Source organism: Talpa europaea, assembly GCF_964194135.1.
Source record: "Talpa europaea genome assembly, chromosome: 13".
Lineage (NCBI taxonomy): Eukaryota > Metazoa > Chordata > Mammalia > Eulipotyphla > Talpidae > Talpa > Talpa europaea.
Window position 1 is genome coordinate 32,839,472 of NC_140080.1, and position 62,831 is coordinate 32,902,302.

The following is a 62,831-nucleotide window of genomic DNA, read 5'->3' on the forward strand; positions in this document are numbered from 1 at the left end:
ACTTCTAATTTCTTTTACATTGTAGTGCCTATTCTGTATTTACCTATATCTTTTACTCTAATTCTATAGTCTGTTGACACTGAGTTGATCTAGAATTTTTATACTTTTGAGAACATTTATTTGGAAGGTAATTGTTTTTGGGCATTTTAAACCAGGGCTTTACATTAATACAATCTGCCTAGATTACTTCTGGCCACAAAGTTGTCATCCACTGGGATTATCTTGTTGGTTTTTGGCATCAATATGTTCTTCTTAATTACATATTTAAGCAGGTTTTTTGTCTGCTTTGTTGAATTGTTTTAAGTATTTTTTTTTTTTGCAATGTGCTCTGCCATTCAGGATGCTAGATTTCAGCTTTCCATCTGTCTTGATTGCTGATTTGTATGTAGTAAAGTATTCTTGAATAATTCTCTTTTTTTTCCTTATCTGTGGCTACAGGGAAAGAGTTAATGTAGAGCCCTGGTGTTTGTTTCAGTGTGTTTCATATTTTAGATTAGTTCATTCTTCCTTTTTTAATTTCCCTCTAACAAACTCTCATACTATGACTGAAATTTTTCATCATTTTTTTTCTCCTTTTCCACAACTTTCTTAAACATACTTCAAAACTCACTTTTTATTATCCCATATTGCATCTATCCCTTTAAAGACTTGGAAAAATCAACTGCAGTATCCTGCTCTGTGTTCCTCATAAGCATATTCTTTTTCTGGTTTAGGCTTAGACTTCTGGTACAGTCATTTGAGAGGGGAAAAAAATCGAATTCTTTGCTTTAATTTATCACATCTGGCAAAATGGGAACTTTTTCAAAATGCCCTTTTAAATATGATGTGCTTTCTCTTTCAGTGTTTTCAATATAACTCATTCTCACAGGTTTTTTTTTTTTCCCCCCCAATACATAGTGCTGTTGACTTAAGGTCAACATTATAGCACTCCACTAGCTTGATTTATGTAATCTCATAGTCCATTTTTCCTGATGTGTTGTATAGTATTCTCCTTAACTGAAATATGTTGCTACCATGAATTGACTTGGTGGTTACTATTACTGGGCTTTTTCTTTACAGTACCATCTGGAAGGGTCATTTTCTTTTCATACCTATTCCTTTTAAATACAATTTTCAGTGAGTATTGATTGTTTTTTTTTTTAGTAAATCAGATTTTTTAATATGTCCTATTTAAAAGTATTACCAGTCATTCCCTCTTCTGTGTTGTCTCAGATAATTAAAGAGGCTGTATTGTTTGACTTTACAGAGTACTTTGAAAAATCTTTTGATAGTGTTTCTTCGCTAAATACATATTTATAAAATATATAAATTAATAAATAGCCTAAGTACACAATAATTAATTCATATCCAAAATAATTAGTCATCAAATGCTAAGTTTAAGTCCATAAATTAATCTTTATTTATGAAATAGAAACCCAAACTTCAAGGTTTAGGTCCATTGCGAGTTGATTTTACTTAAACATTTCATTAAATTTGCGTGACTCGCAGTTTTTCCTGTTACTTGTATGTTTGCATAAATGACAGGGTGACCAATGTTTTCATATACGATCTCCAAATTCCAAGAAAATACTTGACTCAAATAAAAGTCTAAGGGACTTAAAATCTCTGTTACTGAAGTCATCATAAATGAAAAAGTGTTGTTAGCAATTTGCTTGTCCTGACTTTGAGCAGTAATTTAACCTTTGCTGCATACATATTTCAGAAAACTAGTTAAGAAATAAAAAAGGAAAACCACGAGAGGACTTCAGTCAGAAAAGTTTGATTTTATATGTGACTCTAAATCATATTTTGCCACATTCTAGTTTCTGAACAACCATACTAATAAAAAATAACATAATGTGATCTAGATTAACAAAGGAACAATTTAATGATACTTGCTGAAACTTTGAATTCAAAAGTAAGATTGCTTACCCCGTTGCAAGAGGTACTTTTAACCTGTAAAAATGGTTACACTAACTAATTTTGGTATCCTGTTACAGAATTGGAAACATATAAAAATTATTTTAGAGCCCCTTTGACTTAAAAATTATGGTGTTTGTAGAATGGACCAATTTTAAGAAGTTGAAGTACCTAGGTTCTCAATGTATTCAAGCTTCCTTAACATAACTGATATTCCTGGTTATCTGCATTTTTCGGGGGGGGGTGGAAATAGTCACTTAGAAGTGGTCCTTTCTCATTTTATAACTGATGAACAATGGCTTGAGAAATTTCCTTTTGTGAAAGTAGACAATGAAAAAATTTTAAACATTTCATCCTGCTCTCTGGTATTGCTGCATAACTTGGAAAATCTGTTCATTTCACTTAATGGTAACAGTTAGCCTTACATGATCAGGACTTCTTCTTACTATAGACTTGCAGGTGAAAAAACCATCTAATTTGTCATCATTATTTTTTATATTTTAAGTGACTTTCAGTGATACTGTTGCTTTTATTTCTTTCTAGGTCATTTTAGACTATCAAGTTGCTTTTCTACACAACCTCAGACTTCCCTCAAATTCCTTCACTTAAAGAAAACTGCCCACTACAGCCCTTTCACTGTCTTGTCACTTGAGTTCATGTTTTTCTTTTTAGTATTTTTCTAGAAGCCATTAAGTTATTCTTTATTCTGCCATCCCAGAAAGTCTCTCCAAATAATCCTTTCTTTATAACTTAGTTATCTCAAAGACATCAAGGTGAATGTATTTTTCCTATAGAACTTCTGAATTCAAAAAGCGAATCCTTATTCTTTATTAATCTGATGTGAGAGTTATCTTAGTGTATAGAATTCAAGGACATAGGTTTTTAAAAAATCCTTACACCAAATATAAAAAAAATAAGATGTGGTAGTGCAGATTAGTAATGGGTGTGTTTTGGGAGGTACTTAACTGATTCTTTTATCTTGGTCTGCCTTGTACTTTGAAAGACCATACTTTTACCATAAATTACAACCTTTAAAAAAGCATGGGGTGGTGGATATAAATAATTTTGCTTCGCCTAAATAACCCTTTTCCATCTACTACAAATTAGAAGTATGCCTAATAGGGTGGCTTATATTCCTCTCCCAAAAGATTACTTCTCAAGTTTGTTTTAAATAGAATCTGAATACTTTTAGTTCAGAAAATTCGAAGTTAAAGTATGTTTACTCCCTCTTTGTGAACTTGAGCTATGGCGCCTTTTGCTTGCAGCCATTTAAAAAGTGGCCTCCAACAAGTCAGTGGTCTATTGCTTTAGCAAGTACAAGTTTTCTGTATCCTAAATAGCTGAATGTAGGGCCAGCTGAAGAGATTGCTTCGTGTTCCTTATCCATTAGCCATTACCTTAAAAAAGACAATCTAATTTTGAGAGAGAATGCCCCCAGGTTATGAGGGTTGCGGTTCTGTTTGGATGTGTTCCATCTTAGTTCTTTCGTGGGATTTTAGTTAATTCTGTTAGGGCATAGGACTATATGTAAATTATTTAAATATAATCAATTAAAAAATAACCCCATTTATAAAATGCCATTCTGAAGTTTTTTGTTTTTTGTTTTCAAGTATTGCTTGGTAATTTGATTATTTAGTTCAGCTGAGAATTTCCCCCTTAAAAAAATTAGGTCTTGCCATGTTTTACATTCCAAATTGTATTAGATAGTGTGGATCTTAAAAAGGTGTGTCTCATTTTTGTGGGAATTTGTGAAACAGTATAGTAAAGCAGGAGTTGTGAAACAAGATCACTGTAATAATAGTTTACTTTTGAGCACTTTGTGTGCCTGGGAATGTTTTGATAACAGTTTTACCTTCATTAATTTACATTTCAGAAAACCTAGGAGAATATTGAATCACAGTGAATTTTAAATAACTTTGGGAATAGAATTTAGGCAGTCTGGCAGCAGAACCTATTTTCTTACATTGCCTAAAATGTTAATTATTTATATGTGGATTTTTTTTCCTAAAAGAAGTTTTATTTGCATAATGGGGGAAATTAATCCCCTCAAATTTAAAAGAACCACAGAGGAACCAAATATTGATGGAATCTAATGCTTTTCTCCCTAAAATTTGGAAACAGGCATTTCTGAAATTTTCTTCTTTACTTTTGGGAAATATAATGGGAATTAAGTTTTATAATAAGTGGGGAACATTTTCTAGAAAGATCATTCCTATTGAATCATTTTTGCTTTTTTATGCTGTAGTACACTTGTAAAACACCTCATGCTGGATGAATATCAAAAATTATATTTTTATCAAATTCACAATTACAGCATATATTTTTCTAAAAATGTAGCTGTAAGTATTGATGTTTTCATATATTTAGAGTGCTGTAAATTAAGAGCAATTCTGATTATATATGACACGAATGATTCAATTTGGTCCACAGCAGAAATTAATGTCTAGCTGATTTCAAGGTCAGTTAAGATTTTTTGATCTTTATTAACTTTGTCTTTCCCTGTCAGATCTGTTAGTATGTTAACCGAGTTAGCCAGTTTTTCCAAGAATGTGCATGGCGTATTTGAGGGCAGGATCAAGCTATAAGGATTCAGAGACTTGCTTAAAATAATTCCTGAATGGGCACTTGTGTCTGCAGCCTATGATGTTGCATATAGATTGGCATCCTAGAGTCTAAATCGTTCAAATGAAAATATTTTAACTATTTATTTTTGTTAATTCTACTAATTTACTTTGCTGCAGGAGTGGAGTCAACATATCAATGGAGCAAGTCACAGTCGTCGATGCCAGCTTCTTCTTGAAATGTAGGAGTTTGAAATACCTTTAAAGCATCCTTATCGTGAATCAGAAGCAGCCACTGATTGGTTTGGGGGAGTTCATCATTTATTTGTAATACCCACAATTATTACTACATAGCTGATACTGTCTAGGAGTACTAAGTATAAAGCACATGTTCAGATCTGGCATCTTACATGGAACATTACATGCAGTGATAGTGGTACTTTATTACCTAACAATTACAAATCAAAATAATTTTTAATAGACTTAAGGATAGCCTTTGATACATAGAACAGATTCATAATAATATTTTCAGTAATAATAATAGATGCCCTAAAAATACCATAAGAAGGAGTGGGAAAAGAGAGTTGTTAGAAGTCACAAGTTGTTAAGCAACTTGTAAGCAATCCTTCTGGATGTATTTTTTGTTTTTGAAATACCTTTGCTTCTGAGTTTAAGCTATTTGAGTGAAATAGAATTCCTAAAAAATCTCCCTACTTAAGTAGTCGTAATCCCCATTGTTCACTGAAGTGGCAGTTTTCACGTATGCCTAGCTCAGATGGAGCTGTCCTGTCTTTCTAGTACCACAACGTGTTCTATACTTGGTATGTAATACTGGAGGAGGGAAATTGGTCAGTAAACAAATAGAAATAATTTCAGCATACATTACTTACATTTCAAGCAATACAGAACAAGTTTATTTTCATTAATTTAGATAATTGAGCTTCTGAAGTTTTTCTTTGGAAATATGACGTTTGAAAATATTTCTAACATTTAGACTCATAGCTTTACTAATAAGTCTCTTATTTTAAAGGCCAATCAAGGCTACTTTCTGAAAAGGACAGTTTTATTTTAAAGTTTATTTTCTGGTCTTTTTAAAGCTACCCAGAGTGGAATCCTGACAATGATACAGGACACACAATGTAAGTTAAAATTTTTAAGCTATTATTTGTATTGGAGATCAATGTAAGGAACTCAGGTTAAACTTTCAACATTTCATAAACAAAATTATTTTCTGATTTTCTTAATTGAAAATGTAAAATGAGTGTAAGTCACTGGGTAAAAGAATTTTTTACAAACCATATTATGTAGTCATTTTTATCTTGCAGCTATTATTTTAGATTTTCCCCTATAGTTACTTCACACATAAATGCCTTTAAAGAGTAAATTATCATGGTCATTCAAGGGCATGTTAACAGTGACTTAATTGTTTCTGATGAGCTTCTTTATCATGATTTATGGTTTATGTCTTCACATTACTAGGGGCGATCCATTCATGTTGCAGCAATCCACAAATCCAGCACCAGGAATTTTGGGACCTCCACCTCCCTCATTTCATCTTGGGGGACCAGCAGTTGGACCAAGAGGAAATCTGGGTGATTATAAAATTCATGTTATTATAAAATTCATGTTACCTTTCTCTCAGAACTTTTTTTTTTTTTTTTTTTTATAGAGGCATGCTTTTATTTATTTGTTTGCTGGTTTGTTTGTTTGTTTTTGTTTATACATGCACTGGGTACAGTCAGAAGCGCGGGAGGGTGAGAGAATTCACCAGAGCCAGAGCGGGGAGCAGAGCAGGCAGAAGGACCGAAGTACACTGCTGAGGGGAGCAGCGGGCGGCAGGAGAGGTCTGCACGCCATGTGGGACCCTCCTCTGGTGGCCGGGGAGCAGCCGGGGATCGAACCGGCGCCGCAGAGGCCGCGCGCAGTTTCGCAACCCAGCGCTCAACCGCTGCGCCACCGGGGAGGCCCTCTCTCAGAACTTTTACCATAAAAATTAATCTAGTATACATAGACAAAAGAAAGTTAATTGAAAATGTTATTCAGAAGTAACATCGCATGAAAAGACATGGTTACTTATATATTTGTAATTTTCTTGATTTGTTAAAAGAGGTCATGTTTTCAGTTAAAATAACCTGTTAAAGCAAGTGTATAAATTTCAAGACTAAAAAACATGCTTTTCCCTATAAAGGTGCTGGAAATGGAAACCTGCAAGGACCAAGACACATGCAGAAAGGCAGAGTGGTCAGTACTACAGCTCTTAAATTTACAGTATTTGCTCTTTGGGGGGAATGTTAAATGGTTTTCTTAAATCCCTGCTAATTGGATCTTAGCCCCTTTGGTCAGAGTTAAAATTTTAATCTTCTGTGTCCATAGATATCCTCGCCTTCATTCAGTCTTAAGAACTTTGTTATTCAGTTACATATGTAATATTCAATTTAAAAATCAATGTTCAGTCTGTTTCCTAAAACCGTGAGATCTACCCCTGTGACATTTAATTTCCTGTGTAGATTTTAAATTTTGTAGAATGTTATGAGTTGTTCTTTCAAAAACTTAATCTGTTCTGATTAACTATAAACAGTAGAATTTCTAATGCATAACCTGTTACATAACTACTTTTAAAGAGACATATTGATTTAATTTTTTCCCCCCTTAATGGATAGGAAACTAGCCGAGTTGTCCACATTATGGATTTTCAACGAGGGAAAAACTTGAGATACCAGTTATTACAGCTGGTGGAACCATTTGGAGTCATTTCAAATCATCTGATTCTAAATAAAATTAATGAGGTATGAGTTGAAATAATAATTTATTTCCTAAAGGGATCACATGATTTTGTGTTAGAAAAAGAATTCACTGTAATCGTAAATGAATATGGAATGTGATAGGGGAAAAGCCAGTAATAGTTGAAGCATGTCAGTAATAGTAAATTTTAACTGATGGATTATTAATAGCTTTATAAGTTATGATCCCTAAGTAGTAAAATTCTTACTGTTATACTCCTGTAAGAACTATAAAAGATAAGTCTGTGAAGAGCTATTCCAGATTTTTACCGAAAGAATGCCAATTTTTTTTTTAAAGATTTGTTTGTTTGTTGTTTGTTTATACAAGAACCGGGGTACAGGCCAGATGTGCGGGAGGGTGAGAGGTTTCACCAGAGACAGAGCTAGTAACAGAACAGGCAGACTGACAAAATACACTGCTGAGGGGAACAGCGGGCGATACAGGAGAGGTCTGTCCCACCATGGGGGACCCTCACCGGCCAGCTGGGATCAAACCAGCACTGCAGAGGTTTTGGACAGTTTCACAGCGCTGCACTCATCTGCCTGCGCCACCAGGGGAGGCCCAAGAATGCCAAATTTTTTAAATCCACTAGGCATAATCAGTGATAAACTAGTTTACTAGCACGAAGATTATAAAATCTGAGGTGGCCTTTAATAGTGAGTTAGCAGTGTTGGTCTTCTGCTTTTAGGTTCTTGAAAATGGTTTCTATTTAATGATTAAAATATATCTGGAAAGTCATTGAGCAGTGTTTTTGAAATTTTTTGTGCAATTTCAGGCATTTATTGAAATGGCAACCACAGAAGATGCTCAGGCTGCAGTGGATTATTATACAACCACACCAGCATTAGTATTTGGCAAGCCAGTGAGGGTGCATTTATCACAGAAGTATAAAAGAATAAAGGTAATTTCATTTTTTCCATATTATGAGCCATTTAATGCATCATTTTAATATTTAAAATTATTGTGTGATAACATGGTTAATAATCTTAACTACTAAGTAATAATTAGAGCATACCACGAACGTTTGACTTACCTTTTTCCTACCCATATTTTATTAAAGAAACCTGAAGGGAAGCCAGACCAAAAGTTTGATCAGAAGCAGGAGCTTGGACGAGTGATACATCTCAGCAATTTACCTCATTCTGGCTATTCTGACAGTGCTGTCCTCAAACTTGCTGAGCCTTATGGGAAAATAAAGAATTACATACTGATGAGGATGAAAAGTCAGGTAATACACATGTGGAGGTTTTGTGAAAGATTATTTCTCATTTTTTTTTTTAAATATCATTTATGATAGTGATGGGGGAGTAATTTTCTTACAAGTTTTCTTAGCTCAGCAGTGGTAAGTGGTGATTTTAAGTGATGGGAGAAGCATAAGGAAAGCATTGAATAGGTAATTGAAAAAATAGAAAGTGGGAAGTAAAGATCTCTTTGCTGTAGTAATACTATTTGTTTCTATGAATTACTTCCAAAAATTTTTTATGTATGTATGGTATGCTTTTTTTTTTTCTTCCAGTTGTAATGTGTCATTACTGCTTTCTACTTTATACATGATTCTCTTAAATGAACTTTAATGTATTTAACTAGTTTTTAACTACAATGTTGCTGCTATGGACTTTGCAGCATGTGAATTTTTGCATATTTCTATGCATAAAATTTCAGAATTGGGATTCTGAATCCTAATACTAGCTTAATTTTGATACAAAATGTTCTTTCAAAGAGAGTGCCATTTTGTAGTCAAACTAGCATTGTCTGAGAATGCTTTGCACTGGATATTACAGACCTTTCAAATTACATGATTTTAATTTAATGGATAGATTGTTAAATGTACAGTTTTCATTTAAAAATTTCAGAATAAGGAAAGCATTTTTTTTTTCTTTTAGCCTCTTTATTGAGGTCATTTTAAGTTTAATCTTTCAGGCATTTTAAATTTTTGTTTTTTCATTATTTTGAGTAACCTTATATGCCATTCCTTTGTAAATCTGACAAATTGTACTTATGTATTGGATCATTTAACTTTTACCACTGTCTCTCTGTTAAAGATTAAATTTTCCTCGCACAGGTGGATAGAAAAAAATAGTACTGCTCTATATTGTTCTCTGAAAAATAATGTCTTATGTTTTCTTTCTTTCTTTCTTTCTTTCTTTTTTTAAGGCCTTTATTGAGATGGAAACCAGAGAAGATGCAATGGCAATGGTTGACCACTGTTTGAAAAAGGCCCTTTGGTTTCAGGGAAGATGTGTAAAAGTTGACTTGTCTGAGAAATATAAAAAATTGGTACTAAGGGTATGTAGTATTTGATTTGTCATAATTAAATAGCTAATTTTTGTGTATGTTAAGCCACAACATTTTTTTTTAAGATTTATTTATTTATGCATACAGAGCTGGGGTATAGACCAGAGATGGGGGGGGGGGTAAGAGGATTCACCAGAGACAGTGGGGAACAGAACAGGCAGCTTGACTGAAATACACTGCTGAGGGGAGCAGCGGGGCGAGTCAGGAGAGGTTTGCTGTGCCATGTGGGTTTCTCCCTGGCTGGCTGGGGATTGAGCACGTGCTGCAGAGGCTACAGACAGCTTCATGGGTTGCATTTTAACCCCTTGCGCCACCAGGGAGGCCCATGCCACAACATTCTTATCTAGACAGTAGCACTTTTTTTTTTTACCTGATATTCTGTGAAAAATACCTTTATTGCTTTTATATAAAATTTTGTTTAAAACAAAGTTCTGGCAGAATGTTTGAAAGAATGCCCTACTCTATTGGAACTGCTGGCTTTATAGGTAAATTATTAGAAATGCTCACATGAATCAAATGAACATTTAGTTGGCTATGTAAAGGATGATCGGTTATTAATTGGATAATTGTACATCCACAAATGCGTATTTCTAGTACATTTATTCAACTTTGAAAAATTTTGTCTTCCAGATTCCCAACAGAGGCATTGACTTACTGAAAAAAGATAAATCTCGGTAATTTCATTATATGTGTGTATTCTTACTATTAAACTTTTGTATTCCAGCTCAGGAAAATTGAAGTTTATGTTTTTTATTTCAGAAAAAGATCTTATTCTCCAGATGGCAAAGAATCTCCAAGTGATAAGAAATCCAAAACTGATGGTTCCCAGAAGACTGAAAGTACAACTGAAGGTAAAGAACAAGAAGAGAAGTCAGGTGAAGATGGTGAAAAAGATACAAAAGATGACCAGGCAGAACAAGAGCCTAACATGCTGCTTGAATCTGAAGATGAGCTGCTTGTAGATGAAGAAGAAGCAGCAGCACTTCTAGAAAGTGGCAGTTCAGTGGGAGATGAGACTGACCTAGCTAATTTAGGTGATGTGGCTTCTGATGGGAAAAAGGATCCTTCTGACAAAGCTGTGAAAAAAGAGGCAAGCACTTCAGCAGCTGCAAAGAAAAAGCTTAAAAAGGTAAAGGAAGATTTTAAATTGACTTATAATAGAGAACTGGTTTGGATAGATGTTTCATATTATTGCCCCTGGCAGGGTTAGAGAAAAAGAACTAAGTCATTTAGAAAAATGGCATTACAACCATGACATAAAAATTTAAGCTCTGCTATGAATAGATTAAATAGGGCTTTTTTAATTTTAGTTTCAAAAAATTTTGCAAAGGGAGCTTTGTAATAAATAGAATTCTTAAAACTGTATATTTATGTATGTTATAGTGGGTTACTGTGTATATAAGTATTGTTAGGCAGCCTTATGGGTGGTTCAGTTTTGGCTTTGTATAAGATGGGATATGAGTTTGCCATTAGTTAACTGACCCATGGCAAAAAAAAAAAGTATCTCTGGTATAAGGACTTAAGAATTAGAGCATTAAAATGTCTCTGAAGTCCCTTCCTAATTGATTCTTTCTGAGCAACATTCAGAGTTAGAAAACTAATACATACTTCCATATTTTGATGGCTTAGTCAAATAACTTGTTATTTTTTGGCTGGAGTAGATGACTGTGGCCATATATGTTTTCACACAAGCCGATAATTATTGAACATTATCTACTATAGAAAATTTTAAAGCTCTATATACTGAATTGCCTTATTCTCACAATAAAAAACCATATTCAGTAGGTAACTTTTTTCTTTTTTTAATTTAAAGATTGATTAAATTTATTTATGCATATAAGAACTGAGATACAGGCCAGAGGCATGGGGGGGGGTGAGAGGATTCACCAGAGAGATTGGGGAACAGTACAGGCAGATTGACTAAAAGTACACTGTTAAGGGGAGTAGCATGCAAGTCAGGAGAGGTCTGCTGCACCATGTGGGTTAGCTCCCTAAGCGGGGGGATCGAATTCATGCTACAGTGGCTGCGGAGAGCTTCATAGGTTGCGTCTTTTTTGTCTTTTTAAGATTTATTTTTTATTTATACAAGAACTGGGGTATAGGCCAGAAGTGCGGGAGGGTGAGAAGATTCACCAGAGACAAAGCGGGGAACAGAACAGACAGACTAATGAAATATACTGCTGAGGGGAGCAGTGGGCACGACAGGAGAGGTCTCCTCACCATGTGGGTTGCTGCGAGGCCGGCGGGGATCAAACCGGCACTGCGGAAGCCACGGGCAGCTTCACAGCGCTGCGCTCAACCACCTATGCCACCAGGAAGGCCCTTCATAGGTTGCGTCTTAACCTCTTGTGCCACCAGGGAGGCCTTCAGTAGGTAACTTTGATACCTCCTCTTTTTTTTTTTTTTTTAAATAATTTTCTCCCTCCCTCTGCCAAAGGACATCTTTTCTTTGATTCTTAAGAACTTAGCTCCTTTACTTGGGCTTTGGGACATTGTGGGGCAGCACCCACAGGTTTATAGCAAGATAGGAAGTTCTTCCAGTCATCTTGAGAATAGTTCTGACTACCTCGACATAAACGGCAAAGCCCACACGATAATATAACTTCACATGTAGCTTGGGAAAGCACACAGACATTAAAGAGACTTATTTGGATATGGCCCAGACGTCTGGGCCGTCTACTTGTTTTAAATGACAGGTTCTTAATAGCTTTGTCCTTGGGCATGCATTGGGCACTGTGGTACAGTGAATAGACGGCATGTGGCTGTCTATATTTTTTTTTTGACAGGACTATTAGTTTTTCTTTTCTTGGTGATTCTGGAAGCAAGGACCTAAAACAACTTTATATTCATATCGTGAATGAGGACAGTGAGGCATGGACAAGTTGAATATATTGTCCATGGTCTGGGGCTAGAAGGGATGATATGCTCAGTGAAATAAGTCAGAAGGAAAAAGAAAAATATTAGGTGGTTCACTTACAGAAGAAATAGAGGAAAACCAAGCTAAGGGTTAAAAAAAAAAGACAAAACTTGGCAGGCAAACTAAAGATCTGAGGCATACAGCAGGGGAAGAGAGTAGGAGAGGGGTCAAAACAGAAGGGAAGAGCACAAGGAACTATGGTGATGGCACATGGGTGTTGTGGTGGTGGAAGATATATGGGATCTACACCTGAGGGGGGAAATCAAATATTGTACCAAAATGAACAATGTAAGAAAATTTAAAAGTTCAATCAAAAATAAAAAGTTCGCCAAGGAAAAAAAATTGCCCGTGGTCATACTGCTAAGTGACAGCCAAAATGAAAATCTAGATGTTTGATTTTTTTTTTTTCTTGTAAATCACTAAAGTAGTTTAGACTGAGTGTTCTCTAAAAAGAGTTTTCCCTTAAGATACTGTTTGCCATGGTATATCATTCAATTACTTGATAGAATTCCTGGCAACACTGTAGTCTGAGAAATCATAGAATATGAAGATACTTACATCATTATTTTTTACTCTGTGTGTGAGGCAAGGCTTCCACTACATAGTTTTAAAGTAAGCTAAGTTTTTTTTAAATCAGTGACTCTTGGGAGAGAGAGAAAAAAGTCAGTATTTGGAGAGAATGAATAAAGAAAAAGACGCTACTATCCCTTTCCCTTCAAGTAAAACAAACGGAAGGGATTCTGCAGGATAATTGTTGCAGAGTAAATTTGTCTTTCTTAACAGCGTCGTTTCCCAGGGAGTATGGAAGGTTTTGTCACTCTAGATGAGGTTGGTGATGAGGAAGATTCGGAGCTTCAGAAACTTCGTAAATCGGGCATGGCATTTAGATCTGGTGACAAAAATGATGATGGTTTGGTTGAAATTAAGGTGGACAAGATCGAGGAACTTGATCAAGAAAACGATGCAGCGTTGGAAAATGGAATTAAAAATGAGGAAAATACAGAACCAGGCGCTGAATCTGCTGAGAATGCTGATGATCCCAACAAAGATGCAAGTGAAAATGCAGATGGCCAAAGTGATGAAAACAAGGAGGACTATACAATTCCAGATGAGTATAGAATTGGACCATATCAGCCCAATGTTCCTGTTGGTGAGATTTAAGACTTTGTTGTTCTTCTCTCACCCTCCCCTAAACTTTTAAAAAATAAGATTTTAAAATTGGTCTTACTAAGCTCTGATAACATTTTAAATTAACTTTCTTTGTGCAGAACAATTTGTAAATCTTAATATATTTACTCTTCCTCTTAGACCTTTCCTGAATTTGTATTATCTTTTGTTACCATTCTACAATAGGCTCTTGTTCCTCCTCAAAGATTTCTGAGTATGTCACATTGCTTTCTGTTTTATCTGCTATATTTCTGCCTTTTAAGAATACTATTAGGTGGGACCTAATCAATTTAAGTACATACTATCAACTAATAAATGTCCAGGTTTGTTTTGTTTTCATTTTGTTTTAGCTTAGGCCATATTGGACTTCTCAGAAATGTTATCTCATTCAAATTATATTGACAGGAAAAAAAAAAGATTTGAGAACACTAATTAAAATCTTTAGTTTACTGAATTTGTAAGAATGTATGTTTGTGTTCTAGGTATAGACTATGTGATACCTAAAACAGGGTTTTACTGTAAGCTGTGTTCACTCTTTTATACAAATGAAGAAGTTGCAAAGAATACTCATTGCAGCAGCCTTCCTCATTATCAGAAATTAAAGGTAAGGCTGAATCTAAGAGAGGAGAGTTCTTTTGTGAAAACTAACAAATCATGTAAGTTTATCAAAAGTAAATTGTGTAGTACCTTCTGTGGACTCAGCTCAATGCTTTTTCCTGGAGATAACATTTTTCTCTCTTTATTAATGGGCCTTAAGCAGTTAATGAGTTCCAGAAACATCTGTTGAGCCTCTTTCTGTAGTACACTCTAATTAAACAATGACCATTTTGTAATTTCTAACCATGTGATAAATTATAAACTAATTTTTCTAGTTTGAAAGATTTGGAAGGCCTGATAGCCAAGTGAAATAATAACCTTTCAGCTTTATAAAGTACCATGTCCTTCTTCATACTTGATTTTTAGTGACTTTATTATTAATAATTACACTGCATTGTTTTATGACTAACAATATAAATAAAAAAGGATAAATTAATAAAGCACAATGTAATAAATAACATTCCTATTTGGATATATTGAAATTTGATATTTTAATTATTTCTCTAAGGCCTAAGTATTGAAATAATGCAAAAAACTTTAGGAACTTGTAATTGTAGATAAGTTTTTATTTTTTTCACATGACTTTGTTATTCAGTTACCAAACTCGACCTATGTGTTGACTAGATAGATAGATATCCTTGAATTTAGGAAATAATTCTAGTTCTTGATTTGTCACACAATGGCCTGTTGTAAGTGTTCTTGCTGCTTATGTCATTATGAATATGGAGTTTCAAAAATAGCAGCAATTTAATATATTTTATCTTGTTTGATATTGTCGTTTTGAGGGCAGAAACTGTTACCTAGAATACTGAAATACTATAAAACTGGGCTCTGGGTGCTTAACGATTAAAATAATCTTTCTGGTATTTTCTAGCTATTGTAGTTTTCTAGATATTTGTTCTACTGAACTCTTTATTATTTTCTTCTATTTCCTTCTATTTTTAACTTTGTTTAAAAGTTATTATACAGTACAATATCTTGCTAATGGTCAATGATTTGACACCTTCCTAACTGGGGTTTTTTCTGCCTCCCCTTGTAAAGGATGTAATTGCTTTTAATCTCATCAACTTGCAGTAATTATACAGTTGATAAATTCCAACCAAAAGTAATTTGTTATTTTAGATTAGAATTTTGAATTTTTTTTGTGCTTCCATTAATCTCTTAACAGATCTCAGGTGTCCAAGAACTAGATGTTCCAGGTCTAATACAGGGGTCAGCAAGCTGTATCCGCAGACCATTTGCCCTGCTTTCGTAAAGTTTTGTTTGGAACGCAGCGGAAACCTTTCCTTTTTAAGTATTGTCAATGGTTGCTTCTATTGCTGTAATGCAGAATTAAGTAGTTTTCAACAAAGACTAAATGGCCCACATACCTAAAATACTTTATTACTGGCCCTTTAAGAAAATGCTTGCCCGCTTTTTATAGTGGGAAGGGCATTAAATAAATAACATGTCATTTTTAACAGATCTGTTTTCTTGGAGGAGTTGTTCTTTGATGTCACTGTGGTCTTTACTCATTTCCGTAAGTTAGGGTTAATTGCATATTGAAATAACCAATTTTCCTTTCTTTTTTTTGTCTCTTCCCCCGTGCTTTATTAGGTATCCTCCAAACCAGTTTAGTTCTGCTAATTGAATAATAAAAATGACTGCATCTTTGCAATACTGATGAGGTTATAATTAAATCACACTCTAGTCCTTAAACTTAGTTGGGAGAATATTTTATTTTGGTGCTAATCCATTTGTTACGTTTTTCTTAGATGACTTTAATCCCTACAAATTAAAAAAATTTCTTTTTTCCAGAAATTTCTGAATAAATTGGCAGAAGAACGCAGGCAGAAGAAGGAAGCTTAAGATGTGCAAGAAGCTAATGATTTCAAAGAAAATAACGGTTCTTTGTTTTTAATGTTAACCTTTTTTAAATACAATACTGTAGTTAGAAGAAAACTATTGTACTCTTTTGTTTTAGTGGCAAAATAATAGATGTCTGTTCATGTGTTAAGTGTTATAGCAAAATTACATACATGGTTAAGTTAAAGAAGAGTTGTTTTTGTTTATTCAGAATGGTAACAGACAAGTAATTTGTAGAGACTGATTTCGTAAGCTACTTAAGACAACTTGCACCACTAAGATATGTTGAACCAGAGAAATGAAATTTAGTGATTCCAGGCTTCAAAGAAATGTCAAACTTTTGAGTCCATTCAATAAAAAACAAAACCAATTGTATTTTTATTACTTTCATCTGAAACATTCCACATTTTAACCTGAGCCTTGCAGGCTTTTCATTTGGAGTTGGAAGCTTTTTTGGTTGTGTTTTGCTTTTGGAGATCTTCATTAATATGAGAGTCGCAATTAAAATGCAGGTGCAGTTTTCTTTTATTGTCATGCTGTTGTTTAGGTAATAAGTAAATTGGCTTTAGATTTTGTAATTTTTTCCCTAAGTTCCTGCTAGATTTCGTATTCTAGTAGTCAATGTATTTTCAGTGAAATGTAAAAATTCCCGTTCTCTTTGACCAGTATTAATTTCTTGAGATCACATTGCTTGTCACTTGAATCCTGTAGCTGTCATACATATGGTATAAGCAAGATTTGATTTTTTGAAGTGTGTAGACCATCTCTTCATATTTTCAAGATGTAATTTTACATTTCTGCATTTTAAAGTTTGGCCGTAATCTAGACGCACGCTTCTAATTCATATACCTGCACATGTGACCTTTGTGAACAGAAATTTGCATGTATAATCTGTGTTTACTTGTAACTTTCTGGTTATATACTGCTTATATCTGTGGATTCAAGTTTCTGAAGTGAATACCAATAAAAAAAAACCTAGGCCATGTTCATTGGTTATACATGTTTGGAATGTTAACCAATATATTTGTCAGTTGTGATTTTTATTCACTGTTACACATTTTTGCATGCTTTAACTAATTATTACTTTTTGAGTCTAGAGTGTTCTAAGGTTGCTACTAAAGATCTGAGTTTTAAAGTTTTTGGTGCTAAGTGGATTTCTTGTTCCTGTTACATAACTAAAAATTGGGCTATTTGGTTTTTTTTTTTTTCAACCAGACCTTAAAATGCTGAAAGTGAAAATATGTGAGAGCTCATGCTTAGACATATCTAAGTGTTCAACAAAAAAATTGGGAATATCAAGAATTCTACCAGCTTTTCAAAATATGGGATTCCTGTATAAGGGGTTATCTTTTGTCAAGAAATAAATTTATATTTAAAAAAAATTGTAAGGATTCTCTTAGGAAGTTTTAGTTCCATGTGTAGTAAAGGGTATTACAAATAATTGTACAAAGTTTTATGGGCTACCTGTGAAAGGCAGATGACTTTTTTTTTTTTACTGTAACATGCACAAAAAATCCGAGACAGTTTAATTTTAGCCTTTACTAACTACCCACTTAATTCCAACTTTTAACTAATAACAGCTACAGTAAACTATAATGTCTATGATAAGTATCCCTTCTTATTGTTTCCCGTTGATGATAGTTTTTTTTCTTTCATAGTCTACTTTGCAAGACGTACCAAGTCCTAGAAAAGAAAGTTTGTTTTCATTTAGAAAGCAGTAATTCTCAAACTCAGTGATAAATAAATCTGTAACAACTGTTTCCCAGATTATGATAAACCTTTGTTTAACAGAAATACTTGCATTTAAATCTAATGCACAGTTTAAAGATATTTCCCCCACCACCATATTGGTCGTTAGTTTTCTGTCAGTTGTGTATATGGAGGAATTTTAGATAGATCTTGAGTTTTATTCTTTTTAACCCATTACTGGTACATTGGAAACTGTTAATAGCTTGAATTGGCCAACCTTTGTATTGAGTACATTGAAAATAAGTTTTATTAATGAGGAAGGTGAATGTCTGCCCATGAATATACCATAATATATAGAGATTTTTAAGTGGGAACATTCTAAGAAACTGTTTAAGGTTCTACCCATTCTCTGAATTATATCTAAGAGGGCGTTTCCTTCAACCCCCTTTTAGGGCGATAGAGACAAGAAAATACACACTGTGGATATTGGTCTTCCTTATAAAATCTGGCTTAGAATAGTTAAAAGCCAGTTCCTTTAAAACAGTAATGACTTTGGGGCCTCCCTGGTGGCACAAGGGGGTGAGACACAACCTATGAAGCTATCCGCAGCCACTAAAGCACAAGTTCGATCTCACCAGGGCAGAGACCCACATGGCAAGCAGACCTCTCCTGACTCATCTGCTGCTCCCTTCAACAGTGTATTTCAGGCAATCTGCCTCTTCTGCTCCCCACTCTGTCTCTGGTGAATCCTCTCACCCTCCCTGCACCTCTGGCCTATGCCCCAGTTTTTGTATGTATAAATAAAAAAATAAATCTTAAAACAGTAATGAGTTTGAGAACAGTTTCTGGCAAGGGCCTCAAGTTGATGATTAAACTGAGGTTAAGGTACCCTTCCAATCTAATTAAGTCTTGTCACTGTAGGGGTAATTGTTCTTAGAACCATCACTAGTGAAGAAACAAAATGCTTGTTTAAATACTTTTCCTTCAGACTAGTGGTTCTCGTATAATATACCTTAAGACTTTTATTAGAAACCATTACTGGACTTGACTGAGTTCTGATGAGGTTTAGGGTGGGTTTTGAAAAAAAGTAGTTATGACAATTTACCAGGTAATCATGTCAAGGATAGCTTTACCTGTAGCTGAAGTGTTTTTGCTAAACATTAGTAACTAGATGCCTGGTTTAGTTTTTGTTGAAATACTGATTTTGTTATGTCCTTGAGAGGAAACACTAGAAAATAATCATTTGGAGGTACATAGAAAGTATTTTTAGAACTATTGGATAGCTAGTTTTCCTAAGTTCATCTTTTACCTCTTCCTTAGAACTTTTTTTTTTTTTTAAGATTTACTTATTTATTTATACAAGCACTGGGTACAGTCAGAAGCGTGGAGGGTGAGAGAATTCACCAGAGCCAGAGCGAGCAGAAGGACCAAAGTACACTGCTGAGGGGAGCTGCGGGCGGCAGGAGAGGTCTGCGCACCATGTGGGACCCTCCTCTGGTGGCTGGGGAGCAGCCGGGGATAGAACCAGCACTGCAGAGGCTGCGGGCAGCTTCGCAACCCAGCGCTCAACCGCTGCGCCACCGGGGAGGCCCCAGAACTTTTTTTTTTTTTTAAGATTGATTTATGCATACAAGAACTGGGATACAGGCCAGAGGTGTGGTGGGTGAGAGGATTCACCAGAGTGGGAAACAGAACAGGCAAATCGAAGGAAATACACTGCTGAGGGGAGAGTAAGTCAGGAGAGGTCTGTGCCATGTGGGCTGCTCCCTGGTTGGGAATCGAACTCTTGCTGCAGTGGCTGCGGATAGCTTCATAGGTTGTGTCTTAACCCCTTGCGCCACCAGGGAGGCCCACCTTAGAACTTTTTTTAAATCATGTAATTTTCTGGGGACTTGGTGCAGTTAGAGATCCCTAGGAAGGTTAGTGGAGCCAAAGCAATGTCTTGGAAGTTAGGCTAACAATTGAAGTTTCAAGTAAAAGATTGAATGAAAGTAGTTGCTTCATCACTCAAGTACTTCTGACTTGCCGGTATGCTTTAAAGTTGATGACAACCTAGAGCATAGTGGAAATAAAGAGTATCAGTTAAAGTGTAGGTGGAAATAACATCAAAGTACCTGAGATTGTTAAAATATTTCTGGATGAGAAGACTGTCAAGACAATTTCTCTTTAAAATTAATACCTCATTTGAAAAGGGTTTGTCTTAAATAAGTTTTAGCCCTGGTTTTTCCTTGAATTTTATTTTATACTTAAGTTTTGTGCTCTCCATGTAACTTAGGAATGCTCTTAAACCTAATGTGTGCAATAAATAGGGAAATTGGAACTAAGAAAAGCATGCAAGGAAAGGACAATCTGTTGTGGTCATGGGCACACCCTGATAGCATCTGTAAACTTGGGGTGAAAATTATTGGTGTTAGATACAGATTTAGAGACCTTTTCAATTATGATATAACTTTTCATATATGGTAACACTGACGAGGTATTGGTTCCACAAACCTGATCCAAATGGGAGATATGAAGGGAAAGGAACAATACCCTGTTTTTGGGATAAAACAGTTGTCTCAGCCAGGGCCTCTGTCAAAAGGGCCAATTCCGGTTTGCTCAAGTTGACTGGGGTTAAGTCAGAAGCGGTAGCTTCTCGGGCCTCCGTGGTGGCACAAGGGGTCAAGTCAGCACTGTGAAGGTATCTGCAGCCACTGCAGCAGGAGTTCCATCCCAGCCAGGGAGCTGATCCACATGGCAGCAGCAGCAGACCTCTCCTGTCTCCCCTGCTGCTCCCCTCAGCAGTGTATTTCAGTTAATCCACCTGTTCTTCCTACTTTGGTGAATCCTCTCACACACACACACACACACACCCCAGCACCTTTGGCTACACCCCAGCTCTGCATGCATGCATAAATCTTTTTTAAAAAAACAGCTTTTTCACTGGTTGGTTGTCATGAGGTTTAAAGAATGCTTTTGTTTTAAGGATTAACTACAAAAACCTGGCGGCTTTAACAATTGGATTCCAATTACTTGTAACTGATAAGCCTACCCTTGCTATATGGTCTCTTCCCTTGTATCAGTATAATCCCAAATGATGCTGTCTGAAAGCTGGTTTATTTTGTGGTGTCATGAGAGCCTATGGAAGGAGATAGTTATTTAAGTGATAATTGGTGAAATGGATGATAAAACTTGAATGCTACCTCCTAATTCATTTTCCTGATTCTGGCTGTTACTGTAGCAATGTGTCTCTTACCCCTCTTTAGGGGTAAATAGCTGAGCTGCACAAAGCAGCATGAAAGGGCTTGGCTTACGCTGTTGAAAAGGAATTGCCACTGACCTTTTATAACATGCTACACAAACAGGAATACAACCTTCAAAATCTTACATCTAAGTGTACACTGCACTCATACTACATTCTCACTGTTAAAACAGCCATCACCCACCTACATAACTTACCTTATAAAACAAGCTACCTGTTAACTCCACCTCCCCTTCCCTCATCCCTGGATGCCATTATAATCCCTGTACATGAGTTTGGCTTCATACAAGGTTCATGTAGTATTTTGTCACATTACATGTGTACTCCGTGTTCATCTGTGATACATGACAATTTGCTGACCTTTATAAAGATAGTAATTGTACGTGCTGCAGTGTGCTTATCCATTTTGATGGACGCTGTGTTGCTTTTGTATCTTAATCTGTGAATGAATAGTGGTGCTACAGGGTCCTCCCTGGTTGCACAAGGGGTTAAGTCTCAGCACTATAAAGCTATTGTCAGCCACTGCAGCATGAGTTCAAGCCCAGCCTGGGAGTTAACCCACATGGTGCAGCAGATCTCTCCTGTCTCCCCTGCTGCTTCCCTTAGCAGTGTACTTCAGTCAGTCTGCCTGTTCTCTCCACTGTGTCTCTGGTGAATCTTGTCAGCTATCGCACCTCTGGCCTACACCCCAGTTATTGCATGCATAAATAAATCTTTTTTAAAAAAATAACAGTGCTACAATTGGATTTATGCCTCAAGACCTTCCTTTCAATTCTCTCAAGTAACAGCTTTGTTGGTTCATCTGGTGGTTCTGGCTTCATATTTTTTTAGTGATCGCTATCGTACACAATGGCTGAACCATCTTATATTCACACAAACAGTGCACATGAGTTTTAGATTCTCCACCTCCCTTCATTCGCCTTTTTTTAAAAGATTATTTATGCATGTAAGAATTTGGGTGTAGGCCGGAGGTTTCAGGGTGTAAGAGAATTCACTAGAGACAGTGGGGAGCAGAAAGGGATCTACTGAAATACACTGCTGAGGGGAGCAGTGGACAAGACAGGAGAGGTATGGTGTGCCATATGTGGGATACCTCCTTGACTGGGGATAGCTTGATAGCACTGCGGCTTTTAACCCCTGTGCCACCAGGAAAACCCTCTTTTCGCTTATTTTTTTGATAAAGTCGCTATTGCAGTGTCTGAAGTGGTATCTTGCATAAGCTTCAGTAAAATAGCTGTTCAAGGAAGATGCCAGTTGTGTATCAAACGTCTTGAAGAGTGTAATAGTTGGTAAAGTTGAATGTTTTGTCTAATTGTGATCATTCTGAGCGGGAACCATTTACTCTCAGTGCAAGGCCCTTAATCAAGACTCAGTAATGCCGGGATACATACCTTGCCCAGCTTCCACATGATACAAATTAGCACAGTGGCACGGCCATTATCAAGCTCCAGGACTGTAGTTAAGTTTTGAGAGGTAATTTTATTTCTCATTTATAAATGCAATTCAAGTTTTCAGTGAGGTTTCAGGCAATACTGAAATGTATAGCTAAGATAGTATCTACCAATAGGGAAAATGTTACTGATAGTTCTGTTATACCAACTGTTTGCATTTATACCTACATGTGTATGTTTACATATACAGTTTTGGAAGATTATACATGCTGTTTTGCAGCCTGTGTTAAAAAGTTCATGGATATTACAATGAATATATCTTAAGGTGTATATTATTCTGTTACATTGTAATTTACTTCAATTCCCTATTGGGGGCCTCCCTGGTGGCGCAAGGGGCTAGGGCACAATCTATGAAGCTGTCTGCAGCCACTGCAGCACGAGTTCAATCCCCAGCCAGGGAGCTACCTACATGGTGCAGCAGACCTCTCCTGATTTGCCCATTGCTCCCCTCAGCAGTGTGTTTCAGTCGATCTGCCTGTTCTGCTCTGCACACTCTCTGGTGAACCCTCTCACCCCCACACCTCTGGCCTGTACCCCAGTTCTTGTATGCATAAATATATCTTTTTTAAAAATTCCCTATTGATAGGCTTTTTAAAAAAGATTTATTTATGCATATAAGAACTGGGGTATAGGGCCTCCCCTGGTGGCGCAGGCAGTTGAGCGCAGCACTATGAAGCTGTCCGTAGCCTCTGCAGCATCGGTTTGATCCCGGGGGGCCGGCGAGGGCACCACATGGGTCCCACATGGCGCGGCAGACCTCTCCTGTCGCACCTGCTGCTCCCCTCAGCAGTGTATTTCATCAGTCTGCCTGTTCTGTTCCCCGTTCTGTCTCTGGTGAATCCTCTCACTCTCCCGCGCATCTGGCCTTTACCCCGGTTCTTGTATAAATAAATATTTTTCAAAAATCGAGTATAGAATTTGGGTACAGGCCGGAGGTGTGGGGGTGAGAGGATTCACTAGAGACAAGAATGGGGAACAGAACAGACAGATTGACTAAAATACACTGCTGAGGGGAGCAGCGGGCCAGGCAGGAGAGGTCTGCTGCGCCATGGGGGTAGCTCCCTGGCTGGGAATTGAACTTGTGCTGCAGTGGCTCTGGATAGCTTCATAGTGCTGCATCTTAACCCCTTGTGCCACCAGGGAGGCCCCTTGGTAGGCTTTTAGGTTTTTAAAAATTGTAACTGCTGTGAATATGTTTACATAGGACATTTATTTGGGCAGCTTCCTCTGTATGGCGTGTTTGAGTCAGAAGGCCTAAACATTTTACATTTTAATGAAAAGTCTGCAGAAATATGGTAAATTGAGATGGGAATCTAGTCAGGTACAACCTGGGCTTTCATTACCATTTCCTGATTCTGACTTCATCTTCATTTACTAATATAAACCCTTCAAAATCAAATTCCTGATTACCTGAACCAAACATGAATTTCTGCAGTTGTGGACCTCTGATGTCTAATTGCAGTGTGTCATCATTGGCAAACTTGTTGGCCCTCATTCTGACAGCATTTTCCATTCACAGACCATCACCACCATCCAAGCAGATGATGAACCTCATTTTACAAGTGAGCAGAGGGGTCCTTGGAATAATATCCAGAGAATACCAAGGAAGTACTCTGGGCCCATCAACTTTTGATCACAATAGTGGATTCACTATGACCTGGGAAAAATTGTGTCTTGTAGGTATTGGAGTAAGCCAGATTTATCAAAGGTTCTTCAATAATAAAGTGGTTTGTTTTACTATAATCTCATGACTAGCTTTTTAAGGGTGTCCAGGTCAACTAGAGATTAACATCTATTTGATTTTTTTAAAGATTTTTTTATGCATACAAGAACTGGGGTGTAGGCCAGAGGTGCTGGGGGTGAGAGGATCCAACAGAGACAGAATGGGGAGCAGAACACAGGGAAATCTGATATATAGTGCTGAGAGGAGCAGCGGGTGAGACAGGAGAAGTCTGCTGCACCATGCCATAGCTTAATAGTGCTGAGACTAACCCCTGTGCCACCGAGGAAGCTCAGATTAATATCTATTTTAATTCTTCCTCCTGGTCATGCTGCTTCAGTGTCAGGTTGATAGCTTATCTTCAACGGTGGATGGATCATACTCCACAGACAGGTATAAAACAACACTCTTTCCTTCTGGAGCTGTATGCTCAATGGGCAACAATGAGAAAATCTCTCCAGCTTTAGGTATTCCAATCTGCAAACGTGGCCAAAGTGGCTGACCCAGGAGCTATGGCAGAATGCCTGTGTTCATTTCTTTGGATCTTTGAAATGGCCCAAAGCAGACTGCCAGTGAATGAAATGGTCTTAAGCCACAGTAGCCCTTTGGCAGATTCAAAGCTTTCCACAGAGGGAATGTGTGGTTTTGTTAGTTTTTAGTTTTAGTAAATATTAAAAGTATGTGGTTTTTAAGCTTCCACTGTTACCTTAAAGGAAGGAGAAAAATCTGTCCATTTTTTCCTTCCCCAGAGGGAAAGAATTACCATTTTTTGTCTTTCAAATATAGCTCATGCATACTCAAACATCCAAAAATTTTTACATGTGCACTATCTTAATTAATCGCTAAAAATACTGGGGCTTGCCAATAATGACAGCAAAGGACTGAATTAGAGTATCATGGGTGAGTCAGGAGGTGGGGGTGAAGGGAGAGTTGTATCTAAGGTCATGGATGAAGAAATTCTTGGGTCATGAGGGCTCACTTTTCTATTTATGGACAGATATTTCCTCCCTTATTCAGGAAGGTTTCACAGGCTGCCTGGGGCCATGCGTTCATTATATGCATCCGTGTGTAAAGGTCCAGTTTTAGAGTGTGCGCGTGAGCATCTTGGCTTTGGGGCTTGTAGATCAGTTATTACATTTATCAATTTATTGTTTGTGTCAGGATCACTGGGTGTGACTCGGAGCGAGTCACTCTTAGGTGTGTGTGGGGGGCGTGCGTGTGCTGTTGTTGGCTACAGGTTTCTCTCCTGCGTCTGTGTGTCTGCGATAACTGCTCTCGGGGTCCACGACTGTTTCCCGTCAGGGTCTTCGTACCCAGCTCCTCCGCTCACCGACACTCTTGAAGGATGAGGGTGTGGAGACCTGGCCCGCCCCACCCCGGTTTCTCAGTGAACGGGCCAGGATTCCCGGTACGCGCCGCGGCCGCCGGGTCCGCAGGACTGGCCGTCGCGCACGCACACGTGTGCAGCCCGGGGAGGCCGAGGAACTCGGGCTCTCGCGTTCTCGCCCGCTCTCTAGCGGCCTCGGAGGGCAGCGCCGCCAGAACGAGGAGGCGGGGCCGCGGCGGCGGAAGTGAAGTCACTTCCGGGCAGGGGTGTTTGTTTGGACTGGAGAAGGGAGGCGGCGGGCGAAGCGCGCGTCGAGCGGGGGAGCGGCGCTGCCTGTGGAGATCCGCGGAGGCCGACCGGATTCGTTGGCTGCCGACCCCGCTGCCGTGCACTGGGTGAGGGGTTCCTTCGGGCGGTACGGCGAGAAGGGTGCTGCGGCCCCGGCGGTCTGGGAACAGCACCTCGGCGACGGCTGAGGGGCCTAGAGGGTCCCCCGGGTTGTGGAGCACCACGTCCCCTGTGGCCTTCGTTGTTCCTTGACTCTTTCAGCCGAGTCCGAGGGATGAGCTTGGCCCGACTTCATCTCTTTCTTTGAGAAATGGCCGTCGCTTTTTTTTCTCATTGTCATTATTATTTATGATTTGGATCTCGCAGCTCTCTATCCGGGTCCTCGGCGGCGCGCGAGGGCTGCCGGGATGGCGCTTTCTCGCTTTCCGCCCCCTCCCTCCAGTCCCTTAACCCCCGCTCTGGTCTCCTCTCCCCTGCCCCCCGCTGCCTCCTCGGCAACAAAGCTCATTGTTTCTCCCCACTTCACGCCTGCGCGTCGCCACGCGCAGCCCCTACTTGCTGCGCCTGCGCGCTCCTCCCGAGACGGGGAGGGAGAGGCCCGGGCGGAGGGAGCGGCGGGCTGGCGGGCGTCCTGCGGGAGCGCCCTGCAGCCGGCGATGGGGCGGCCCGTACCTTTGGGATTGTTTTCCCCTGTTCTTCCTCTGCCTCTCACTTTTAGTTATATTGTATCCCGTGATCTGGCGAGGAGGAGGCTCCTTGGGATACTGGGAAACCCTGCTGTAGTGCTTGAGCTAGGTGAACCTAAGCGTGGGTCCGTTCACACACTTGGATTCGGTGCTCTTGTCATTTCTCCCATCTGCGCACTGGCTTGGCCTTGCACCCCACCGCCGCCAAGAATGCATCACTTGCGGTGAGCTTTGCTTTTCCAAACCTTTGATGAGGCGGCCGTTATTGCTTTCTTTCGTTACGTTATTTTCCCTGATTTTGCAGTCCCATCACCTCACAGAAACCGCGGTTACTAGAGAGAGTTTGGCTTCCGGTTTTCCGCGGGAGAAGATCAGACAGCTGACAAGTTTTGACATTTATTTCAACAAGACAAACCCCACTTTTCATTGTGCTGGCTACTTTTGTACCCTGATGGCATGATTTTTCACAAATTGCATTTGAGCAGTTCACCAGGTGTTGGTTCGCATTTCCATTAAATAGCCTTTGAAATTCATCTGCTGCGCGTTATATTTGCAAATAGAGAAAGGATCTCTAAGGATTTTTAATGAGATTCCCAGTGCTTGTGGTTTTCTTCTTCTGCTTTCTGTTAGTGAAAAGATATTTGTGGCAAATTATTCTGTTACTTGTTAATTGTGAACTTAAAAGTTTTTCTCACAAATAATATCTATGACAAAGGTAATTTTCCAAATATTATAGCCTGTTTTTAATCTTATTCTGAAAGAGATGAGAGAGAGAGAGGGAGACTCACTTGAATGGTTAAAGTCTTGGGAACTTGGGCATTTTTATATTGGTATATTGCATATGTCTCCTAAAGAACTCAAAATTAGTTAAGTAATTTCTACCCAAGGGGACAGAGAAAGTTTATAGTACACTTCCTTTAATAAGCACTTCTGCACCTTTTATCACTTGAGAGCATGATGCTTCAGTTAAAATGAAAACGTAAAAATTTACAAAATGTCCTGTTAACACAGCAAATGCCATGGGTATTGTAGGAGATCAAAGAAGATGAAAAAATACGGCTCTTCTTCCTTTTCTTGTAAACTTTAGTGATTTTAAATGTCCTTACAACACACAGATATTTCATATTCATTATAACAGCCTATGAAGTAGGCAGAGCAAGTTATTTTGTCCAGAGATTATTTTTATCAGGCACATACATACACTTAGTAATGCAGGCATTATCTTGAGTGCTTTTATAGGTATTTAATCTCCAACCTTTTTGGAATGTAAATACTACTCAATAATGACGATAACAAGTGAGAGATGTGCAGTAACTTACCCAGTGATACGTAGCTAGTAAGAGGTGGAATTCAAATCTGAGTAGTCTAGAGGTTATGTGATTTTAACAGTTATACTATGCTGCCTGAGATTTAGTGATCCATCCAGAGTTTTGTGGCTGGTTAGTGGCATATCTGAGATTTGAACCTACTCCATCTTAAAAGATTTCCAAGGGCCTCCCTGGTGGCGCAAAAGGTTAGGCACAGCATGGTGAAGCTATCCTCAGCCTCTGCCAGCAGGAGTTCCATCCCCAGCTGGCCAGGGAGCAACTCACATGGTGCAGCAGACCTTTCCTCTCCCTCCTGCTGCTCCCCTCAGCAGTGTATTTCAGTCAGTCTCCCTGTTCTGTTCCCCACCCTGCCTCTGGTTAATCCTCTCACCTCCTGCACTTCTGGCCTGTACCCCACTTCTTGAGGCATAAATAAATAAATCAAGTTATTTTGTCACTGGGCGCTCCCTTTTGCACATGTGCATTAATAGTTTGCATTTGATACAATCTAAGGTTTAGTTCCAATAACTCAGTCTTTTTTTTTTTTTAATCTCCTTAGAGGAGTGCTGTCTACGAAGGAGAATGCTGTGTCTATTGAGCACTAGACATGTGGCTACTGAATCTAAAGAACTAAACTTTTAATTGTATTGAATTAAAAGTTTTTATATTATATTATATTTTATATTAAAGAGGAAAATGAAGCCATCTTGAATTGTATGTTTAGAGGTTTGAACTGCCTGTTTCTTACCATTTATATTGTTTTTTATTAATAAGCTTGGTGTTTCTGATGTGCTTTGAGTTTTTATTTGTAGTAATAGGCAGTGCTGAGCCACTCATACTCTCACTTGATTTTGTTTCACTCCTACAGTGATTGTTTCACTCCTACAGTGAAAAATCAACCCTATGATTTTTACCTTATATTTTATACTTTCTTCTAGCAACTTTTAATTTTTCTAAATTAAGAAAGATAATACTATTGCATGCTAGACCCGCCTATGTACTGCCTACAGACAGGAAACTGAGACAGAAATTTAAATAACTTGCTTATGGTCACACCACTAGAAGGCAGCTTGGTTCTAGAGTGCATGCTTTTTTTTTTTTTTTTTTTTTAAGATTTTTTTTTTATTTATTTATACAAGAACCAGGGTACAGGCCAGATGCATGGGAAGGTGAGAGGATTCACCAGAGACAGAGTGAGGAGCAGAACAGGCAGACTGATGAAATACACTGCTGAGGGAATCAGCAGGTGCGACAAGAGAGGTCTGCAGCACCATGTGGGACCCCTTGCCGGCCACCTGGCGGGGATCAAACCGGCCCTGCTGAGGCTGTGGAGTTGTGTTCAACCGCCTGCGCCACCGGGGGAGGCCCTAGAGTTCATGCTTTTAACCATTACTTTATACTGCCAAACATTAAAACAAAAATTGATGCTTCTCACAAGCCTCTGACTAGAAATCAGACTGATGCAAAAATTTCCTTATTCTCTAACTGCAAAAGAAACAACTGTTGTGTGTGTATATGGAAGTCCAGTGGAATAAGAAATGGTGTCAGTGAAGTAAGTTTAATGGGAAAAAAAAAAAAAACAACAACCAAGAACTCTTGAATTTTAATGAGAATTTCTTTTAAGATTTATTTATTTATGCATACAAGAGCTGGGGTACAGGCCATAAGTAGGAGGTGAGAGGATTCACCAGAGACAGTGGGGACAGAACAGGCAGGCTGACTGAAATACACTGCTGAGGTAAGCAGCAGGTGAGACAGGAGAGGTCTCCTGAGCCATGTGGGTAGCTAGCTCCCTGGTGGGCCAGGGATGGAACTTGTGCTGCAGAACCTGTGGATAGCTTCACAGTGTGGTGCTTAACCCTTTGCGCCACCAGGGAGGCCCTTAATGAGCATTCTTAAGAGATGGAACTGGAGGAAAGTTCTAAAACTTAAAATATATTCTCATATTTTAAATTTCATAGAGAATATAAAAGAATGGATACTGCTGGAAACTAATTTGTGCAAGAGACATTTAAGGAGGAAAAACCATTGAAGACATGAATTTATGTAGACTGCAGGTGCCAGGCAGCATTAATAAGAAAAATTCGCTGTCATCTATCAAAATCTGGTGAAATTTCTGAATTTAAGTGTTAAAAACATGTCAGACTTAGAGCTAAAAAGAATAATCACAAAAGTGGGGCCTTACTGGTGGCACAAGGGGTTAAGCACAGCACTGTGAAGCTCTCTGTAGCCTCTGCAGCACAAGTTGATCCCTGGACCACCAGGGAGCAACCCACATGGTAGAGCAGACCTCTCCTGTCTCACCCACCCACTGCTCTCCTCAGCAGTGTATTTCAGTCAGTCTGCCTGTTCTGCACCCCACTCTGTCTCTGGTGAATCCTCTCACCCCCTGAACCTCTGGTCTATAACCCAGTTCTTGTATGCATAAATAAATAAATCTTTTTTAAAAACTCACAAAAGAAAATTATTTTTTGGTTGAGATAACATACATTTGTAGAGATATAAACCTACAGCCATAAAACATGTACAGTGGTGCCTCCCTGATGGTGCAAGGGGTAAGTCTTAGCACTATGATGCCACTGCAGCATGAGTTTGAACCCCAGCCAGAGAGCTAACCAACATGGCGCATGAGAATGCTCCTGTCTCACCCACTGCTCTGCTCAGCAGTAAATCCACCTGTTCTGCTCCCCACTCTGTCTCTGATGAATCCTCTCTCCCCCACTCCCACCTCTAGCCTACACCCCAGCTCTTGTAGGCATAAATAAATCTTTAAAAAATTGTACAGTGGTATAAGCCAATATTACCTTATTACACATAATTTTTTCAAAAGAAGAAAATTAGTTTTTTACAGCAGTGAAAGTTGAGATGGTTGTAAGTTATTGACAAAAGGACAGGAGTCTGAGTTTTCAGATAACTGACTTAGAAACCTATATCCTCGTGACCTTTTGAGGAAATATTAAAATTAAAACATAAAGAGATCAAGTTAGAGGAAGATGAAAAGAAGAAAATGAACTATATCGGTGATAAGTTTTTGGTTTTTTTTTTTGTTTGTTTGTTTTTTAAGATTTATTTAGGACCTCCCTGGTAGCGCAAGGAATTAAGCACAGCTCTCTGAAGCTGGGTTGCTCCCTAGACAGCCGGGCATTGAACTTTTGCTGCAGTGGTCTCTTTTCTGTTTTCTGGATAATTTCTTTTAACTTCTAAATCTGTTGCCAGACCTATTTTTATATTGTGGGTTTGTTCTTTGTGTTGTTTTGTTTTTAAAGATTTATTTATTTATTTATACGAGAACCGGGATACAGGCCAGATGCATGGGAGGGTGAGACAATCCACCAGAGACAGAATTGGGGAGCAGAACAGGGAGAATGATGAAATACACTGCTGAGGGCAGCAGTGGGTGAGACAGGATTGGTCTGCCACGCCATGTGGGACCCTCTCTGGCTGGCTGGGATCAAACTGGCGCTGCAGAGGCTGCAGACAGCTTTGAAGCGGTGCTCAACCGATTGTGCCACCAGGGGAGGCTCTATCTTGTGATTTCTTTTTTTTTTTTTAATTTTTTTTTTTTAATAGAGGCATGTTTTATTTTATTTATTTATTTGTTTGTTTTGTTTATACATGCACTGGGTACAGTCAGAAGCGCGGGAGAGTGAGAGAATTCACCAGAGCCAGAGCAGGGAGCAGAGCAGGCAGAAGGACCGAAGTACACTGCTGAGGGGAGCAGCGGGTGGCAGGAGAGGTCTGCACGCCATGTGGGACCCTCCTCTGGTGGCTGGGGAGCAGCTGGGGATCGAACCGGCGCCGCAGAGGCCGCGGGCAGCTTCGCAACCCAGCGCTCAACCGCTGCGCCACCGGGGAGGCCCTGATTTCTTTTTTTTTAAAAAAAATATATATATTTATTTATTTATTTATTTATTTATACAAGCACTGGGTACAGTCAAAAGTGTGGGAGGGTGAGAGAATTCACCAGAGCCAGAGCGGGGAGCAGAACAGACAGACTGACGATACACTGCTGAGGGGAGCAGGGGGCGGCAGGAGAGATCTGCGTGCCTTGTGGGACCCTTGCCCAGTGGAAAGGGACCGAACCGGCACTGCAGAGGCTGCGGGCAGCTTCGCAACCCAGAGCCCAACTGCTGCGCCGCCGGGCCCTATATTGTGATTTCTATAGAGAATTTTTATTTGACGCTCTTCTAAATCTGCTATGCAGTTTTTATACTTTGCTGTTCTCTGAAGATATTTTCAAGCCTGATATGTTAGACTCATTTGTTTTGTTACTTTTTCCACATAATCCCAGCATTGATGTCCAATATGGGTCTAATTAGACCGATATGGGTCTAATCAGACCCAAATTAAGTAAATTGCGCTGCTTCTTGCTCCTTTCGCCTTGTTTTTTCCTTCTAGATTTGATTGTCTTTTATTCTGTACTATTTGTTACCCTTGAAAAATAATTTGTGGAGGTACCTAAATCTAGAATTAAGATACCTTCCTCCCAGCAGTTTTACATTAGTTTTACCCTGGCACTAGTGCTGAAGACACTAACAGTGTAGGACCACTTAGTACTAAGTTCATGACAGAATTTTTTTTTTTAAAGATTTATTTATTTATGCATACAAGAGCTGGGGTATAGGCCAGAGGTATGGGGGTGAGAGGATTCACCAGAGACAGCAGGGAACAGAACAGGAGGCAGATTGAATGAAATATACTGCTGAGGGGAGCAGCGGGTGAGTCAGGAGAGGTCTGCTGCACCATGTGGGTGGCTCCCTGGCCAGGGATCGAACTCATGCTACAGTGGCTGCAGACAGCTTCATAGGTTGCATCTTAACCTCTTGCGCCACCAGGGAGGCCCTGGAGACAGAATATTATGAACCATGTAGGTGATGAGAATTTACTCTTCCTTTCTATAGCAGGCCCAGCTGTAGTCACATTGTATCTCCTCTTACCTTTTTCCTCTTGATTTTTTTAAAACATTTTATTTATTTTTGCATAGAAGAACTGGGGTGTAGACCAGAGATGTGGAGGCCAGGTAAGAGTATTCACCAGAGACAGAGTGGGGAACAGAACAGGCAGGCAGACTGAAACACACTGCTGAGGAGAATAGCGGGCAGGACAGGAGAGGTCTGCTGTGCCATGTGGGCTACTCCCTGGTAGGCTGGGGATAGAACTCCATGCTGCAGAGGCTGCATATAGCTTCACAGTGCTGTGCTTAACCCCTTGCGCCACCAGGGAGGCCCTCAAAGCCTCAGTTCTTTTAAGGGTTTCTTTTAAAATACATCATCCAGGGGGGGCTCCCTGGTGGTGCAGAGGTTAAAGTCTCAGTGCAATCAACCTTTTGCCAGACACTGGGGCTTGAGTTTGATCCTCTTTTAAGTTCGCTCCCCAGTCAGTGAGCTAACACACATAGCATTAAAACATTTTGAGGAAATAGATACACCGTCTTCGTGGCCAGAAAACTTTTAATACCAATCCTGATCAAAATGTAGAATTTCACAAGATTTTAGTCACAGTATTATGGACAAAATTATTCTGAAGTTCATATGAAAAAGAAATTTGTGCAGTATTTTCCCCCAGAAAAATAGATGGGGATGAAAGTTGTGTTACTATATTAAAAATGAAAAGTTACTGTAATCAAAACAGTGTGATACTGTGTGGAAATATTTGAGAATGAAAGGTCATGGTATTTGCACTTTAACAGATTAAACAAAAAATACGTAGAGAGAGAAAAAACAACTATGGCCAAATCTTAACAGTTGATAAATCTAGATGAATGGTGCAGTTGTTCATTGTACTATTACAACTGTTCGGTAGATTAAAATTCTTCAAAATAAAACTTGGGGATAAAACCATGTACAACACCCAATTATAGAGCAAAGAATCTAGAGACAGTAAGAGTAGGAATTTTAACTATTTAAAGAAAGAGTAAAACTTTCATTAAATGATAAATGATGTGGGGGCCTCCCCGGTGGCGCAGCGGGTTGAGCACAGCACTGTGAAGCTGTCCACAGCCTCTGCAGCACAGGTTCGATTGCCGGCTGGCCAGGGAGATTCCCATATGGTGCGCCAGACCTCTCCTGTAGCGCCGCTGCTCCCCTCAGCAGTGCTTTCAATCTGTCTGCCTGTTCTGCTCCCTGCTCTGTCTCTGGTGAATCCTCTCACCCTCCTGCACCTCTGGCCTGTATCCCAGCTATTGTATTAAAAAAATAATAAATATTTTTTAAAAAACTATAAATGATGTATTCATATGGGAAAATAAAGATCCTTTACACTATAATTGTACTCAAATGCTCACATGAATTAAAAATTTAAATGTTAAAAGAAAATACTGAGAGAAAATACAGGAAATAAAACCTCAAGATAGGAAAAGATCTATCAGAAGTTGTGAAGAAAAATAATGAGATTTCATTTTTAGTTAGCTGTTTGCAAAAATACTCTTGAATTTGCAGAGAAGTGTGAGGACTTAATACATTACCACAGCATGTTTGACAAATCTGTCTTAGAGTTACCAAATGCATATGGCCTTTGACTGGGTTGTTCCTACTTATGAGAATATTTTCTACAGAAAGCACAGCTAGAAAAGGATATGTATACAAGGATGATCAAAACGGGATTGCTTGTAATGGGAACATAAATGTGCATCAGAGGGAGAGTGGTTAATAATTGGTGCTGCAGTCAGTTAAAAATAAGGTATATCTCTTACCCCCGCCCACACATACCCACCCCTCTGGCCTGTATCCCAGTTCTTGTATGCATAAATCTTTAAAAAAAAAAAAAATGAATAGGACCTCCCTCGAGGTGTAAGGGGTTAAGATGCAACCTATGAAGCTATTCGCAGCCACTGCAGCGCGTGTTTGATCCCCAGTCAGGGAGCTACCCACATGGCGCAGCAGACCTCTCCTATCTTGCCCGCTGCTCCCCTCAGCAGTGTATTTTGTCAGTCTGCCTGTTCTGTTCCCCACTCTGTCTCTGGTAAATCCTCTCCTCCCCCTACCTCTGGCCTGAACCCCAGTTCTTATATGCATAAATAAATCTTTAAAAAAAATGAAGTATACCTATACATCTTAACTAATATGTGATCCATTTAGCATGATTTTATTAAAATATATAAATCCTTTGTTTCTATAAGCAAAGAAATATGAACTGTTATATACTAACTTATAAATATTGACTAAAGATGAGGAAAAAACATACTTTAAACCTGGTTTATATGTTAGCTTCTATAGTCTTTTTTTTAAGTAGATATACTTTGTATGTATGTTTCTTTCACTGTAGTGTTTCCTTTCCCATCAAAATGTCCCAACTGTATAGAGAACCCTACTTTTCAGAAATTTTTTAAATGATTAAGGAAAACACTGTACAGTGGCATATTGAGTGTTTTGTTTTACTATCTTGTAACTTTTCACTTCAGGAAATGTTATTACATCTATTATACCAACTGCTAGATATATTGGGGTACTTGTTGGAATTAGTGTTACTGTGTTATTAAAAAATAAAGTCTCAGCGCTGTCTAGCTATCCCTAACCAATCACTGCACATGAATTTGATCCCGGCCAGGGAGCTGACCCACATGGCACTGCAAACCTCTCCTGTCTGGCCCACTGCTCCTCTCAGCAGTGTATTTCAATAGATCTGCCTGTTCTGCTCCCCACTCTGTCTCTGGTGAATCCTCTCACCCACCCCCTGTATCTCTGGACTGCACCTCAGCTCTTGTATGCATAAATAATTCTTTTTTAAAATGTATTCATTTATGCATACAAGAGGTGTTGTGTAGGCCAGGATTATGGACAGGGTCAGGGAGCTGGCAGGATGAGAGGATTCACCAGAGACATTGGGGAGCAGAACAGGCAGATCTGCTGAGGGGAGCAGCTATTATAAATTGCAACGTCTTTGAACATAACAATGATCGGTTCATACTCAAGAGTAAAAAAGTTCTACCCTGTTGCAAAGCAGGATTGATCCCTGCTTTTTATAATGTTGAGGCAAATCTAAAATTATGTTAATTTTAAAATAAGCACATAAATGTTTGGTTAATTAAATCTTCCACTTCATACTTGTTTTGTAAAGAAAGGGTTAGTAAATATTTTAAGAAATGGATGGTTTGAGGTTCTTTTTAAGCAACTGAATGCCTTCATTGACTTATCAGAAAATATTAGATGAGTCTAGGCTATTCTCAGCTATTAAGTACAGTGAAGTCATTTGAGAAGAAAAGTGGGCCTCCCTGGTGGCGTAGGGGTTAAGATGCAACCTGTGAAGCAATCTGCAGCCACTACAGCACGGGTTCGATTCCTGGCTGGCCAGGGAGAAACCCACATGGCGGGACGGACCTCTCCTGTCTCACCCACTGCTCCTCTCAGCAGTGTACTTCAGTCCGTCTGTCTGCCTGTTCTGTTCCCTGCTCTGTCTCTGGTGAATCCTCTCATTCCCCCCCCCACCCCGCATCTCTGGCCTGTACCCCAATTCTTGTATAAAAATGGATAAATCTTTAAAAAAAAAAAAAAAAGAAAACTGAAGCTCTATCCAATTGCTCTCTTTATTATGTGATTTTAACACCTACCTGTGAGGTAATATATGGTCACTAAAAGTTAACAGTATGACTAAGTTAACTATTTTTTTTTTTTTAAGGTTAAAAACGACAACTAACGCCAACCATGAAAGATCCAAGTCGCAGCAGTACTAGCCCAAGTATCATCAATGAAGATGTGATTATGAATGGTCATTCTCATGAAGATGACAATCCATTTGCAGAGTACATGTGGATGGAAAATGAAGAGGAATTCAACAGACAAGTTAGTTTTCCTTTTATAAACATGCTTTTTCATACTTGATGAATAATTGTACTTGTCCTTGAAATATGTTATCTGATCTCATATGAAATACATGGATTTATTTGCCACTACTCCTTTTTTGTTTGGATGTTGATTATTAGTGGGTTTAGTTGCTCATTGAAATAACTTTGGAAGTTTTTTCCCCACCCCAGATTCTGATTCAGGAGAACTGGGGTGTAGCCTGGGAAACTTGTTTCTTTTTTTTCTTTTCTTTTTTTTTTTTAGATTTATTTATGCATACAAGAACTGGGGTACAGGCCAGAAATGTGGGTGTGTGAGAGGATTCACCAGAGACAGTGGGGAGCAGAACAGGTGGATCTACTGAAATACACTGCTGAGGGGAGCAGTGGGCGAGTCAGGAGAGGTCTGCTGTGCCATGTGGGTAGCTCCCTGGCCGGGGATCAAACTGGTGCTGCAGTGGCTGTGGACAGCTTCATAGGCTGTGTCTTTTTTTTTTTTTAAGATTTATCCATTTATCTATACAAGCACTGGGTACAGTCAGAAGTGTGAGAGGGTGAGAGAATTCACCAGAGCCAGAGCAGGGAGGAGAACAGGCAGACAGATGGAGGACACTGCTGAGAGGAGCAGTGGGAGCGGCAGGAGAGGTGTGTCGTACCATGTGGGACTCTCCCCAGTGGCCAGGGATCAAACCGGCGCTGCAGAGGCTGCAGGCAGCCTTGCAGCCCAGCGCTCAATTGCTGCGCCACCAAGGGAGGGTCTTTTTTTCTTTTAAGATTTATTTATTCTTTTTTTCATTCATTCTTTTTTTTTTCTTTTAAGATTCATTTATTATGCATACAAGAGCTGGGGTACAGGCCAGAGGTATGGGGGTATGAGGATTCACCAGGACAGAGTGGGGAACAGAACAGGCAGATTAACCAAAGTACACTGCTGAGGAGAGCAGCGGGAGAGTCGGGAGAGGTCTGCTTCACCATGTGGGTTTCTCCCTGGCTGGCTGGGGATCGAACTCATGCTGCAGGGGCCATGGATTGCTTCATAGTGCGGTGCTTAACCCCTTGCACCACCAGGGAAGCCCAAAACTTGTTTCTTTAAAGCTCCCATATGGTTCCATTGAGAATTTAGCCTTATACCAATCAGATTGCTCTATTGTAGTGAAAGTCAAGAGAATGCAGTAGTTGGGAACAGACAGGTTAGAAGAACCAGGGTGCAAATGTCGCTGTTTTTGTCTGTGCCTGGATTTTCTGTCTGATCAATCTGACACTCTTTCTTTTGCAGGCTCCCATATACTGATAAATGTTGTCTTTTCTTTCCATATTTCTGGCATCCGTTCCTGTCTTCCATCTAGTTAGTCCCCAAACTTAAATCATTAGCCATCTTGATTTTTCCATGTCCAGTGATGGCTTATTGAAATAAGACATAGTCTTATTTCAGTGAGAATGAGCTGGGTTGTTTTTGTGAGTTTTTTTTTTTTTTTTTTTTTAATAAACCATACCTTTAAACCCTAACCTTTAAAAATACTCTCAGTCAATTTTAAGTAAGGCTAGGATTTGTATGTTTTTTCTTTAAGTAACACAGTTAATTCTGATACATATTCCTCAATGAGAGCATTCCACCCCAATGGAAAAAAGAATATTCTGTTAGGGAAAGACATGGCAAAACCCTACACAGATCATGCCAGGTCTTAAGGTAAACATTTTTTTCCTTTAGCACAGAAGCAGAGCAGGAATTAAGACATTGTTTTTAAATGGCTTAGTTCAGGATATTTTAAGCCATTCCTAGTGATATCTCACCAAGTATGCTATAAATTAACCTTTGTTATAAATCTAGATAGAAGAGGAGTTATGGGAAGAAGAATTTATTGAACGCTGTTTCCAAGAAATGCTGGAAGAAGAAGAAGAACATGAGTGGTTTATTCCAGCTCGAGATCTCCCACAAACTATGGACCAAATCCAAGACCAATTTAATGACCTTGTTATCAGTGACGGCTCTTCTCTGGAAGATCTTGTGGTAAAAAGTTATTTTTCATCTTTTTAAATCCTAATTCATCTTTCGTAAGTGGAAAATCCACCATCCATTTATTTAAGAAGAGTTCTACATCTCTTCCCTTTGTGCTGTTTCTTACTATCAAAAGCAGAGACCTCCCAGTCTCACTTAGGACATGGAGTGACATTTGGCAACACTCTGGAGCTAGTCTGAGACCAGTGATAGACCTCTTGACACTACTTTTACTTTTGGTAACTCTGTTGCCCTAAAATACTTCAATGTCTTAAAGCAGTAATCCAAAAATACACAGTATGTCCATGTGACTTGCTTATATGACAGTAACTTGAAGATTGCTCTTTAATTTTGTCTTAAATGTTTGGTAAAATTTCGCAAATTTTACCTGAAAGTTAAAATTTTGGAGTTCTGCTGTGGTTTTTTTTCCATTGGCCCATTATCTTTTTTGCGTTACCTTTAACTCTCTTTAGAATTGTGATTTAATAAAGGTTGGAACTGGGGTATAGGCCAGAGGTGCAGGGCGTGAGAGGATTCACCAGAGACAGAGCGGGGAACAGAACAGGCAGACTGACTGAAATACACTGCTGAGGGGAGCAGTGGGCGAGAATGGAGAGCGAGATCTGCTGCGCCATGTTGGTAGCTCCCTGCAGGCAGAGGCTACAGATAGTTTCACAGTGCTATGGTTAACCCCTTGTGCCTCCAGGGAGGGCCCCTAATAAGGGTTTTTACAAGAATTTTTTTTAAAGATTTATTATTTTTTTAAAGATTTATTTACACCTCTGGCTAAGGTGTAAGCCAGAGGTGCAGGGCGGTGGGGGGGATGTGAGAGGAGACAGTGGGGAGCAGAACGGGCAGAGCTACTGAAATACACTGCTGAGGGAAGAAGCGGGTGAGACTGGAGTGGTCTGCTGCGCCATCTGGGTTGCTCCCTGGCTGGCAGTGGCTGGCAATAACTTGATAGAGCTGTCTTTAATTAACCCCTGCACCACCAGGGAGGCCCAAACAAGAATTTTTTTCTTGGCAGAAAAGGAACACCAATCCATTTGCATTTTTAGTTATTCTTAATGTATAATTGCTGAGAGTGTTTCATAATAAAGTTTTTTAAGAAATTGTGATAAGCAAACTTAAGTACTAGAACAGAACCTGATGAATCCTTTAGTAAAATTAAGATAAAATAATTTAAAGTTTGAATGTTAACCTTTCTGTCCATATTTATAATCTGTGTTATAGTTATATATATCTTCTACAAGATAGTTAATCTGGAATTTACCCATTATTTGCCCACCACACTGAAGAATATTTTGTGCTCATCTTCTGTTCATTGTGCAGTGGCTTCCTGATCTGACTTTACATCATAGTTATCCATGAAGCATTAAAAACAAAAATAAGTTCTTTAGTCCCAGACCTGCAGAGTCAATGTTAATTTTTAAAAGCACTCCCAGTTATACAGGCAGCCTGCCTGCCCTATCAGACATTTGGAAACCATTTTTCTCTGAAGGTTACGTTGTAGTATATTGCCTTTGTTACTCTAAAGGACAGTAACCCAATTGATAGATGTGTGATCTAAAGAGTCGTTGGGATATATGTTTGCTCTATGTTAGTCATTGCACAAGTAATCCGGTTTGCCCTGCTGAAGAAAGCTTTTGCTGGACATAATTTATAACTTTAATCTGATCCCAGTGTAATTCCATTGTATAGAACTGGTTTGTTCAATTAGATCTGTTTGAGTTACTTGAATTCCTTCTCATTCTTTGGTGGCACCAAACGATTACGTATTCAAGAAGACTGTTCTTGTATTTCACCGTCATCTTTAAAGTTTAGATATATTTTCCTTTTGAGGAGGGAGAATGTGTTCTGTACAAGGGAATGGCTCTGTATAAATTAGGAAACTAAGATTAAATTTATTGCTCCAAAATGTTGTTTTAATGTGGTTTGGTCTTGAAGTGACTGAAAGGGAGAAGAGGCGGAGTCAGATTAATCTAAAAGCCTCCCAGCATTCCTACATTTTAGGTCTTAGACTCCATCATGATTTCTTTTCATCTTTATCAACTTATATTCCGAGATGTAGTAGAGGAAAAATTCCAGCTACCCTAAATGCAGACACAACTTAGGAAGTAAAGATTTAGATATGTAGAATAATGTTTGCACAAAACTCTAACACACTTAAGAGACATTGGCCCATTATTCCCCATCTTTTTGATGCAAAAATGGAGTCCCAGATTGACATATCCAGGCTTACATAGGAAGCTTCATTGGGGCCAGAGCTGGGATTCCGTCTTAGTTCTTCTGACTTCCCATGTAGTTTTCTTTTCCTGTTATATGCCATCCTTCCTGTGGGAATTAGAATACAGCATTTGTAAAAAGACAACTCATTTTCAGCAGGGATCATAAAGTGAAAATCCATGAGCAATTCCCCACTTTAATCATCATTTCAGAATTTACATTTTTTTGTAATATGAAGCTGTTTAAAGAAAGTCAGATGCCATAGTTAAATTAACAGAATTCTTTGTGACATTCTTTTTAGTTTAGGTGAAGTTCCTGGGTTTCTGGTTACACATAAGCAAATTTAATTTCAGTTCCTACTTTCTCTTTAGAAAATTGATATAAATTGATATAATATATATAGCTTACATCTGGTTCCTCCTTTCCCTGCCATAGATTGGGGGCCGAGGGGGTAGGGGGTGGTGTTTCAACTTGCAATCTGAGTTCCTGCTTTTGTCTTATATTTCTTGGAAGGTATTTTTGCATGTGGATCTGGGTTGAATGCTTCTGAGTATCTGAAGCCATCTGTTAATGAACTTGCTTTTTTATGTACTTATTTTCCAGGTCAAGAGCAATCTGAATCCAAATGCAAAGGAGTTTGTTCCTGGGGTGAAGTACTAAAATGTTTGAGTAGACGGGGCCCTCTTTTGGTGGATGTAGCACAATTTCCACACTGTGAAGGCAGTATTAGAAGACTTAATTGTAAAAGCTCTCTCTTGTCACTGTGTTACACTTATGCATTGCCAAAGTTTTGTTAGTCTTGCATGCTTAATAAAAGTGCTGAGACTGTTATTAAGTAAAAAACTGTCAAACATTTACTGAACATAGAATTGGCCCCATGGCTTGATGTGAAGACAGCGAGGAAAGAAGCACCAGTCAAGTTGTGACAAAGCACGAAATTAAATGACCTCTAAATCTTAGTGAATTGTCTTTTTTATTTTGTTGAGGCTTAACTACTAGACCCTTATGGATAACTAATACTTGTTAATGTCTAAACATTTTTTTAATAAGTAAATTTAAATTAAGTTCTGATTGTTAAGCAGAGTTCTCAGTTCAGACTTAAATTTGCATTTGCCCCATCAAAAATAATCTTTTTCTGAAGATGGTTTGTTCAGTTGAAATAATTCAGTATATTCAAGTATGTCTTTGGTTACTGAGGTTATAAGATATTGGTCACATGAAAATTAGTCTTGATTTGTATGATATGTTATCATGTAAGAAATACTGGATTCTGTTCCTAATGTTATGTATGAGGAAGTATGTGATGTGAGAACTGCATCTTCGAAGGAGTCATTGCATTGTAGCTATGCCAGTGTTAAGTCCAACATTTGACCAACCCACAATTCAATTGAACAAAGAAATTGTAATCTATAATTTGAGTGGTGCTTTTCCTTGCTTTGTTAACCATCACTACAATAGTCTGCAGCACAACTTTTCTTTTAACAAAGCTAGAACAGTTTTGGCTTCTTAAACTTCATATCTGGGTAGGTTAAGCTGCCATACGTGTTCAGTGTGAATAGTGTTTAAGTTGAAAATATTGTAAAAAAATTATATTTTTTCAAAAATATTTAAAAAAATAAATAATAGTAGAACTGAGCTGATGGTTGTGTTTTTTGGTGCTGGAATGCAGATTCTCCGTTGGTGATACTCACTTTAATGTGGACTGAGTACCTCAAGATGGGACAGCAGGCTTTATTACATTCTGTACTATCAAATAATGTTATGTCAGTATCTGTCCAAAATACAGTGATAAACCCCATAGCTAGACATGTCAAGAAAATTTGACCAGTATAGTGGTAACCTTACTCTGATCACCACTGACTTGTATTTTTCACAAGCCCTTTGCAATCTTAATTGGGCTGGTTTGCTATTTACCTGAACCTTTAGCCATTTTTCCCCCAACGATCTTATTTGTAATAAGTTTCTGGCTAGTATTTATTTTGAATGGCCTGTCAACCTAGCAATTAGCAGTTTTATGATTCCAGGCGCCACTAGAACTGGCATATAATACTCCCACATATCCGTACTCAGTTGTTGACAATGTCCTTTGTGCTTTTCTTGAGCTTGGCTCAAGGAGATTAAGAAGGTAATGGTGTTAGTTCTGGCTCCCATTAGCCTTAGAAGGATCCTTTGGTGTGAGCAGTATGCTCCTATGTTTTTTAATAGCCACCTTAATAATCCAATAAATAGGTAGTTTCTTTAAGGAGCTATGAAGCAAAGATGATCCTGCTTGGTGCAGTCCTTCCTGTACCCTAATGGCTCAGTACCATAAGTGATACAGCAGGCTGCCAAATAATTGAGACTTAAAGATCTTTTCTCAGAGAGAAAAGATGGGGACACAGGTAAGTTAATTTCAACAAACTGCCAAGTTATTATAATTGGAGGTAATAAACTTGACTTAGAGAGGTGAAGTAGCCTAAGGACTAAGGGCTACAGCTTTTCTGGATATGAAGCCAGTGATCATAGGCAAGTTACTTAACCTTTCTGTGTCTTAGTTTCCACCTCTTTAAAATGGTAATGATAACAGAATCTAGCTCAGAATTGTCCTTAGTTGACATACCTGAAGCACTTCTGACAGTCCTTGGCACATAGAAAGTTTTAAGTGACCGCTATTATTTTTTTTAAGATTGATTTTTTTTTTTTTTGCCCAAATCAATGACGACTTTTATTATTGCATCTTAAAGATGTATCACAAATAGATCTAAGAAATCATCCATTATCTTGCTGCTCTGTAGCTGGACAACTTAAATCTTATTCATCAGCTTGCTGAACAGCTCCTTTTTCAGAAACATAGATACCATCCAAAAATTTCCTGATATCCTTGTTTTTAATGTCGTGGCTTGCTGAATCAAAGCAGCTGAATTTGATACAAGTTCAATGTCGTTTCCTTCAAGAGTCAACTCATCTTTCTGGACTTGAGATACTGAACAAGCAACACCTTGTCTCATCTGAACCCTGCAAATGTATTTTTCGCCCAAGAAATTTTGGATTTTAACAAGAGACCCATTCTCCTGAATAACAACGTTGATAGGGAAGTGAGCATACACAGACCTCAACTTATAACGGAAGCCCAGTGTAACACCCTTGATCATGTTCTGTACATGACTACAGATAGTGCGAACAGTAGCCAGTTCCTTTCTATTTTCCCACCATTTGTCAACCCGGAGCCTCTTCTTTTTCTTCCCAAGCAAACTGAGTTGACATTGATGTGATTGAAGTCCCTCCGCAGGGTGCCTCTGGGGCCCTTCACAATAACAGTGCGACCCTTCAGGGATGTGTCAACATTTTCTGGAATGTCGACAGTCTGATTGCTGAGAATGGTCTTCATTCTCGCAGTAGATGCGGCAAAGAGAGCGCGTCTTTCATCATTACGTTCTTGTAGGCTGTCAAGATTGATTGATTTATGCATACAAGAACTGGGGTACAGGCCAGAGGTGCAGGAGGGTGAGAGGATTCACCAGAAACTGTGGGGAACAGAACAGGCAGACTGACTGAAATACACTGCTGAGGGGAGCAGTGGGTGAGACAGGAGAGGTCTGCTGTGCCATGTGGGTAGCTCCCTGGCCAGGGATCGAACTCGTGCTGCAGTGGCTGCGGACAGCTTCATAGATTACATCTTAACCCCTTGCGCCACCAGGGAGGCCTATGACTGCTATTATTATTAGGGAGTCTTCACATTAAGCTCTCATTTTGTAAGAATGTTTGTGTGAGGGAACATACACATTAAGTCAGTTTGAAGATAAACTAGAGAGCCAGACCACCTATTAATGGGAAGATGTAGTATCAGCTTTTTGATTTTGAGGCCCTTGGAAAAAAATCACACCATCAGGGCATGCCTTAGCATAACTGAAGTCATCCTGTTTCATACATTTATTTTATGACCACTGTTTATAAGGCAGTTTATATGAGAGGTTTTTTCCCTGTTCTTGTGCTGTCATTATTTCTCAACCTTTTCCATCAGGTGATAACAGTATACTGGAGTGCAGGGATGAGGCTGGCTGTGGCTCATGGGCTCTGGTTGACCGGTTTCTGCCTAAATACCCAGAAGATTGAGGACATCAATTAATTTTAAACTATTTGTATCCTCTTTGTGACACACCTTTGGGAAGTTCCATTGTCACTATAAAATGGCTAAGGAGTTCCACCCAAAAGCCATGTATTGACTTTTGACCCAGCCTACCTTCTCCTGAATGACACTCAAATAGGTCACAAAAATGGAAATTGAGTAGTTTCTTAAAGAGTAAGAATTTTGTGATTTTTTTCAAATCCTCCCACAAAAACCATCGACTAAGTTATGTCTTACCTTTACTGGGAGTGATACTTCAGACCTTTGTTGACACAGGCCCACTTTCTGTATTTTCTAAAGTATCTTCTGGAACTGGAATTTGGTCTTTTGACTTTGAAGAAAATCCTTTGAAGACTGGGCAGATAGGAATGTATTTCAGAAAGGCAATCCTCTTTATCCTGCTCATCCCGAAGGGGAAATCATAGCTCTTGAGACTGGCAGATGTCTCGCTGTTGGCATGGGCTCCAGCTTTCCACTGTATCAGCCCTCGTTCCTCTGGGCTCCCTAGAAGTGGATAATGGAAGAGGTCATTTACCAGAGACAACCATCCTCTCTCATGTATTTCCCCTTTCCAGAGCCTAGACCTGAGGCAGGTTTCTGAAATAGAGTGTCAATTCTCAGATTTTTTATCATTCTAAAAGTTGTTAAATACATGATTTACCTTGCTCAGAGTTCTAGGGAACCCTAAAAGTTTCCCTAGATATGGGGTATAATTAATATTTATTGTGTATATACAGTGTGCCGAGCTCTGTGCTAAATGTTTTAATTTAACTTTCTCATTCCTTTAAAATTACATGTGTGGTAGGAATATAGGCACTATTATACAAGATTTTATAATGAAACAGGGAATTGTCAACCACCATCATTGAGTATGGAGCCTAGTGTGTGTAGTGCCCAGACTCTTGTAGGGGGCAGGGAGGTATGTTTCAAAATACTGTAATCAGTATCAATATTCAATTGCTTCTCGGCCTTTTGGCTAAGATCACACGCAGTATCAATATTCAGTATGATCATTCCATACTTAGCAAATAATACGAGCCTTAGAAAGTCAAGCTAGGTAAATTCTTAATAGTTGATGGTTTGGTAGGGGTATATAAGAGAGATTTTTTTTAAATGAGGGAATTTCTCCCTTAGTTTTGGGGGAGCTGTGAGGTTTTCACGAGAACTGGGGTCGACAAAGACTGACTAAATCCAGTGAAAAGAGAGATTTCCAGATGCTGGCAACCCAGTCCGAGAATACCATACAGTTATACAGGGTATCCCCAAAACGGATTTGCAACAGGGGTTTGGGTAGGCATCTTCAGACCAATAGATTATTCTGCTCGATTATGACACTACTACCTCAAGATAGTATCAGATCCCACAGGTAAAAGGCTCAGTATCCCAAAACCATCCCCCATTTTAGACTCCCTTGGCAAGCCCCAGGCTTTTTTTTTTTTTTAAAGATTTATCTATTTATACAAGAGCTGGGGTACAGGCCAGAGGCGCGGGAGTGTGAAAAGATTCAACACAGACAGAGCTGAGAGCAGAACAGGCAGATGACTGAAAACACTGCTGAGGGGAGCAGTGGGCAAGACAGGAGAGGTCCACCGCACCATGTGGGTATCTCCCTGGCCAGCTGGGAATCGAACCCGCGCTGCAGAGGCTGCGGACAGCTTCACAGCGGTGTGCTGAACTCACTGCGCCACCGGGGAGGCCAAGCCTCAGACTTCTATATGTGCTCAGGACACTCAAGTTCTAGTAACTTCTAGAGCATGTCGCAGAACTCGTAAAACCCATGTACTCAAAAGTACCCATTGAGGGCCTCCCTGGTGGTGCAAGGGGTTAAGTACCGCACTATGAAGCAATCTACAGCCTCTGTGGCATGAGTTCGTCCCCGGCCAGAGAGAAACCCACATGGCACAGCAGACCTCTCCTGTCTCTCCCGATGCTCCCCTCAGGAGTGTATTTCCGTCAATCTGCCTGTTCTGTTTCCCACTATGTCTCTGGTGAAATCCTCTCACCCCCCACATCTCTGGGCTGTACCCCAGCTCTTGTATGCATAAATAAATAAATCTTAAAAAAAAAAAAAGGTACCTATTGATTACAAAGGGTATCATAGAAGGGAACAGCCAAATGAAAGAGATGGAGAGGTAAATGTGGGGAAAGGATGCTTTCCATGCCCTCTCCAGGGGCACCATTCTCCCTAAGTCTCCATGTGTTCCTTCACTAACCCAGAAGCTCTTACGAGCCCCGCCTTTTGGGCTTTCATGAGGACTTTATTACATATGTAGGTTTCATTAACTCATTGGCCATTGGCAGTTGAACTCAAACTCTAGTCCCTCTTCCAACCTAGGAGGTCAGGGTAGAAATTCCAACCCTCTATAATCATGTGGTTCCCCCTGGCAACGAGTCCCCATCCTTAAGTATTTGCTCATAAGTCACCTTGATGACTTAATAAGAGACAGCTTCATCACTCTCAACACTTAGGACATTACAAGGAGTTTGGGAACTACGAGGAACCATGGATGAAGATAAAATACGTGAAAAATACAGATATTGGTCATCTGAATGACCACAATGCATTTATCTTGTAACTCACAATATTCCCACAGTAAAACCAAATTTGTCCTGAAATCTCAAAGGGTAGGTCTAGGCTTCTGGGGGAAGGTACTATTTTAGCAGAGTAGAAAGGAAAGGTGGCCAGAGCAGAGGGGAAAAGCCGTCTGTGGACAGGACTGTGATGTCTATCCACCCACCACCACCCACACACAACAGAGCGTCCTATGCTTCCAGTTTCTAGCCCCATCCAATTTCATCAAGCAAGCCCTCCAGATGACTCCAGACCAGGCTTATTGACTGTACTGTTCTACACTGCTCTCAGCCCAGTTTTAAGTCCTATCTTGTGCTAGGAGCTCCCTCAAAACAAACATGGGACTTAAGCTTTTTGGTTTTTTTTTCCCTTGCATTCTTTTCAGTGTCTAACCCAAGGTAAAGTTCTCTTAGTAGTTGCTGGACTAAATTGATTGCCCCCTAAGGTTGGACAGTGAATAGGTAAAGAGATGGAGCAGATAAGAAGTGGCCCATCAGTGAAGGGTGATCATCACACAGAAGCAAGCTGTGCAATTCCATGGCTAACAACTGTTCTGCCATCTACCTAGGTTTGTTTTTTGTTTGTTTGTTTGTTAAATATTCATGCATATAAGAACTGTGGTACAGACCAGAGGTGTGGTGGGTGAGAGGATTCACCAGAGACAGAGTGGGGAACAGAACAGGCAGATCGACGGAAATACACTGCTGAGGGGAGCAGCGGTAGCAGTGGGCTAGTCAGGAGAGGTCTGCTGCGCCATGTGGGCCGCTCCCTGGCCAGGGATCAAACTCGTGCTGCAGTGGCTGTGGATAGCTTTATAAGTTGTGTCTTAACCCCATGGGCCAGGAGGGAGGCCCTACACCTAGGTTTGAATCCAGATTGTATGGCTTTGGGGAAGTGATTCTACCATTTCCAGTCTTCACATTCCTCATCGGTGCTCATAAAAGGAGTGTTGAAGATTATGTGGCATAACACATGTTATGATTTCTGCCAAAGGTGTTGCTGACATGCAGTGGGGTTGAAGGATAGGGATGTGAGGAACACAAGAGAGGCTGCTCTGAGACTTAACATCTGGTACCTTAATCCAGTTACTCAAATCTTAAGCCTTAGCTTCCCGCCCAGATGCCCTCCATGCCCCCAGTTTTCTTAAGCATTGAGGCTGCCACTTGTCTCAGGTTCACAGAGTGGGCTATTCCAGCATACACCCCAGTCTCCTCTAAATGGGGAGGAATAGGTATCACAATTAAGTATCCACCCATCATCCATGGGGCATCTGCCACCAAGAGCTCTCTCATTGATGCTGTTAAATTCCTAAAATTGCCAGGGAGCCAGGCCCTTCCCTACCCACACTCCAACCCACCAGCTGTGCAGTCAGCTTGACTCTTGCACTCTGAATAAATATTTGCCTCTTCGGACAGAAAGAAGCAAGTGAAATTGCACCTACGTTCAGGCTGGTAAGTGGTGGGAAAGGAGGGTCACTTGGCTACTCCCATCCTTCAACTCCCTGCACTGATAGTCTGTAAATTCCCTTCTCCCCCCCACATACACGGTCTCCCCAGCTTTCCTTGATCTTCCAGTTCCCCTGAAGCCCTCTAGCAGAGGCAATGTGGTGCAGTGCTGGGACACAGGACATGGACTACATCAGATGAACTTTGTTAAAATCCCAGATTTGCAACATTTTAAGTCTCCAAACATGAGCTTTGGTGAGTCACCTCCCTGATTCTGTTTCCTCATTTAAAATTATGTCTATAGTCTCAACCTCACAGGACAATTTTTGAAGCTCAAATGAGACACTTAGCTCCAAACCTGACCCATATGTAGTAAACAGTAAATATCAGAGTACCTAGTGACATTTAATGTGTATGTATTTAGTGGGCACATAAACAGGCCAGGCAGGTTTTCAGAAAACCCAGCAAGTATCCTCCATGATCTCTGCAAAAACCCTGATATCATAGAGGCTCTTCTCGTAGCTAACATGACAGGCTGCTGGCATATTTGGAGTGGGTTTTGCAAACAACGATGCTGCATTTGTATCTGTCCTAAGAAAGTAAAGGCACTTCTCAACCCTGGTAGCATAAAGAAATGGAGAGGAATTAAGAAAAAAAAACATTCAAAAAAGAAAAAGGGATAGAAAGTAAACAATGCAAAGAGCCCTGAATAACTCGTAGGGCCACCCTCTCAAGACCTGTAATGTTTGTCTAAGCCAAGTGGTCTTTCCCTTCAGCCAGCAGGCACTCTGCCAGCCCACCTGTTCCTGCTTCTCCCTGCAGGACCTGCATGGCATCATCAGGCCTGGCCACGGCTCCAGCTCAGGGGCCATCTGTTGGCCTGTATGTGAGTCCAGCCCAATTGTATGTGCCACTCCCAGAGCTGATCCATACCAGGCACTGTGTTGTCCAATAGGAAAGCCAGGCATCCACCCACGAACATCTCCGTAGTCAGCAGCACAGTTAGAATCTGGTCTATTTCAGGAATGCCTGTGGAATAGGCCAAGGGGCAATGGGTGTCAAGGCCAGATCTGCAAAGCAGAACGCAGGGTCTTTTCTCCCAACTAGTGCAGGCTGCAGACTTCCTTGAGCAAGGGTGGTGATGGAAGGGTGTAAAACACTGACTTTCAACCTTATCTGCATCTCTGCCTCTCCCATCCCTGGATTGAAATTCCAGTTTTGCCAGTTGCTACCAGGGCCTTGTCACCTCACTTTCCTCATCTGTAACAGGGAGATGAGATAATAGCTATCTCGTGGAGCTCTTGTGAAAATTAAATGAGCACATGCAGAACTCAGCACCAGTGCACAGAAAGTATCTTAATAAAGGACAGCTGCTTATTAGTTTCTTGACTGCTGATTAACATACGGAGTTGGGCAGAATTTCTGGCTCCAGCCGTGTGAAGTCTTAGAGGAAGGGGCTGTGCTCAGAGTCGGAGCCCACCACACCTCTCTCCTCTCCCCCCCTCCCCTAACCCCCCAACGTAGACAAGGGGTGGCACCTGTGTTGATGGCTCCGCGGTTGGACTCCAGGTAATTGGGGAGCGTGAGCCCGAAAAACATAGAAAATCCCAGCACAAAAAGGTTGCGGGAGGAGTTCATGTCCACGAACTGCAGGTTGGACAGTCCCACCGCCGTAATCATGCCTGAGGGCGCAGAAGAACAGATGGAGGCGCGGTAGGGGCGGGATGGGCTCTACCCCTCGGCGCCCTGGGGCCCTCGCCGTGGTACTCACCAAACAGAGTACAGAACATTCCCCCCAATATGGGGTCAGGCAACGAGGCGAAGAGGGCTGTGAACTTGCCAATGGTGCCCAGGATCAGCATGATGCCGGCACCGTACTGCACCACACGCCGGCTGCCCACCTGCCGGGGAACCAGGGGGTGTGGCTGGGTCGCGGTTAGCTTCGGGGCGCGGCGGGGCTGGGGGTCGGGGCTGGGGGTCCGAGCTGGGGGTCGGGGCGGGGCCGGGGTGGGGCCGGGGCGGGGCGGGGCCGGGAGGCGGGCCGGGGCCGGGGGGGGGGGGCGGGGGGGGCCTGGGGGGCGAGGCCGGCGGGGGCGGGGCCGGGCGGGGCCAGTGGGCGGGGTCTGCAATAAGAGCAAGGCACACACTTGGGCCTGGCCTTAAGGGTGGGACCAAAGTTGGGATGGACTTGGGTCAGGGAATGGGAGGGGACTTCGTGCTGCTCCTGCGCTCGACTTGGCACCTTGGTAATCCCCAGGACGCCAATGTTGGGGCTGGACGATGTGGACCCGTTGCCCGTGCCGAACAGCCCTGCGATAATGCAGCAGATGCCTTCGGTAAAGATACCCCTGTAAGGAAAGGGTGAGAGGGGTTTGTGATCCAGCCGGTGCCCCAGCAAGTGTCCTCTTATCCTCCTGGCCTAGCTGCTAGCCTTCTGGAGACTGCGAGCTGCAACTCTCCGTTGGTAGTACTCCCAGCTTCAGGCCAGAGTAGGCCTGGAAATCAGGAGTCCAGACCAGAGCATCAGTCCCAGGGCCCTGACACTTACTCCTTTAGGATTAAATTTCCTCATAAGTAAGCTGGGGACAATAAGGATGCTTGTCTCACAGGATTGTTAGCAAACTGTTTTAAGAGAATGCACATGGAAGACTAGGGACCCTGAAAGTTGAGTGACTATGGTTCCCCTAAGACTTCATTATCCCCTCAACTACTGACAACATGCAGATAGAGTGATGAGTGCTTCCAGATTTCTTAAGGAGAATGAGGTCTGGAGAGTATTGTGTGGGTGTTTGTGGGTTTGTGTGTGTGTGTGTGTGTGTGTGTGCGCGCATAGAGGAACTGGGGTGAAGGCCAGAGGTGCTGGGGGGTGAGAGGATTCACCAGAGACAGGGTGCGGAGCAGAACAAGCAGATTTTACTGAAATACACTGCTAAGGGGAGCAGCAGGCAAGACAGGAGGGGTCTTCTATGCCATAAGTGGGTTAGCTTCCTGTCTGGGGATCGAACTCAGGCCATAATGGTGAAAGCATTGACACTTAGCCCTTAGGCCCCCAGGGAGTCCCAGATACAGAGAGTATTAATTCCTTGCCCACATCCACACCTCTGGGATTGAGATCTTTGCATACCTGTTGATAGCATGTACTGGAGGGGGTGGTGCACCAGCCAGGCGGGCACAAGCATAGTAATCTCCAATGGATTCGATGATGCCCGCTAATGTGGCACTGAACATTCCCAAAACAGCAGCTGCAGTCACTGTGGGCAGGCCCCACTGACCTAGGTCCAGGGAGACAGGAGGATGGATGTGGTGCCCTTTAGTGGGTCCAGAGTGGATAAGGCAGTACTTAGATGGGGACTTGGGGGGAGAGGCAGGTAAAGGGATCTCTGTACTGTGATCTTATTTGATCTGTATAGGAGCTTATTTGGGATCACTCAGACTCATGAAGTTCGAGTGAGGATTTACCTGAGTAAAATACCACAGTGACTGGCACACTATAAATGTGCAGCTAATTCTAGTTACATCATCAACTGGATCGGGGTCATCAGTGGCCTCATAGATGGTCTCAGTGAGAGGCAGAGGGCCTCCCCTCACCCCCCTCCTGTGGGGTTACTCACAGGGGTAGGGGATGCGGATCCAGGGCGATATAGCCATGATGTCCCCTCGGGCATCTGTTCGTGCCTGGAAGCCATAGGCTGTGGGATCTGCAGGCAGCACATTCGTGAGGGTCAGGATGTAGCAGAGCAACCACATGGTCATGATAGCCAGCACAATCTAAAGTGGGGTGGGTGAGAGGTGCACTTGAGGGCATTGGAGTCTCACTCCAGGCCCAACCTCAGCCCTAGACCCCAGCCTTTGCCTTTGCCCTAACACAAACCACGCCTGAACACCTGCTCCAATCCCTGGCTGGGACCGCTTCTCTGCTCTGGCTCTAAGTCCCTGCCGTCCCAGCCCTTGCCCCCATCCCCTTGACCCTGGACACAGATCCAACCCCTGGCCTGGTCCCAGCCTTAGTTGCCTGTCAGCTCCTCACAGGAAACATCTTGAAGATCTGGATGCGGAAGAAAGTGAAGCCTTTGCCCCATCGGTAGACAGGCAGCAGGAAGGTCAAGTTGCGCAGGTACTGGGAGAAGAGGATGATCAGGACAATGGAGCTTGGGGCAGAGACACAAGGAGAAGATGGCTAGTAGACCGGCCTGGGGCAGGACATAAAGGGATGAAGGGGATAAGGGAATTGGGACTGGGAAAGAATTAGGCCCATGTCCACTCACCAAGCTGAAATACCCCAGTGGGAGCCAGCTCGGTCACCAGCAGCTTGGAAGACAGAGAGGCCAATGAGGGAGACAGTGGGGGTGACTGTGAGAGGCCCAATGTAGCTGAGCAGGGCCCCAGGCAGCCCTGTCAGCCCAATCACCACCTCTACCATGCTGGACACTATGATTGCACCCTGGACCTGGAATGACAAAAAACAGCTATGTCATTAAGAGGCCATGACCTTTACATAAAAAATTTTCCTGGATCACATGCTTGTATCTCCCAACTCAGCAGAGGCCCTGACTCCCATCTAGCCCCCTCCTCAGGTCCAGGTCTCGTCTACCCCACCTGCAAACCTACCTCTCTTATCCGTGGGTGCCAGATATGAGAGGTGTTCAGGGGCAGGGTCCAGTTACCGTAGATCTCCTCTGGGGCCAGAATTGAGGCGCGTATAGCAACAAGGAACAGCAACAGAAGGGGAGAGAAGACACTGCCATGAATGAATGCACTCCCTGTCACCAACAGCTGCCCAGACCTCCAGGCTCCTGACCCTCCCTCTCCAATGCAGATCCCAAAGTGTGCCCACCTTCTGGGGGACATTTCCATCTCTCCAGAGCCAGGATGGCTTTGGCTGGGACCAGAAATGCAAAGGCACTGGCCTGGAACAGTGGCAGCCTGGAAGGAAGGCAGGGGAGTGGGAGGTTGGAGGGGAGGAGAGAAAAGTGGGAGCAGGGCAAGGAAGGAGGACCGGCCAGAGACAGGAAACCAGGAAAATGGGGCATGGAGAGGGGGACAGAGAATCACACAAGGGACAGTGACACAGAGGGACAAAGGCAGGAGCAGAGCAAAGGGAAGCCATTGAAGCTACAGGCAGGACTCTAATATTTGGGGGATCCAAAGGAAGAAATCAAATGGAGCCCCCGGCCCAGTCTGCCCCCTAACTTGTCAGCACCAGCTTCTGCACTGCGAGGTTCCACATGCACAGAGGTAGACTGCTCAGTTCCTACATCAAGCTCCACTCACAACCCCCTTCCCCCACTCCACCTATAACCATCCTGTGGCCTCTCAGGCCTAGGGCTGTGCTCATGGGGGCAGGGAGGGTCTGGAGGATGGATCATTAACGGGGGCTGCACAGGTTTAGCGGCAGGGAAGAGGAGGTCCTGCTTGTTGGGAGGAGGGCATAGCGGGATTCAGCCCAGTCAGGATACATGAAACCCAAAGACTCCTCATCCTTGAGGAGTCCAAGACTGTGAGGCTGACCTGGGAGTCAGAGAGAGCAGCAGGTAGGGAAAGAGAGCAACTGTTTTTTGTCCCATCGGAGTCCAGCGAGAGAGACTACCTGCTTTTTGGGGGTGAAGGGTGAAGGTGGGGCAGCTCACCGGATGCCCAGAGTGGTCTGGATGAGGGTGGTGATGCCCACGCAGGTGAAGATGGTACCAATGAGCTGGCTGACCATGTGCTGGTCTCGACCCACACACAGCGCCTCAGCCAGGAGGAAGGGCACAGCGATGGTGCCACTGAAGCACGTCAGGTAATGCTAGGTAGGGGAGAGGGCATGAGGCAGAGCCCATAGAGCTTAGAGGGATACCCTAACAGTCCTCATGACCGCCTCAGTGGGCCTGCATCCAGGCCAGCCTTGGCAGCGTGCCCACCCAGGATTGACACTCCCATGGGGATAACCAGGGAGCTACTGCTCACCTCTCCGGGGGTTACTAATCAGCATCCCAAGTGAGTGCTGCAGCTACTGTGGAGTGTGCCCTCCCCCCTGTCACCAACACTGCCTGGCTGGTGTCCCATGCTCCCAGGGGGTTAATCCTCTTTCAGGCCCTGTGAAGGCTTTTTTTCACCCCTGCTTGGTGACAGTCACTGTTGCTTACCTCAGGTTTCTCTTCCTGTTACCCAAGATAACCTGTTGGCCAGGGAGAGGGCTGGGATCCTGGGGAGTGTGCAGAGGTGGGGAGACCCATAAGGGAAGCCCACCTGGAAGCCGAGCAGGATGCACAGGTACCAGGGTGGCACATCCTCAATCTTGTACAACATGTCAAACTTGGGCCCTGTGGGCCCGGACATCGGGGGGTCCCTCGTGGAGGTCTCAGCTGGGCCCGGGGAATCATTCTGGGGGCAGCAGAGAGAAGTAGCTCAGGGTAGATGATAAATGATGAGGACTGCAAAGCCCATGCTGCCTCAGAATCAATCAGGCAGCTTTGCGTGGACACCTCAGAATGGGGACCGAGCCTGAAGCCTCCCACTTCCCCCACAGTTCAGCCACTCAGCTGCCCCTTTCCTTGGCTACTCCTGGCTCCCGCCTCACATTGCTTCCCACAGGGATGAGGACCAGGCATTCTAGTCAGGGGAGTGGGCCAGTGGGCCCCAAGTCAGAGACCTGGGGACACTAGGAGAAGGGCCCAAGAGGACTGGGACAAAGGACAGGCCCTCTTGGACCCACTCCAGTCTCATTTCTGCCCCTTGGAGGTCCTTAGGGTAACACTGGAGAGGGTAGGATGAGTCCCAGCTAGTCCCCAAGTTGGAGTCAGCCGGTTCCAAAGCTGGTCTCCTTTACCTCAACTCCCACACCACTCCCTCCCCCAACTACAAGTTCAGTCTGGGACAGTCACTCTTGATCAAGTTCAGCGGGAGCTTTATCTTTGCCCTCCCAGGAAGAAGCTCCTTCAGCCCCTACCCCCACCCTACCCCCACCGGGCTCCCACCATCCCCCAGCACCTGTGTTGTGCCCTCGGGTTCCTCCTGGGCCCTCATCTTTGGGGCACAGGTGTGAGCAGTTCCTGAGAAGAAAAGGGGAGAGCTTTACAAAGGCCAAGGAGGACTTTACTCGGCACATCAGACATTGTTCAAAGTAAATCTGTAACCAGATCCCCAGCCCCTATTGCGAAAGGACCGGGTGGAGATAACGTATTAACTCTGGCCATAGTGGTAAAGGCCACTCAAGTCTCTGCCACCTTTACCTCTGAGTGCTCCCCACCCTGCTGGCACGCGAGCCAGTACACGGGACCTGTCCTGGCTGCCAAGAGAGGGCCCACATAGGGGATGAGACCTGGACAGCCTTGGAAGTTTACCAAGCCTTGGGTGAGAAGAGAGGAAGTAGAGTAGAAATAGGCACTTTTTATGTCACATGCTGAATGAGACTCTTCCCCACTTAGTAACAGGTTAATCATTATTATTATCATTATCCTAACCACTCTCATCACTGAGGAACGATTACATGCCAAGCAACATCCATGTATCGTGTATAACCCCAGGCACTAGGTTGTATTAACCTCTTTTAGAGCTGAGGAGACAGATTTAGGAGATATGATCTGGCCAGGGAGGGCCACACTGGTAGCAAGATTTTAGAAAACCACACCTAAAATTCTTGAACTCCAAGTTCCTGCATACATTAAATGTGATAATAGACTACCCTCCCTCCCCCACCCACCGCTGCTGCTTCTTCGCACTCAGGATCCCTGAGGCACATGACATGACAGATGGGCCTCTAGGGAAGGAGCTACGCAGGCTGGACAGCTGTGCCTGTCCCCTGTGTCAGGAGAGGATTCCCTTACCCTCTCAACCAGGACTGGTTGCAAATTTAGGGGACCCAGTGTAAATGAAAACGTGGGTCCCCGGTTCCAAAAACATTACAAATTTCAAGAAAACAACAGCAAAGCACTGGGCCTCCCTAATGGCCCAAGGGGTTAAGCACAGCTCTGTGAAGCTATATGCAGCCTCTGCAGCAGGAGTTTGACCTCCGACAGGCCAGGGAGCTACCCACATGGCGCAGCAGACCGCCTGTCTCGCCCGCTGCTCCCCTCAGCAGTGTATTTCAGTCAGTCTGCCTGTTCTGCTCCCCACTCAGTCTCTGGTGAATCCTTTCACTTCTCCCCACCCCCACACCTCTGGCCTACACCCCAGGTTTTGTATGCATAAATAAATAAATATTAAAAAAGAAAGAAAGCGACAGCAAAGTATTAAACTGAGAGCATTAAGCCTGAGCACTGGGTGCTGTGTGACTTCACGTCACATAGCCGGTGAAGCCGACCCTGGGCCCAGCCCGTCTTCCTCTGCTGGCAGCCCCAGCCCAGCATGACCACGGACCCTGGAGCAGCTGAGGGGGCGTTAGGAGGGCCAGAGGAACATAGGCTTTCCAGCTGGTGGAGCAGGACATGTTCCCACCCTTCCTCCACCATCCCCCCCAGGGCCCACCTACTTCTGGATTGTTGTGCCCACGACCAGAACCTGCCCTGAGGCCCCACAGGCAGCATCGTTCTCCAGCTGGGCAGCAGCTTCATGCCACAACCCTGAATCCGTCAGCCTGTCCAGCTTCCAATCTCTGTCGGTCGCTCTGCCTGTCCTCTCCTCTTCTCTCCTTTCTTGGCGCCAGCTCCTGGGTTCCTGAAGTTGTCTGACCAGTTCGAAGCCTTCTCAGCACTTTTTTCCCCACCCTCTCCTCTCCAGTACTCCCCAGGGGGCTATGGAGACAGAGCCCCACCCCTTACTTTGCAGTCCCAGTCCTGTGGACACGCAAGCAATACACCCCAAATCACACTCCACACACATAAAGACAAGGTTGGAAGTTGCATGTGGTCTCAGATACACAGTTACACACATGGACCCATGACGTCAGACTCTGATGCAGAGTATCTCTAAATCACACAAATACAGGTCACACAGGGTCACATCACAGGCTGTGGGCTCCACGCCCCATACTACTGACAGCTCAGCTGGTTCCTTGGGTCCTGGGGTTCTCTCCTGGGATGAGGGCCAGTGAGAGAGGCCTCAGGCATGTGGACAACAGGTGACAGGTTATGGAATGTAGGGGGCTGGGCTGCAGGGCTGCTCAGGGAAACTGGAGTGGCCAGGGCCTATCTAGGGTACTCCCATCCCCCTAGCAGCTGACCACCCCCCATCTGAATGCCTTCCTATCGCTCAGCTTGGGACTGGGCCTTATGCTGTTCTGTTCACCTGACCCCCAAACCAGGTAGGGCCCAGGAGAGAATTTCTGGAAATATAGGACTTGGAGCTAAGATGCTGAATCCCGTCGGTTCCAGGAACCCTGTCCTGCCCTATCCCAGTGGGCACTTAGTGTCCAACTTTGCCAGCTGGGGTCAGAGGCAGAGTCCAGAAAGTGAGTAGCCATAGGGTATAGACCCAGAGAGACTAGCCTTCTGGGAAGGGACAGTAGGCAAAGTAGGTGTATCCAGCAGGTGGCCCGCTTAGGGTCTCACCTTTCACATAATTGACTCCTTATATATGCCTTTCACCTGACCACTTGCTCACATTTCCAACCATGACAGAGCTCTCGCACCTCTGGGAAACTGGGGGGACAAGCATTTGGCCCTCTGTAGGAGGGACATGGGTAGAAACACCGGTGTCTGTCTTTCCAACACCCTGCCCCCTCCATCACCTTTTTGCAAAGAGAATGAATTGAGGTCACTGGGCTTTATTTCAGTCCAAGGAGAGGGGAAGGCGTTGGCCCCTGCCCAGGCCACAGTGCCCGGAAGCTGGAGGAGAGAGGGCGAATGGCAGCACAGAAGAGTAAGTCCTCCCTGCCTTCTGGGAAGCCGCAGAAATGAATGGGGCCAATGTAAAGGAAGGCTTGATGATCTCCAGGGGCAGACTGGGAAGGGGAAGGAAGAGGTGGACTACAGCTCTGCCTTTGTGGCCAGTGCGTCCCCTGAACAGGCACCCCGCGGGGGTCCACACAGCAATGTCTCCAGAGCCTCTCGGCCTTGTTGGTGGGCTTCATAGATCTGGTCTTCTCCAAACTCCCCCAGGTAGTGAAAACATGTCATGGAGAGCCTAGGGGAGAACAGCAGGAGCTTCAGGATCCCCTTGGCCCCAGATGGGCACAAGCCTCTAAGGGCTCCATTCCACCTTCACCCTCCTGTTATCACCTGCTGGGCCAAAGTCCCCCGGTGATCATCACGCTGACGACTGGCTCTGTCTCCTTGTTAAGCCCAGGGCCTGTGAGATGTTTTACCTGGTTTACTTCTCGGACCCCGTAGCTGGAGGCAGCAGGGAAAAGGACGCAGAGTTACCAGGAGCCCAGCCATCAGAGGATCTGTCTCTCAACGAGGCTGGGCACTTGCTGAGGTCAGCAAGTTCTGATACTCCTGATGGAAAACTGAAGACCAGAAAGGGGGAAGCCTGGCCCAAGAGCAAACAGCCACCTGGCCCCCCACCCTTTTACTTGCTTCCACCTCCAGAGTTCAGGCTTCTTCCCAGCCAGCCCCCTAGCTTGGGCCAGCGAGCTTAGTGGAGCACGCAGGTGGTGTGAGAGGGAGAATGGGAACCTCTACCCAAGAGCCCCGTCCCTGGAGGAGGGAGGTAAGGCTGCACTGTAACTCACTCCTGCCAGGTCTGGGAGCAGCTCCGGTCCAGGACATCGGTGTATGCCGACTCACTCAGCTCCTGCCACTCCCCAGAATCTGGGGTGTGCAGCTTGGCTTCTGCCTTTGCCAGGTGTTGCCACATCTGGAACAAGGACGTCCTGAAAGTCAGGCCTTCAGGACTGCTCAGTGCAGGGGAAGGGAGGACAGGAGTCTGGGTCTTTGGGGGAGAATGAGATGGCAAGGGAGGCTTTCAAGCAGGAAGCACCTGTGAGGCAGGCTTCATGGCCCTCCCTCAACCCCAGAAAGCTGAAACCGGGCCAGCTGGGATTGGGTGGAGAGGTAGGAAAGGCTGAAATGGAAGGTTTGGCCTAGGCTCTAGGTCTCCCTTCCACCCTCAGGGCACACCTGCCCATCAGCATTTGCTATTTTAAGCTACAATAATAAGGAAAGAAGGAAATCTCCAGAGCCAAGTCTTCAAAGACACTTGCACTCAGGCCCCGCACACACAGTACACAGACACACTGGAGGGTGTGTGTGTGTGAATGAAGACACACATACTCACATATTCATGCACTCAACATGTGCACACACCAGCACTCCCAGTCATGTTTTAGGAGGGACTCCAGACCTGAGATGGGCCTGGTAAAGGAGTCTGACAAACTCATGACTCCCTGGGGTCTCAAGAAATTGGACCTGGTGGTGTCCCAGATTGTCTGCTCTCTGCTGGGCAGGTGAATGGGTAAACTGAGGCATGAAGGTTTGGATGAGGTGAAGATGGCAATATGGGGACTGAGTATAACGCAGTGGCCAGGGTTGGGACTCAGAGGCTGAAAGGCAGTGATAGAATCTGAGGTGGATGGAGGTGTCTGGCTTGGGGAGGGGCCCAGGTAAGGGGTCTTGGGGGGGGTTCTCACCTGGTAGGCTACCGCCCTGCAGGCATCACAACGCAGGTGAGCAGGCATATGAGTAGAGTATTTCTCCTCATCATCCAGCTGTGGGGCAGTGGCTGTAACTGGGGCCCTGTCCCCGAGGTCCCCTGGGAGGGCCCAGGCTCCCAGCAGTAGCAGTAGCAGTGGCAATAGCAAAGGCAGCTTCATAGTGTGGGAGCCAGTTCAGTGAGCACCGGCTGTGTTCGTGGTGTAGATGTACATGCGCATGGAGTGCAGTGGGCCCACACCGGAACACCTGACCCAGACCAATGGGGAACCGACACTTCACCCCTCTTCCTCTCCCTCCCCCAGGGCCCTGGAGATGCCACGTATGCATCCCCTCTAGCGGGTCCCTGGTGCCGGTCAACTGAGCTCCATTTCACAGATAAGGCACAATGAGGCAAGGGGAGAGGCTGGGCCTAGGCAAGGGCACCCGGGGCTGATACCTCCCACATCTGGGGGTCGGACAGTGTGACAGGTTCTGTGCCGAACACCTTGGGAGAGGACGAGATTGGTTAGTGGCCTCTTCACCCCTGAGGACAGGAAGACGCAGAAGCGACAAACCCAAAACCCCAGAGCTAGAGGGACCATGGCTGAAATTGGAACCCATGCTTGATAGATTCCAAAGCTCACTGGCCAGTCTGCCACCAAGGGGAGTGAGACCTCAGCTGTGTTTGGGCTTCCTCCTACGATGCAAGTTCACTGATGAATGATGCCACAATGCATGAAAGAAAGACACGTGGTCCCTTCCCTGATCCCTGCTCAGCTCCCTTACTCAGGCCATACCCCAGCATAGAAGGGCCCCATGGGGGGAAATCAGACACCTGACACCAGTTTGTTCAGCCATCATGGCTCATTGTGTCAGAGATTTATTGCACACCAGAATGAGGTAAGGGGCCCAGGGGTGGCCCACGGCCCTCCATGCCCTCAAATCTGGCATCTCTGGCCATGAGATGTCCGGGTTATTCTGACTCACGGTTTTCCCAGACAGATTCCAGTCCAAGGCAGGGGGGCAATGACTAAAGGACCCAGGCCCCCCAGAAACCTAGAACTTAGGAAAGGCATCCATCTCCATCCCTAACGCTACTTCTAATGGAAACTGGCCTTCCCTAAATTAATCATATCACATATTAGTCCAGCAACACCCAGCCACTTCAAGCTCACAACTACACACAGATCCACACAGAGCACGTCCCACCCATGCAAATTCCCCTCATCTCCCTCTGCCTTCCTCAGTGACTCTGAGTTGTCCCTTCCAATACTGTGACCAGCCTACAGAGCTAGCCCCTTTCTGGGCATGGCTGCCACATGTGTTATTGGGGAGTGGAATCAGCTGCCACCCCCCACTCCCATGGGAATCCCTTTTCTGCCAGCCCTAACACACTTTCCACTCCACCCAGAGGGGTCAAAAGGCTCCTCTGGGACAATAGCTCAACCATCCTTCCTGCTTGTAAGTCCTTTCTGACCACTTACTCTATCTACCCCCCACTCTGGAATGACTGAAACCCCCACTCCTGGCCCTGGATGAGCCAGCTCAGCTCTGAGGGTTTCCAGAAGCCAAGTCAGAGCCTGTGGGTGAGGGGAGGGTTGAGGTGTAGTACTCTCAGCTGGCGAATACAGCCCCCTCCTCCTCACCCCCAGATCCCTATTTCAAATCCTGGCTAGCCCTCTCCCTCCCCTCCTGTTACTTCCCTGCTCCACCTCCACCTATTGTCCCCACAGCTTCCTTTCTCAGACCCGACCTGGCAAGGGGGCTGTATTAGCCACTTTCTCCCTCAGCCTTCCAGGCAAGGTTCTGATTCTTGCAAAGAATAACAGATTTGAGGGCTTCCCTGCTGGCGCAAGGGGTTAAGCCTCAGCACTATGAAGCAATCAGCAGCCACTGCAGTACCAGTGTGATCCCCAGCCAGGGAGCTCACCCACGTGGCGCAGCAGACCTCTCCTGTCTCATTCCCTGCTCCCCTCAGCAGTGTATTTCAGTTGATCTGCCTGTTCTGCTCCCCACTCTGTCTCTGGCAAATCCTATTCTACCCTCCCCCCCGCCCCCACCTCTGGCCTGTACCACGGTTCTTGTATGCATAAATAAATAAATCTTTAAAAAAGAAAGAATAACAGATTTGATTGCCAGAGTCCTCCTTCCATCCCACCAGAGCTTTCTAGCCTCTAGACAGCTCTCTAGACCGCTAGAGCTCTCTAGACAGCTCTGGGGCAAGCCCTCCCTCACTGCTCCATTTCCTGCTGCCCCGTGGGAAGTCCAACTCCCTCTTAGGTTGGCTTCTGGAGAAAAGTCCTGTGTTTCCTCACTTTTGCACACACAAACACACCACACTCTGGCAATGCCTGGGAAAAGGGATATTCAGTTTTGTTTGCGGAGGAAGTAGGCAGCCACTTCCTGAGCTCTAGTTCCATCAGCTCTGGAGTCTGGGACACATCCCTG

At 42.8% G+C, this 62,831-nt stretch overlaps 4 protein-coding genes and 1 pseudogene across 6 annotated transcripts in view; 2 read left to right on the plus strand and 3 right to left on the minus strand.

The window, feature by feature from the left end:
* MATR3 (matrin 3) overlaps window positions 1-16,065 on the plus strand; it is a gene marked incomplete at both ends in the record, with an annotated part of 16,996 nt that extends 931 nt beyond the window's left edge. The window contains 13 exons of one of the 2 annotated variants that reach the window (XM_084252469.1): window positions 4,641-4,702; window positions 5,558-5,599; window positions 5,940-6,052; window positions 6,649-6,701; window positions 7,121-7,246; window positions 8,017-8,142; window positions 8,302-8,469; window positions 9,396-9,527; window positions 10,167-10,210; window positions 10,296-10,665; window positions 13,237-13,603; window positions 14,103-14,224; window positions 16,015-16,065. In XM_084252469.1, the coding sequence (XP_084108595.1) occupies window positions 4,641-4,702; window positions 5,558-5,599; window positions 5,940-6,052; window positions 6,649-6,701; window positions 7,121-7,246; window positions 8,017-8,142; window positions 8,302-8,469; window positions 9,396-9,527; window positions 10,167-10,210; window positions 10,296-10,665; window positions 13,237-13,603; window positions 14,103-14,224; window positions 16,015-16,065 (1,776 nt within the window). The remainder of the gene's footprint in view (window positions 1-4,640; window positions 4,703-5,557; window positions 5,600-5,939; window positions 6,053-6,648; window positions 6,702-7,120; window positions 7,247-8,016; window positions 8,143-8,301; window positions 8,470-9,395; window positions 9,528-10,166; window positions 10,211-10,295; window positions 10,666-13,236; window positions 13,604-14,102; window positions 14,225-16,014) is intronic. The other variant, XM_084252470.1, reaches the window with a different exon arrangement.
* A 20,345-nt stretch (window positions 16,066-36,410) lies between these two features.
* PAIP2 (poly(A) binding protein interacting protein 2) lies at window positions 36,411-41,429 on the plus strand (the record flags this gene model as incomplete). Its single annotated transcript, XM_084252511.1, has 3 exons — window positions 36,411-36,548; window positions 38,376-38,555; window positions 41,373-41,429. The coding sequence occupies 3 exons, from the start codon at window positions 36,411-36,413 to the stop codon at window positions 41,427-41,429; spliced, it is 375 nt and encodes a 124-aa protein (XP_084108637.1).
* A 2,130-nt stretch (window positions 41,430-43,559) lies between these two features.
* Window positions 43,560-44,157, minus strand: LOC311182712 (large ribosomal subunit protein uL6-like; annotated as a pseudogene). Its single transcript has one exon. The product of its transcript is annotated as a large ribosomal subunit protein uL6-like (transcript).
* Window positions 44,158-45,079: 922 nt separating this feature from the next.
* SLC23A1 (solute carrier family 23 member 1) lies at window positions 45,080-57,422 on the minus strand (the record flags this gene model as incomplete). The annotated part of the gene is made up of 15 exons (XM_084252192.1): window positions 45,080-45,378; window positions 49,825-49,920; window positions 50,430-50,573; window positions 50,663-50,792; window positions 51,134-51,239; window positions 52,016-52,163; window positions 52,503-52,659; window positions 52,919-53,039; window positions 53,157-53,338; window positions 53,500-53,567; window positions 53,726-53,814; window positions 54,519-54,676; window positions 55,120-55,254; window positions 55,861-55,922; window positions 57,341-57,422. 15 exons carry the CDS (start codon window positions 57,420-57,422, stop codon window positions 45,131-45,133), a joined length of 1,926 nt encoding a protein of 641 aa, XP_084108318.1. The 3' UTR covers window positions 45,080-45,130.
* Window positions 57,423-58,586: 1,164 nt separating this feature from the next.
* Window positions 58,587-60,579, minus strand: MZB1 (marginal zone B and B1 cell specific protein). Its single transcript, XM_084252239.1, has 4 exons — window positions 60,380-60,579; window positions 59,483-59,607; window positions 59,028-59,138; window positions 58,587-58,932 (listed from the first exon to the last, which is right to left on the minus strand). The coding sequence occupies exons 1-4, from the start codon at window positions 60,560-60,562 to the stop codon at window positions 58,776-58,778; spliced, it is 576 nt and encodes a 191-aa protein (XP_084108365.1). The 5' UTR covers window positions 60,563-60,579; the 3' UTR covers window positions 58,587-58,775.
* Window positions 60,580-62,831: the final 2,252 nt, after the last annotated feature.

What these genes read in the sequence shown, in the direction of transcription:
- MZB1 (XM_084252239.1), bottom strand. Translation starts at nt 60,562, where the DNA reads ATGAAGCTGCCTTTGCTATTGCCACTGCTACTGCTACTGCTGGGAGCC. An exon ending in GCAGGGCGGTAGCCTACCAG is followed by an intron (nt 59,608 to 60,379) that starts GTGAGAACCCCC and finishes TCCTTGTTCCAG; the next exon opens with ATGTGGCAACACCTGGCAAA. An exon ending in TGCTCCCAGACCTGGCAGGA is followed by an intron (nt 59,139 to 59,482) that starts GTGAGTTACAGT and finishes TGCTGCCTCCAG; the next exon opens with CTACGGGGTCCGAGAAGTAA.